The sequence below is a fragment of the Podarcis melisellensis genome (assembly GCF_964234715.1).
Source record: "Podarcis melisellensis genome assembly, chromosome: 7".
NCBI classification, from domain to species: domain Eukaryota; kingdom Metazoa; phylum Chordata; class Lepidosauria; order Squamata; family Lacertidae; genus Podarcis; species Podarcis melisellensis.
Window position 1 is genome coordinate 29,162,952 of NC_138539.1, and position 69,974 is coordinate 29,232,925.

At 42.0% G+C, this 69,974-nt stretch overlaps 5 protein-coding genes across 10 annotated transcripts in view; 3 read left to right on the forward strand and 2 right to left on the reverse strand.

Annotated features, from left to right (window-relative positions):
• Nucleotides 1–7,617: 7,617 nt before the first annotated feature.
• Nucleotides 7,618–26,195, reverse strand: CHMP4C (charged multivesicular body protein 4C). 2 transcript variants are annotated; one of them, XR_014170658.1, is made up of 6 exons: nucleotides 25,627–26,195; nucleotides 13,639–13,816; nucleotides 12,282–12,390; nucleotides 11,062–11,170; nucleotides 9,479–10,658; nucleotides 7,618–9,252 (listed from the first exon to the last, which is right to left on the reverse strand). XR_014170658.1 is itself a non-coding variant. In XM_081919885.1 (5 exons), the coding sequence occupies exons 1-5, from the start codon at nucleotides 25,820–25,822 to the stop codon at nucleotides 10,594–10,596; spliced, it is 657 nt and encodes a 218-aa protein (XP_081776011.1). In that variant the 5' UTR covers nucleotides 25,823–26,195; the 3' UTR covers nucleotides 7,618–10,593. The 2 variants fall into 2 exon arrangements, 1 of the variants encoding a protein (XP_081776011.1); XM_081919885.1 differs by having other exon boundaries at nucleotides 7,618–10,658.
• A 1,505-nt stretch (nucleotides 26,196–27,700) lies between these two features.
• ZFAND1 (zinc finger AN1-type containing 1) lies at nucleotides 27,701–34,438 on the forward strand. The gene is made up of 8 exons (XM_081919915.1): nucleotides 27,701–27,846; nucleotides 29,098–29,140; nucleotides 30,089–30,128; nucleotides 31,031–31,158; nucleotides 31,245–31,336; nucleotides 32,305–32,426; nucleotides 33,874–34,029; nucleotides 34,138–34,438. Exons 1-8 carry the CDS (start codon nucleotides 27,792–27,794, stop codon nucleotides 34,306–34,308), a joined length of 807 nt encoding a protein of 268 aa, XP_081776041.1. The 5' UTR covers nucleotides 27,701–27,791; the 3' UTR covers nucleotides 34,309–34,438.
• A 1,924-nt stretch (nucleotides 34,439–36,362) lies between these two features.
• Nucleotides 36,363–48,339, forward strand: IMPA1 (inositol monophosphatase 1). The gene is made up of 10 exons (XM_081919862.1): nucleotides 36,363–36,519; nucleotides 38,923–38,991; nucleotides 39,830–39,963; nucleotides 41,591–41,695; nucleotides 42,331–42,376; nucleotides 42,507–42,615; nucleotides 43,813–43,921; nucleotides 45,569–45,720; nucleotides 46,441–46,894; nucleotides 47,065–48,339. The coding sequence occupies exons 2-9, from the start codon at nucleotides 38,929–38,931 to the stop codon at nucleotides 46,557–46,559; spliced, it is 837 nt and encodes a 278-aa protein (XP_081775988.1). The 5' UTR covers nucleotides 36,363–36,519; nucleotides 38,923–38,928; the 3' UTR covers nucleotides 46,560–46,894; nucleotides 47,065–48,339.
• A 6,072-nt stretch (nucleotides 48,340–54,411) lies between these two features.
• On the reverse strand, nucleotides 54,412–58,856 carry LOC309374703 (myelin P2 protein-like). Of its 5 annotated transcripts, none has more exons than XM_081919906.1 (5): nucleotides 58,619–58,856; nucleotides 56,866–56,977; nucleotides 55,747–55,919; nucleotides 55,457–55,558; nucleotides 54,412–54,570 (listed from the first exon to the last, which is right to left on the reverse strand). In XM_081919906.1, exons 2-5 carry the CDS (start codon nucleotides 56,936–56,938, stop codon nucleotides 54,520–54,522), a joined length of 399 nt encoding a protein of 132 aa, XP_081776032.1. In that variant the 5' UTR covers nucleotides 56,939–56,977; nucleotides 58,619–58,856; the 3' UTR covers nucleotides 54,412–54,519. The 5 variants fall into 5 exon arrangements, with proteins under 5 accessions (XP_081776032.1, XP_081776031.1, XP_081776034.1 ...); XM_081919905.1 differs by having other exon boundaries at nucleotides 56,866–56,980; nucleotides 58,619–58,852; XM_081919908.1 differs by lacking the exon at nucleotides 58,619–58,856 and adding an exon at nucleotides 57,959–57,979.
• Nucleotides 58,857–64,015: 5,159 nt separating this feature from the next.
• The window catches only part of LOC309374707 (fatty acid-binding protein, adipocyte-like), a 7,123-nt gene continuing 1,164 nt past the window's right edge, over nucleotides 64,016–69,974 (forward strand). Inside the window, exons 1-3 of the mRNA XM_081919912.1 lie at nucleotides 64,016–64,177; nucleotides 66,394–66,566; nucleotides 67,156–67,257. Of these exons, the coding sequence (XP_081776038.1) occupies nucleotides 64,105–64,177; nucleotides 66,394–66,566; nucleotides 67,156–67,257 (348 nt within the window). The 5' untranslated portion in view covers nucleotides 64,016–64,104. The remainder of the gene's footprint in view (nucleotides 64,178–66,393; nucleotides 66,567–67,155; nucleotides 67,258–69,974) is intronic.

Consider the following 69,974-nt stretch of genomic DNA (forward strand, 5'->3'; position numbering starts at 1 on the left):
GTACAAACACTCTTACTAGTCATGGGTGCCTTGTTCTATCTTCATTGTCAGAGGCAGTAGCTCCCTGGATGCCAGTTTCTGGGAGTTGCAGATGGGCAGAAGGGTGTTTGCATGCTTCCCATAGGTATCTGGGTTCACCACTGTGAGAGCAGGATGCTGGACCGTTGGCCTGATCCAGCAGGCATTTCTGATGCTCTTATATAATAATAATAATTTATTATTTATACCCCGCCCATCTGGCTAGGTTTCCCCAGCCACTCTGGGTGGCTTCCAACAGAATATTTAATAGATTACTGTATTTTAATATTCTGTTGGAAGCCACCCAGAGTTAAAAGCTCCCCTAAACAGGGCTGCCTTCCGATGTCTTCTAAAAGTCTGGTAGTTGTTTTTCTCTTTGACATCTGGTGGGAGGGCGTTCCAAAGGGCGGGTGCCACTACTGAGAAGGCCCTCTGCCTGGTTCCCTGTAACTTGACTTCTTGCAGCGAGGGAACCTCCAGAAGGCCCTCGGCGCTGGACCTCAGTGTCCGGGCTGAACGATGGGGGTGGAGACACTCCTTCAGGTACACTGGACCGAGGCCATTTAGGGCTTTAAATGTCAGCACCAACACTTTGAATTGTGCTCGGAAACGTACTGGGAGCCAATGTAGGTCTTTCAAGACCGGTGTTATATGGTCTCGGCGGCCGCTCCCAGTCACCAGTCTAGCTGCCGCATTCTGGATTAGTTGTAGTTTCCGAGTCACCTTCAAAGGTAGCCCCACATAGAGTGCATTGCAGTAGTCCAAGTGAGAGAGAACCAGAGCATGCACCACCCTGGCGAGACAGTCTGCGGCCAGGTAGGGTCTCAGCCTGCGTACCAAATGGAGGTGGTAAACAGTTGCCCTGGACACATAATTGACCTGTGCCTCCATGGACAGCTATGAGTCCAGAATGACTCCCAGGCTGCGCACCTGGTCCTTCAGGGGCACAGTTACCTCATTCAGGACCAGGGAGTCGTTCACAATGACAGGTCTCTGTAGCCCGATGGGTCAGGGCATCTGGCTGTTAACCAGAAGGTTGGTGGTTTGAGCCCACCCACGGACAGCTGTGGGCAAGATTCCTGCATTGCCGGGAGGTGGACTAAATGACTCTCGGGGCCACTTCCAACTCTACAATTCTATGATTCTATGAAAACAGGTTAGGTAGGTTGGAAGGTGACTGTTATTCTCACCTTGCCTCTCTCTGGTTGCTCTGTGTGTTTTAAAAAGCCCCATGCATTGTGGCCTACCTTCTTAATGTGAGAAGTCTTTCTTCAAACCCCACCACAGGGCCTTTGTCTCATCACCTTTGCACTATCGCTGTTCCTGCCCATTTACATGGGACCTAATATTGTACTAACAATGGATCAGGACTACTAGGAATCTAGTGCTTGTTGTAAAATGGAGGTGTGGGGAGAGAAGTTGAAACAACTGGAAAAGCAGCCTGCCTACTAGCTTGGGTGTGGATTTGCGTTACTTAGTAGGTATGAAAGCATTAATTGTTGCACATACTTCAGATTAAATGTGATTATTCAAGCGTCCCTTATTAGGTACATACCTAGATTTCATTGTAATAATTTATGGTTAAATCCTTCACTAATTAAATATGAAGGTAAGTTTCTTTGGACTAAACTACGTATACTCAGAATATGATTTGTACATTGTGTTTGAAATTTTGCATAATTCTCAGTCACTAAAGCTTAAAAAAATAACCACAGTTTTTGTTTTATGCATCTGTTTAGAAAAGCTTTGTATGAGAATTTCTCTCAGCTTTCTAATAAAAATAATTTTATTCATGCCCCGCCCATCTGGCTGGGTTTCCCCAGCCACTCTGGGCAGCTTCCAACATATATAGCTGTGGCGGGAAGGTAAACGGCGTTTCCATTCGCTCTGGTTTCCATCACGGTGTTCTGTTGTGCCAGAAGCGGTTTAGTCATGCTGGCCACATGACCCGGAAAGCTGTCTGTGGACAAACACCAGCTCCATCGGCCTGAAAAGTGAGATGAGCGCTACAACCCCATAGTCGCCTTTGACTGGACTTAACTGTTCAGGGGTCCTTTACCTTTTCCCCTTTACCTTATAGCATATATAAAACATACCAGTGTAATGCTGGCATCCTTCCATACCCAGTTTAGTTCTGGATGGCCTCTTTAACAGTTGCAGTCAAGTTTATTAACAGATCAATTCTAAACTATTCCTTCCCCTGCCCCCGGGCTTTTGGTTTGCTGACAGGATTAAATTGACTCAAAAATAATATTAAATATAATTCAGTAACTATTCTGATGAACCACTGCCAGACTGTGGTCACATTCGCAACTTGCATTTAAAGCTCTACAACACCACTTTAAACAGTCATCGTCAATTCCCCCAAATAATTCTGGAAGCTAATTTGTTAAGAGACCTCTGTTCCTGTCACAGAGCTATGATTCCAAGAGAAAGGCGTTTGATGGTTAAATCACTCTGGGAATTGGTCTATAGGAGGGGAATAGGAGTCTAATGACTCTTTGGAGAAAGTTTCAACGAATGGGGATGTATTCAACTAATGTTTGCTCAGAGGCCCATAGAAATTAAGGGACCTAAGTTAGCCGCGGCCGTTTATTTCAACGAATCTGCTCTGAGTAAAAGTTAGTTGAATGCAATCTATGTTTATGAGAGAGACAGGGAGAGAGATGACAGTAAGTTGTCTTCCAGACCCCACTCTAGAATAGTCATGTATTTCAAGTTCTGACCAGGGTGTAAAATCCTGCCAGAAACTGTGGAAGACCTGTGATGCTTTGTTGCATGGCTCAGCAAGCTTCTCCCCGCCTACTGAAAACTAGATGCAGACCTTGAAAATGGATGCAAGGAAAGTATGAAGTGGGAGCAGTGTATGACTGAACCTAGTGGGAAGTGTTTTGCTGGTGCCATTTCAGATTGACTGGAATAGGAACACAAAAAGGAATTTAATTTCTGGTAATCGGGGGTTGCTTTGAAGAAGCTGTGGAGAAGAAAAGGGAGAAAAAACCCCTAAAGGAATCAACTAGTCAAAAGAACAAGGGAATCAGTTGTGTGTTAACCTTGGCAAACATGCATTAAATAGTTCCTTTATTTGCTTTCCAGAACAATCATCCATGGACAGGAAATGTTTTGATCAAAACACTGCTGCTTTGTTGGATATTATTTTATATACTGCTTTTATACTATTGTCAATGCTTTTTAAGTAGGGAGTTTTCTTTGTGCACTGTTATTCAGGATAATTAAGGGCTGACATTCAAGGCTAAAAACATCTGCAGATTGTGTGTGACCATAAGCAGGTCATTTAACTTTTTCCTAATTCTGAATTGGATCTAAAAGTGTAGCTACTGTATAAATCTCCTTCTGTTATTTTTGTTTTTTGAATAGCTTATTCAATACCGTTTTATGCCATTTACAACAAAGAGTTGCGTCGTACCTGGAAGACTTAACACATTTATTATGGCACAAGCTTTAGTGGCAAAGATTAGACTTTATCAGATGCAATGAAATTTACTTGCCGCTTAACATTCATGGTGTTAAAAGGACACGCTTGGTTTGGAACAAGTGAGCACTAGTAGGCCTGCACTCATTAAAGTGAGTTAAGGAAGTTTGGAAACATGTTCTTTTTTTAATCTACATGCAATTTGGGGGAGAACTGTAGCTTATATGCTTATTGTGCAGTTTACAACTCTTGACTGCCTTTCACTTTAAAGCCCAAAATAGTAATCAATTGAATTCTGGTTTTTTTAATGTTATTCAAAATTAAATATAAATTCCATGATGAAAATACATATTGAAAAACTTAGTTTAAAAGGGGGAAGCTAATATTTCTATATACATGCTTTAACATGCACTTTGCTTCATAATGAATTATTAATAAATATTCCGTATAAACAAATCCACTGTTATAAAATATTAAAGTTTTAAATTATTAAGTTTCAACCAATAGAACTAGGAGGACAGGCTCATGTTATTTATTTTTTACTCTAAAAATACAAATCTATTCCGTTCCCCAAAGTTCCTAATTCTGGTTTTATTTAGTGGGTTATGACATTGCAACTCTCTATAACTTCCCTATGCTTTTCTTGATCTTAAATCATAATCACTGTATTCAGTTGTTCCCAAAACTAAATAATTGGTTGAAATCTAATATATATAAGGATGATAGGGCATGCTCATTCCACCAGTCTCACTCCGTTAGTAATACTTCCATTAATATTTTGGACAGAACAATCCTTGGGGTTGGAGAAATGAAGCTAAGGAGTCTGTGGGTCCTCAGTCACCCCCCAAGAATGGGCCACTGTAGCCCCACAGCTGATGAAGCACCACTGGCAGAACACCTGTGTCCACTGAGAGTGCACTAGGGGCACCGATGCCATTTCACTGGCTGGGTGGCACTTAATGCCTCTTTCTATAGCCCATCTGCCTGAATGCTGTTTGTAGGATTGCAGCCTAGGTCCCTTCTGTAAACAACAAATCAGGATCAGCTAGCAGGTGCTGGGAAATATCTAGCCTGGTATAAGACCATTTCAAATGCCTGATAAAACACAGTAAGTTGTGTTGTAACTCTTAATGAAAATGCTTCCATGCATGAAACATAATTTAGAACTTGGCGTTTAAATAAGTGCCATTTGTTGCAAAACCTGGGCAAGGTGTTCCATGACTCATTGTTTCCACATCTCTAGTGGTGTCTGATTTTGTTGCTGTTAATGCAGAAACCGGCTAAACCTTTAGCTGCAGCCAAGTGTGGGAAGAGCTGCTAGTTTGTTCAAAGACAATATCTAACATTTATTTACTGCCAACAGTATAGGAGCTACTGGGGAAAGATGGCTGGCATTCTTCAGCATGAGACAGAGGTCACCAATCTTTCGGGAAGTGTCCTGGAAGTCAAGTCCAAGTAGCAGCAAGCATGTAATGAATAGGAACCCGAGGAGAGAGCTCTGCTGAAGTAGGCCAAAGGTGTGTCTAATTCAGCACCCTGCTTTCACAGTGGCAAACTCGATGCCTGTACAAAGCTCACAAGCAGGGCACAGTGCCATATGGTTTTATTTATGTCTACCTTGCATTTCCTTCAAAGAGTTCAAGGTTTATCCCCTTCCTCATCTTAACTTCACGAAAAATTTGTTAGGTAGGCTTCTTATCCCACTCCAGCTGTTATTCCCCAACGACAGAGATACAGTGGTACCTTGGGTTACATATGCTTCAGGTTACATACGCTTCAGGTTACAGACTCCACTAACCCAGAAATATTACCTCGGGTTAAGAACTTTGCTTCAGGGTGAGAACAGAAATTGTGCTCCGGCGGCGCGGCAGCAGCAGGAGACCCCATTAGCTAAAGTGGTGCTTCAGGTTAAGAACAGTTTCAGGTGAAGAACGGACCTCCAGAACAAATTAAGTTCTTAACCTGAGATACTAGCGGACTTACTTTCGACCGAGCGACTCTTCCGGTCGAGTCCTCCGACGTGATTAACGACCTGAGCCTTTGATGAGGCTCCAACCACCTTCCCCCATTACACAGAGTATCCAGCACGCAGGGAAGGAGCTAAGATAGTATGAGCTACATTGCAAAGAGCCTTTTATTTCTAACTACGCAGACAGAAAATAAATATACATGCTCTCTCTGTGAAAGCAGAGAATAACTGAACAACAAAGGAACAGGAAACCAGTAACATCACATCCATCTCCTGTCTTCCGTGAGACTTCCAATAGTCTGGAATCTCTGGAATGCAAAACAGAGTCTTGTGACTCCAAGCACTGCACAGTGGCACAAACAGAAACTAACAGGTACCACTGTACACTATTTTGGAATGGTTTTGCCTTTTGTCTGCTGTAGTGGGAAGCTAGTGGAAGCAAAGATATGGAGACAAGCAGTATGAGCTGGACTCTATTGGAACATGCTCAGGTCTTCCATAAACCATAGCTGCCTGGGGGGTGTGGGTTGGCCATTTATCTGTGACTGAGAGGGTGACGTAAAGATGAGAATCGTCTCTACCAGACATTTGGTGGAGCACTTGTTTCCTAACTTATAAAAAGCAGTTTATTACTTTTGAATAAAAGTGAACCAAAAACAATGCAGCATAGTAGTTTGGGGAACTAAAGAGATCCGAATTCAAATCCCCACTAAGCCATTCATCTCAACGGGTGGCATTGGACCAGTCAGCCTAACTAGGTTCTCAGTCATGTTTTAAGGATAAAGGAAGGGCAAGTGTGCATGGTGGCTGGAAGAGAGGGGTAATAATAAAAACTGAGCCATGTCCATCCATCTTGACAAAGTATCTTAATATATTGGCACTAGTCTGACACAAGCTATTCTCATAACCTGTGGCCTATAGACATTAACAAATAAGGGGTAGAAATGTAGCCTTCGTTCCCCTGAACTAAATCCAGCACTATATGTCTTCTTGCAATTCTGCAGCAGATTAAGAATTTTATTCTGTGTATAAAATGAAGCAATATTTACATAGCCCCAAAAAGAGGTTACGCCAATTTCCTCATGTAAGGGAGCCTAGCATGAGCAGATCTTCAAGCAAAAGCGGTCAAGCAAGTTTAACATTTGTTATTGAATTCAGAGTGCCACCTACAGGCCAGCAAAATACCTCCCATCCTGTTTTAAAAAACCAAAAACCTTTCACATGCATCTCTCTCATACATATTAACTTGGTCCAAAGGCCGTTACCTTGATGCAGGTGAGTGGTTCTAGAAGTTACTAGAACAATTGCTTCAATGTAGCATTATTATTGGGACGCGGGTGGCGCTTTGGTATAAACCACTGAGCCTTGGGCTTGCTGATCAGAAGGTCGGTGATTCAAATCCCCACGACGGGGTGAGCTCCCGTTGTTTGGTCCCAGCTCCTGCCAATCTAGCAGTCCAAAAGCACATCAAAGTGCAAGTAGATAAATAGGTACCTCTCCGGCGGGAAGGTAAACAGCATTTCCATGCATTGCTCTGGTTTTGGTGTTCTGTCGCACCAGAAGCAGCTTAGTCATGCTGGCTACAAGACCCGGGAAAACTGTCTGTGGACAAACGTCAGCTCCCTTGGCCAGTAAAGCGAGATGAGTGCCGCAACCCGAGAGTCGTTCCCAACCGGACTTAACTGTCGAGGGTCCTTTACCTTTAGCATTATTATTTTGCAGAGATTCTAGTATTTCATTAAAATGAGGAGGGCAGCTTCAGTTGCACTTTGGAGTACAACGCAGAAAGGCTCTGTGTCTTTAAGATGGATTTCTAGAGTGTGATTTCCACCAATCTTACAAGATCTGTCCAGCAGTTCTGTAGACCACATGTATCTAATGCATCTATACTTAGAAATACTTAAAAGAAAGTCCCACTGAGTTTACACCCAAGTAGGACTGTATACTTTGACTCTACCTATCGAAAAGCAACACCTGATCCACTATGATGCAATTCCTAGTTAATAGGACTTCAGCCTCAACTTGCTTTGTTTGCACCTATCAGGAGAAACAACATTACCAAGCAACTTTTAGCTAGTTTTGGGGCTGTTGTTTTTTAAAAAAAATTAGAAGAAATTGGAGAAAAGGAGAGAGAACATGCCAAAATGTGCCATGACTCTATATATAAACTGCAGAAAAATAATTTGCGCCAATAACATTTTAACTTGCAATCATTTTTTAAATCATTTTATCGAAGGATTTCAACAGCTCATGCTTTCCATTATCCAAAATCCTTATAAATATACTTGTCATAGTGGATGCTGGTCAGGATTCAAACAGTTGCACACACAAAAGCTTTTTTAGGCTCTCCTGAATGCAGCCCCCTCTTTCTACATACACACACACACAAATACACAGAGCCAAAGGACCATTTACAGCAGAGGGACCAGGTTTTCGAACTACACAATCTGCTTGTATTTGAACCTGGACATGCACCACCTAGAGCCAGGTACTAAAAATACATATTTACAATAATTTACAGTGGCTCTGAGCTGCTGCTGAGCACAGGAATTTGTTTTGAGTACTGTACCAGAATAGACCTCGGCTCACAATTCTTATCCAAGACTTTTACACTTAAGCAGTCAAATTTGCTATTACTGAACAACTTAAAACCAGAAATCTGTGCCATATCTGTTGCAAATCACCCAGAGATCTACCTACCTCCTGATCCATGTAAGAATTATTACTTGACGTTGGGTATGAGTGTCACATTTTCCAGGGTATTACATGATTAAGCATCAGTCATCAGGGCGAAGAAAATATGTATAACTCATCCCCAATAATGATGAACCAAAGCATAAAAGTATTAAGCCAGATCAATATCGCATCCTTTAAATATAATTTGTGGTACCATTGGCCAAGCTGGTTGGGACTGAGTGGCACTCTCCCATCAGATGTCAAAGAAATAAACAATTATCTGACTTTTAGAAGACATCTGGAGGCAGCCCTATTTAGAGAAGCTTTTAATATTTGATGAATTGTTGTATTTTAATATTTTGCTGGAAGCCACCCAGAGTGGCTGAGGAAACCCAGCCAGATGGGTGGGGTATATATTATTATTATTAAAACAATATTTGAAGGGGCCAAAGGTTTCCCACCCCTGCTTTACAGCAAGATAGGAAAAACAATTGCCAAGTCAAACACAAATATTTTCAGACAATATATTTATTTGCACCTTCATTATCCAATCATCTGAAACCCAGCTCTGTTTCCCCCAGGTCAAAAAAAATGACCCCGTTTGAAATTCGGTACTTCAAGTTATATAAATTATTCGAATGTAAAGTGTTTCATTCAGGCAAAAAGGAAAAAGAAAGAAACTGAACGAGTGTAAGGAGGACATTTCAAAAGCCACAACTTTAAAAACCTATTAAGATTCTCCATTTGATAATAGGCATGGCAATATGAAAGGTTCAGTGTTAAAAGAAAGCTAAGTGGGAAAAGGGAACAGAAGATTCTCGGCCATTCTCTGCCCACTATTCTCCAGCATGAAGTCAGCCCTTTGATTTAGTGGACTGCAACCCCCATGTTAAAATGGTTTGATAAAATCAGTTTGAAGTCGGCTGGTCACAAAACCAAACACCCATTATAAACTGGTTTTTCAGCCCGCCTGCCCCCCCATCAAACATGCTCCACTCAGCTACCTTTGTTGGCTAAAATTAACTCTATTTTAGCAATCAAACACACGAAAACACGGTGGCATTTAGCCACTTATAGCAAGCCAAACTGTATCCAGCATTTTAGACTGCAGAGCTCTTCAAGTGTTATGTGCCTATACAAGACCCAAGTTGTCTTTCTATACAGTGGTACCTCGGGTTACGTACTTAATTTGTTCCGGAGGTGTGTTCTTAACCTGAAACTGTTCTTAACTTGAAGCACCACTTTAGCTAATGGGGCCTCCTGCTGCCGCTGCGCCACTGCTATACGATTTCTGTTCTCATCCTGAAGGAAAGTTCTTAACCCGAGGTACTATTTCTGGTTTAGCAGAGTCTGTAACCTGAAGCATATGAAACTCGAGGTACCACTGTATACACTTGACAAAGATAGTGTGCTAGTCTTTAAGGTGCCACATCAGTCTTTGACTCTTCCATATAGGACCCCGAGTGAACAAGTAGCTACGTGGAAGGAAACTCCCATAGAAAGCAAAGAAATCCAACAGCACAAAACTCTGGCAGGACTTAGACAAATATTTTCACGACATCCTGTAGGGGTAGATGAATCAGCCAATTTTGGTTCTCCCAGTTGTTGGTTTGTTAGATTTTAAAATAGGTTCATCATATTTCCAAATCGGTTTGTGAGGTTCTTTTGTTATACATATTTGTGAAGGCAATTTCTCCTAATGTAACACATTTTAATGCAAACTCTCTTAACAGACACATTTTCTACACGTTTTGGTTGGAAAACTGCATTGCAAAATTCAGAAAAGTGCAAATATGGAAGGATAAGTGCATTTCATCTTGTGTGTTGTTTGGGGAGGTGTGCATTGAAATGCAAACGAAATCAAATTTCTCCTTCATCTCTACCTAGTGGGACCAAATGGCCCACGTATTCCAACACCTCCAAACTTGTTTGAAACTCTACAGAGGATGTTGCTCTATATTAGAAACATGCCTGCTCATAACCTCCTCTGCAGCAAACAGGGTTTGCAACCTGTACAAGCAAAAGAGGAAAAGCAACAGCCTGGGATTGCTGCATATATCGGTTCTCAGCTCTGAATGTTTCTATGGAACAGAACCAATTCATTCAGGTAATAAGCATGCATGCCTGTACCTATACACAGAGCTTTCAGAGTCAAAGGATAATACTGTGCAGTAGTAATAGACTACCCCAGTCAATTTTCACCGGTAATATAAAAAAAAATCAGATTTCTTCTGTATGAAAAAAGAAATTCATATGAGGCTGCATCTGAAGAAGAAGGCACACTTCAAGTACAGGTCTTAAGTAATCCTGGCTCTCTTAAAAATACAGACACACACACACATATACATACATGTGTACATATACACATACATACAGACATAAAATCCCACCAGGGACCAATGCCGGACTGTATCAAACACAGCCATGCTCTGTGTAAAACAAAACACTGTTCCATAAACTTCTTCCATGGCGTTTCCCGTAACCCTGTAGATTGCTGTTAAGAAGCCCATGCCGCAAGCTGCTGCATATCATCTTCATCTTCCACCCTTTTCCTTGAAGATGCTGTAACAAAGAGATGTGCAAGAACTGTTAGAATATAAAAACAAGGTACAAACATGATGACTCAATGGGAAGTCTTGGCTATGGCCATCATGCACCCGATCCAAATTCTAATTATATCACTTGAAATACAAGACTCATCACCATCATCATGGAGGGTGTCAATAGAAGGTACACACTAGAACTGCTCACAGAGAGTGCCAGGTAAGACCCAGGTCTTGAGTCTTGAACCTCAGTACTAAAAAAAACCCCTGTTCTTAGTGTATTCTGTCTCAATTCTTCCCGCTCATCCAATCAGAAATCTTGAAAGTTTCAGGATATATATACTAAAATTTATTTCACCTGAATCATTCTATATCATATATCATTAGCAGACAGCTCAACATAAGAAGAAAATAAAGTTTACCAGGATGGGAAGGCAGCGGCGTAGCTGGTACACTTGGTAGTCGAACATTTGCCATTTTACTATTGAGTTCTTCTTGCTCCAGTTCTTCCAGTTCTGCCAACAGCTCATCCTGAAAGTTTTTTTTAAAAAAAATGGTAGGTTATGTTTTGACAAACAGGGTCCACTATCTCAAGAGACTAATAATGGCAGCCATGTAAACAGCCACTCGCCTAGTTGCCAGTAGGAAGTAAGTATCTGCTCCAGGCAATCAGACAGGGAAGCTTTATTAAACTGAAAACTGGGTTGTTGTCATGTCATGATTGGCATAGGTCAGAGGTGGGGAAACTCTGCGCCAGGGGCCAAATCTGGTCTGTCAATTATTTGGCTCACAGAGCCACTGTCTCCATATCTCACGCACCTGCTGCACACCTGATGTCATATGTGATAACAGGTGTGGGGCAGGTGGAGATGCAACTGGATTGGCTGCTCATGCAATTGATCCAAGCAGGAAGCATGATTATGGCCCCCATGTCACCTGATATACAGTGGTACCTTGGTTCTCACACGTAATCCATTCTGGAAGTCCATTCAACTTCCAAAATGTTCAAAAACCAAGGCGCAGCTTCCGATTGGTGCAGGCGTCCCAGAAACAATAGCCGACAACCGCATCAGACATTTGGCTTCCAAAAAACATTTGAAAACCGGAACACTTCCAGGTTTTCGGCGTTTGGGAGCCGAAATGTTTGAGTAACAAGGTGTTCAAGAACCAAGGTTCCACTGTATGTAGGAAGTGGACTAGTATTATTTTTGATTGTAGACTTATCTTCAGGACTCTACAATCAATTACAAATCAATGCACCACACCCATATGTACATACAGAGCCTTTTTTGTAGTAGAGGCTTTGTTTTAGTTGAGATTCCTGCGTTGCAGGGGATTGGGACTAGATGACTCTCAGGCTCACTTCCAACACTACAATTCTATGATTCAAACACCATTAAACTTCGCTGGGTGTATGCATTAACATGTCTCGCATATAGTTCTGAAAATTTTCTTCAGGGAAGTACTGAGTCCAATTTCCCACCATTTAAACAGTTATCTCCTCAGTCAACTGAGAACTGAAGTGCACTTAAAGACAGGTGTTAAGTGCTTGGCAACCAGCCTGACAAGATTTTATCGAGCATAAAATTAAGCAGTGATATTTAGTCTGCATCTAGTTTATGTCCTTAATTTCATTACCAACCTCATCAAAGTCATCACCAACTTTTCTGGTAAGAGCTTCTGTGATTTCCTGAGCGATATCTTGCTGTTCAGTGATATCTTGCATCATGTCGTCAATTTTGTCCAAGTCCCTGAAGAGATAAACGTTGATTTAATGAACCTGTATACCATGCATGAACATTTTACAAAGTTACCAGGGTGGAACAGAAAACAGACAAAAATCACAGAAGTATCATGAAGCACCAAAGAAGAGCAGAATAAAGAGCAGTAATAAAAACAAGCAGAAAATCTACAGAATTATAGAACTGTGGAGTTGAAAGGGACTCTGAGGATCATCTAGACCAACTCCCTGTTGGGGAGCAATAGATGTTAAAAAGCCCAGGGAAATAACAGGTTCAGCTGGTGCCTAAGAGACTTTGGGCTGGAGTCAGACTTGGCACATCAGAGTTCTATTCACTATGGAGGAAGGGGCAAGATGATTTTTGCCTTTATTCTTTTCCGCTGCAGAGCCTGTTTCCCTCACCACCTCCACACACAAAAATCTCTTCTGAGCTGCTGGAGGACCATCCTGTTCAGCATCCAAGACAGCACAGGATCGCAGTCCCTTTAACTAGCAAAAGGGACACTGTGGACGCAGCCTTCCAGCTTAAGTGTAAGACAAGCCTCCCTGGTGAGAAAATGCCATAATGGCTGCCACAACATTGGACCTCACCCCTAGTCACCATGACCAATTTCAGAACACAGGCAGGTTGATGCGAGGGAAGAGGTTCCTTCTAGAACCCACATCCCAAGCCATGTAGGGCTAAGCACCAGCATTCTGAAGTGTACTCTGAAACAGAATGGCAGCTACTGGAGCTTTTTAAGCACAACTGAGATGTGTTTGCAATGACCAGTTAGTATCCTAGCCGCTGTAGCCAGGCAATTTCCAAATGCAGCCCCACATACATTACACTGTAGTAGTCTAATACCACCAAAACATGAACTTGCTCGCTTGTTTTGTTTTAGAGTCATCCTTTCCCACACACAAAGAAATTGGTCATAACCTAAAATGAAAAGGAAGGACACCCTTGTAGCTCATCAGTTCAGCACATGTTTTGCACACTGGAATCTCAGTGCAGCTTATATGCAGGATGTAGAACCTCTGCCTAAATAGCACAGACTACAGTGAGCAGCTAATAATGTAAATCTGGACTGCCACAGGGCCTGCAAAACACCACAGGAGCAAGAAATACCACACTCAACCCCAATGTCTACCCATAAAATCTTGCCACACCTGAGGATCTAATGAAAGCAACAGCACAAACCAAAATAAACCTAATGGTAACCTTAATGTTGAAGGGCATTTCCAATGGACAGCTGACAGTGTGTTTTCCACTTACATGTTTTCATGCACCTTTTTCATCGCTTGGGCTGCATAGCCCATGTTCTTGAACACTTCCGTGTTAGTGTAGGAATTTTCGAGGGCTTCGCGTTGGAATTCAATGGTGGAAAGGGTCCCATCAATTTGGGTCAACTGTTTCTCGTATCTCTTTTTCCTCTTCAGTGCCTGCAGTGCAGCTGTTGGTGTAACAAGGAGAGGTTAGCAGGAGAGCTTTTCACGATGCAGCTGCGGGGAACCTGTGGTCCTCCAGAGGCAGCTGGACTGCAACTCCCAGCACACCCCTGACCACTAGCTGGGACTGATGGGAGCTGGAGTCCAGCAATGTGTGGGAGGCCGCAGGTTCCCCACCCCTGTCCTAATGCAGTGCAAATGGAGCTGCTTCACACCAAATAAGGCAGAGTAGCAGAGAAAAATAAAGAAAGGAAGAGGGCTTAGGAATCCATCAGGCCACACACACACACAAAAAACCAACCCAGGGTCCCTCCATAGCTTTCAAGAGGCAACACAATCTATATGAGGAAAATGAGGCAACAACATTCTAAGGGATAAGACATTGTCAAGATAAAAGCAAGTTGTTGATATTTCTGAGATAAGATACAAAAAGCACACATGGGATACTTTCTCCTCTACTGCAGAGGCACCTTCCAGAGCATGGGTAGGCAAAATAAGGCCCAGGGGCCGGATCCGGCCAAATCGCCTTCTCAGTCTAGCCTGCAGACAGTCTGGGAATCAGCGTGTTTTTACATGAGCAGAATGTGTCCTTTTCTTTAAAATGCATCTCTGGGTTATTTGTGGGGCCTGCCTGGTGTTTTTACATGAGTAGAATGTGTGCTTTTACTTAAAATGCATCTCTGGGTTATTTGTGGGGCATAGGAATGCATTCCTTTTTTTTCTTCAAAATATAGTCCGCCCGCCCCCGCCCCCCAAGCTCTGAGGGACAGTGGACTGGCCCCCTGCTGAAAAAGTTTGCTGACCCCTGTTCCAGAGAAACAAACAACTAACTCCACATTAGCAGTAGGGCTTTCTGGCATTTACATATCGAAATCTGACTCAATAGAAATGTGTTACAAAGCGAAGGAGGAGGAGGGTAGAAATAAATGGTGTTCAGTTGGGAAAAGTGGGAAAATCCGCTTGGATGAATGCAAGACTTGTGAATTGTGGCTATTTGTTTTGTTTTCTGCTTTGTGAGTGTTTCTGCCCCAAAGCTTTACTTAGATCAGGTATTAGGGTCTCTACAAAAGGGCACAATTTAAGGATTCCAGAGATCATGCAGTTCCTTCCACTGTATTTCTTAGACAAGGTCCCCTGCCCTAAATGGCCCATCCTTTTATGAAGGATGCAACAGCCACATCAAAACACAAGCAGAGTGGTAGGAATTGGTTCATCAGCTTTGGCAAAGCTAGGTATCAGTAGCCCTATTAAGTCATTGTATGAACTCTAGGGCGGTGTGCCCGGAATCTGCTTTAACCAGAATCTGCCACAGATGTTGCAAATTCTGTATTTCTAGCATTGCTTCCAGAATGGAACTTGCCAGGACAAATCCATGGAAGTAGGATCAAAATAATTCCAGGGAATAAAACTAATTAGAAATTCTTTAAAATTGGTCCCAGCCCTGCTGCCCCCAATTTGTTATCTGCAAAATTACACATTTGGAAAATCAGCAGGGAGACTGAAAGAGGCTACAGCCTAAAAAAACCAAAAAAACTGGTGGGGGAGGGGGAGCAAATATTTTAGACTGCTTTTTTTTTCCTTTAAAAATGTTTAGGGGTACTCTCATTTTGGCTCGAGAAAATCACCATTTTATTGTTCAAATTGGGAAAAATAAACACAGTAAATGGACAAAAGTACAAAGATTCACAAAATGTTTAGGGTCTGAGTATCCCCAGAAAAAAAGCACTGATTTTAGAATACCCTGTGTATCCACTGATCTGTTCTCTGACACAAAGTGAAACTCTGAGCAGTATTGTACTTTGAACTTAGTGCCACTCAGGAAACTGGGAGTGTCTCACAGAGAATACAGCTCTGCTGCTGTATTTGTGAAGGAGGCTGATGAGGAAAAAGATCAGCCTTAATTCATTTCCTTAATGGGATCTAATGACAATGAAATGCTTAGAGATTTCACTGGAATGTCGTCATTGGTGGGGGAGAAAAATAACTGCTGCATTCAAGCCAAACAACGTTGAGCAGCAGGTGTGCATAAACAGAACAGGGATTTCTTTGGTTCATTGTGGACAAAATAAGAGGATTCCATGCTTCAATAACTACCCAGTTCAACCAGTCCAACAACTGCAGTATGGAATGAGTTCATGCCAGGAAACTCCATAAGAATCTGAACAGCTAGTGCTTTTATAATACGAAATTTTAGGAAGACAGAATCCATTCCCTTTAGCTTTATCATATGTACAGTCATTTTTACAAACGGGTAAAGGTAAAGGGACCCCTGACCATTAGGTCCAGTCATGGCCAACTCTGGGGTTGCGGCACTCATCTTGCTTTACTGGCCGAGGGAGCTGGCATACAGCTTCCGGGTCATGTGGCCAGCATGACTAAGCCGCATCTGGCAAACCAAAGCAGCGCACGGAAACGCCGTTTACCTTCCCACCGGAGTGGTACCTATTTATCTACTTGCACTTTGACGTGCTTTCGAACTGCTAGGTTGGGCAGGAGCTAGGACCGAGCAATGGGAGCTCACCCCGTTGTGGGGATTTGAACTGCCGACCTTCTGATCAGCAAGTCCTAGACTCTGTGGTTTAACCCACAGCGCCACTCGCGTCCCCCTACAAATGGGAAGATTTATCCAAATAAAAACATTTAGTCATAGATATATGTCTTTGGATCTTACGAATCTCCTTAAGCCAGTGGGGAACCTGTGGCCCTCCAGACTACAAGTCTCATCATTCTTGACCAACAGCCATGCTGGCTGAGCCTGATAGCAGTTGGAGTCAATAAGGAATGGACAGCTATAAGTTCCTCATTCCTGCCTCCACAGGCATTTTAAAAACTCATGAAATTCGAAATCCAAAACATCCTAAAACAGAGGCCGCTCCCTTCAGCTTGACCCTGAATTGTATACAGATAAATATATGAAACCATTATGCTGTTATACCAAAAAAAATTTCTTCTCAGCCTTCTAAAGACTGTATAGCCCCATCCAGTCAGAAATCTAGACAGTTTCAGAATATATATGCAATATATAATGTAACCCCCCAAATAATAATAATAAATACATTATATTGTATTTATAACTGGTTGTCAGAATGCCCCAGGTGAATTAAAGGAAAATAAAAAGTAGACATAGGACTGCCAATTGCAGAGGTGTGAAAGACTGACAGACACCCTGGAAAGTCAGAGTCCGAGCCTCTGTCTTGTCCGTTTCACAACAGTGGATAAGACAGGCTCAAGAATCTGGCTTATCAGTACAACCATTTATTTATTAATTGGCAAATGCACATTTGTTGTTTACTGTACAGTCAATATAACCTAACCTGATGGTTTCACAATATTGGAGAGTAACTTACTTCACAGACAAGATATTCTGAAAGACCGGAAAAGAAGGTTCCCATTCCAAAGATTTCAGAAACAGAAGAAAGCCAGAGAAGAGAAAGAGAGTAATCTGAGGAAATAAACATAACATCACAGGTCGCAAGACTATATAGATTTATCTTTAGTTATTTATTTTTTACTTTAAGAGTGCTGCGATTTTAAAGAGTGACAATTTCAAAATAGCAGTAGTAAGGGAAATATCAAGGGTGGAGTTTGATATTGGATACTTCTCTAATTACAGAAGTATTCATTTGGTACAACAGTTGTATTCAAAAAATAAAAGGAAAACTTCCTTTAGAGAAAGAAAATACAGCAAGCGTACAGTCTAGTAAGGCAGAGGCTACAGTTGCAGACACAAAACTGTACCCTTCCAACTAAAATGTAGAAGCAAATGGAAACACAATGAATTCTCCACCAATCATTAAACCACAATTATTTCCACAAAACTCAATGATCATGGCGTAACAACAGGCAGGATTCCAGAAAGTTCTGTTCCCCAGCAACTATTTGTCAATTTTTTACTAGCTACAGCACACACACCCACACACCAGAGGTTCCCCAATCTACTGGAGCAGGAATGAGGGGGTTTATTGGTGTGGAGAGGGTAAAGAACAAAAGCAACTACAGAAAGAAAAAGTTATTTCTCATGAATAGGCCTCTACTCATGATTTGTTGGGATTTACTTTAATACATTTACAGTGGTACCTCTGGTTACGAACTTAATTCGTTCTGGAGGTCCGTTCTTAACCTGAGGTACCACTTTAGCTAATGGGGCCTCCCGCTGATGCCACACCGCCACCACACGATTTCTGTTCTCATCCTGGGGCAAAGTTCTTAACCTGAGGTACTACTTCCGGGTTAGCAGAGTCTGTAACCCAAAGTATTTGTAACCTGAGGTGTTTAAATTTCTATTAACACCCTTCTCATCTGACGATCACAGGTCCATTTACAACATAAAAACACAGTAAAAAAGATAAGAAAAAGAGACTGTATAAATTTAAACTAAGTTTAATTTTTGTGAATCCAAAGAAGAGTATTAGTACATGGTTGTTTTCATTTTTGTCAAATTAAGAGTGTGTATATTATTTACGTTATTTAAGAATTTCAATAAAGTTATGTTAAAATAAAAAACAACATAAAAACACAAAAATACATGACATAGTAACTAACAAAAACAATACCCCCTCCCACAAAATATCAACAGGCTTAGATCACATTCCTTTTCTTTCTTTCTTTCTTTCTTTCTTTCTTTCTTTCTTTCTTTCTTTCTTTCTTTCTTAAGTAACAGGTAAAAATAGTCTGTCAATTCAGTTTACACTCACATGTTGGCAAGGGCTACTTATGAGTGGAGGAAAAACTGATAACTTGGTGTTAAAGCATCTGCTTTGCATCTGGTTCAGTCTCCAGCATCTCCAAGCAGGGCAGGGAAAGACCCTTTGCCTGACATCTTAGAGAGCAGTTGCCAGTCAGTGAAGACAATACTGAGCTGCATGGACTAAGGCAGCTTCCTATGTCTACTTCTGATACAGCCCATCTCATATGAGACAAAATGAAGCAATGCCAGCATGTTCAGTATAAACTTAGGGGAGAAAGTTAACCCTGGCATTTTTATCCAATGAAATGAGAAGGTGTCAACCCTCTATAAAGATAATATGTTTTTAAGCAAATCTCACAGAGCTTCCTTTACCACAGTTCCAATAAACTCAATATTTACACTTAAAAGAAGTAGATCATACCATTTGACAAATATTTATCCTTAGGGCTCTTAACTTATGTGTCAGGACTAGGAGGTGCCGACTTTGTACACCTCACGTGGACTGCCGCTGAATCAGTTCTGGAGTTGATTAATGGCTTAAAGACATTCATACTAAGGGAGAACTGATTATGGCTCTGAGTTGTGGCTTAAGGACAACTCTAAGGAACTAAGCCCTGTTTTCTCTTGGCATGAGATTAGGAATTCAGACAAAGTTTCCCAGCTGAAGTTATTACACAGGGTAACCAACTGTGTTACAAGAATAGCAGGAGCAGATCTGAGCCACTCCTGTTCTGAAGAAGGTGCTTTTTTCTTATAAAATTCTCTGGAAGTTATAAAACAATTCTCTCAGTGGGTGAATCCGTCCATTATGGTTTTTCATTTTTCCAGTCTTAAGTTCAGTTCTTCACATTTCCAACTCAGTTTTCAATTAAAAAGGAAAAAAAATCCTCATGAAAATCCATCAACATTTTAGTACAATTTCCCATCAATAAGCACATTTTTGTATGCATGTCTGCCTTTTTTACACATTTTTGTAAAGTATTTTCGCTAATGTAATGGTATTTTCACTAATACAGTCATACCTCGGAAATAAAAAAGAATCCGTTCCAGAAGTCCGTTCGACTTCCAAAACGTTCAGCTTCCAAAAACGTGGCTCCTGATTGGCTGCAGGAAGCTCCTGCAGCCAATCAGAAGCTGCGGAAGCCCAGTTGGACGTTTGGCTTCCAAAAGAATGTTCAAAAACTGGAACACTCCTGGTTTTCGATCATTCGGGAGCCAAAACATTTGACTCCCAAGGCGTTCAGGAGCTGAGGTATGACTGTATATGCTTTTTAGATAAACTTTCCCCTAATGCGCACATTTACATATGCATTACTTGTCTGGAGAAACTGGAGGAAAGTGTGAATTTTGAAGGATGGTTCCATTTGGTTTTGCACATTGTTTCAGAAAGCGTGGATTCGACAGGTTCACTCTTAAATGACAACCAAATTGAATTTCTGGTCCACAGCAAAACATGCACTGGGCAGGAAGGTAGAGACTGCAGCAGGATTATGGTGCTGGAGGAATGGAGTCAAACTCTTCTCTTCGTATCATTTTCCCAGCTATAATCTCACCCTTCCAAAGAAACAACAAAAAATCAGGTACCCATTCAATACGTCGTTATTTTGCCTGACCAAACAAATGAATCAGCATTTTAATCAGGAAACCAATCAAGAAGAAAGGTTTAATGCCCCTTCCCCCAGGACCATGATGGTCTCACTCTTAAGTCCCCCTCCCCACCAGTGGGCTGCTAATTTGACTTTTACAGACTACAGCAAATCCTGGTGATGGATCTCCTGCTTCAAATCGAATGTGGTTCTTATGCACCAATGCATCAAATCTTGGGGAGAACCAATTGTGCATTTTATAATAAGAAATTCGTATGCTATTGCCTCTTTTTATATTTTGTAGTTTGCAAATGAAGCTTACGAAGCGACTTCCTAGAAGACTGGAACAAAGCGGTATTTGAGATATTTATGGGTGCACGTCAGCCTCGCGATGGTGTTCTTAATAACATGTCGTTAGGCTTGTTCTACAGTAACATGAAACATTTGCATCATTGCCTGACTCTTGCATTGCCCAACCTCAAGTAACAACAGTCAGGATGGCTAAGTCAAACACATGGAATGCGGATCACCATCATGAGACACTCAAAACACCACCAGCAGTACATACATTTTAATTATCTATTACCAGTCCCCCTAGGCTTGTTCTTTTAATCCCATGCTTCAACTTTACCAACAACTTGCTATGCATCTTCCAGACAAGAGTGTTGCTACATTTTCTGAACAAATATCAACCAATAATATTTGGTGCAAGAAAAAATATATTGTTGGAAAATATGCCCATTGCTTTATGCAAATGCGATTATTTTCTAATAACCTAAAGGACTTCAAATATCTAAAGGGCTGTCCCATGGAAGATGGAGCAAGCTTCTCCTGCTCTGGAGGCTAGGACCCAAACCAATGGATTCAAGTAACAAGAAAGGAGATTCGAACTTAAACAACAGAAATACCTTTCTGATAGTAACAGATGTTCAGCAGTGGAGCGGACTCCCATGAGAGGTGGTGGACTCTCCTTCCTTGCCTTGGGGGTTGTTAAGCAGAGATTGGATGGCCATCTGTCATGGATGATTTAGTTGAGGTTCCTGCTTTGCATGAGGTTGGACTAGTTGACCCTCGGGATCCCATGCAACTCTACAATTCCATGATTTTATGATCTGGTTGTCATGGACATCTACCGCATATAGGTTGATATAATTAGTGACAACAATCCTTCTAAGCCTGTGCCACTCTATGAAAATTTATTTTTCTGGATTACTTTATTTATTTAGTAAATAGTCTCAAAAGGGTATCCAAGTTTGGGCTTTGTAGCCTCAAGAGGCTATTCAAGTGGCTTACAAAAGATTTACACAATGCAATTATATTCAAACCGTGAGGACCACTTGTGCTGAATTGCTTGTGCAATTGATTTCTGCTTGTACAGAAATCCCCTTGAGCACTTGAGAAGCCTCTGCAGCAGGCTGAGGACAAGCAGGGACTGCAGAGGGAAGGAGGAATGGGAATGGGGAGAGTGGGGTTATTGGTTTGTGGCAGTTTTGTTGTTGTTCTTATGTATTTTGTGTTTTTACCTTATATTTTAATGTTGTTAACCGCCCTGAGGTCTATGGATGAAGAGCAGTAAACAAACAAACAAACACATGGAAACCACAATGTCCCCATGACTGCCACAATCCCTGAATCCAACAACAATCAAGACACAGAGCTGGAGGCTGCAGAGGCAGATCACATTCAGAGCTCTGAGCTAACGGCTGGAGATCCAGGGAACTCTGTAATTGAGGGTGGCAGATAGAAATCCCCAGAGGAACTGGCAGGACCAAATCCTGGACCCTCATGGGTGCTTTCCCAGAGGAACCAGATGCCTCCCATTACACCAGTCCAGCAACTAGCCCTCTGCAGAGCTTATCTGAGGTCCAGGGCCAGAGTCTTGTTCTTAGCATGACAGCGTAAGTCCGGCAGGCCCCTGGCTGGGGCGCCAAAACAGCTTAGTCCTCCAAGGCATGGGGCAAGTGTACCCAGCCGCTCCACCACTCTGCACAAGCTTCCCAGAGACATAAGGAGGACATCAGTAGGGAGGCTAGGGAATGGAGGAGGACTGGCCGCCTCCAGGCCCTTTAAGCCTCTGAAGTTCTCCATGAGATGGTGGAGCCTAGAGGAAGTAGTCTGTTTTCTCAGAGTTATTTATGGTTCTGCTACTTCTGGGGATAGGGAGGGAGAGGATGGGTGTGTGGAACCTAGCCTATTGTACAAAGGTAAAAATCACAGTCGCTGCTCTGCCCCAATTTTGCCTCTGGCCCTGCCCTCTGTTGACATTTGGCTCCCATTAAGGTTTCTCAGAAGGAACTGTGGTCCTAGGTTTCCCACCCCAGCCCTATAGCTAACATTTCAACTCAAAGGGTTTTTTTTATCTGCAATGTGTTCTTAAGCAGTTTCTCATCACAAAATTATTACCCCCATGTTCCTCTTTCTATTACACATGGAAGCATATTGTGCTTGTGGAAGCATCACACAAAGCCTAATGTGTCAAGGTTTGATAGATTATGTGGAAAGCTGTAAAAAAACCAGTGTTTATATATTATTGAGTTCTGGAAGATGACTATGTCTGCATAACTTTAAAGGCTGTTCCAACAACAAAACTGCAGGTGCCAACTTTGCCTTTGTTCCCTGGCTCCCTTTCTGTAAGTACAACAAAAGTTTTCTTATCTACAACTCACACATCAGGGTAGATTTCCTTGACCCACTTCCTAGCTAAAAACCTTTGTGAAATCTCTGCGTTTTTATATTCTTGTTTCACAAAACAACAGTACATTCAAACATTGCTTTGATATCAGTCTAAATTAAAGCACTCTTGGTCAAGATAAGGCAGCGTATAGGGCGATTGTTATTGTTACTTTTCTTTTACATAATCAAGAATAAATCTTAGGTTTTCAGTGTTGCTTGTAAGCTGTCTGAATCCATTCAACTGTCCTTGCCTTTCCTATGATCTACCAAGCATGCCCACAACATGGTCTTCAAACAATTCTATTGTCACCAGACTATTGCATCACCACAAGCTGATCTCATTTCATTGATGTTGCAGTACTATACCCATTTACCCATTGTACTAATAGTTTTGAGTAGAAGTGTATAGGATTGCATTGTAAGACTGTGGTCAAAAGAGATATTTGAGAATCAAGGCTTTCTGATAGAATTCACCAGTCACAAACATCTACAGGCTAACAGTTTCACCCAGGTAACCATAACCAATAGAAGCACATAGCTTTTGTGGCTAGGTTGGAAGATCTGCCTATCTGTGCATTCGCTGACGCGAGTGGCAGCTTTGCAACTGCCCTTCATCCTCATCCTCTCCCTCCCTCCTGCCACTGTTGACCTCTAACTCCACATTGGGCAAAAGATTCCTGCATTGCAAGAGGTTGCACTAGATAACCCTTGTGGTCCCTTCCAACTCTACAATTCTATGATTCTATGACAACAAATGTTCAGATTGCCTCATGCCAGTTTCTGATGTAGCAATGCTTATTCAGAAGTAAAACCCCACAGAGTTCAATGAGGTTAACTCCAAAGAAACTACAGTATTTAGTGCCTTGTCCAAGTTCCCTTTATACTGAAGGTTGAAAGGGGAGCACTCTCACAAACCAGAAAGCCATTCTTCCAAAGTACTGTTATATAAATCTCAAACACACCTACATGACTTCATCCAGCTATTTATATTGGCTAGCTAGGGTGGGTCTACGGATGCAGGCAAAAGAAACACTGAAATTACTGTGTACAGTTCTAATTCTAACTTAGATTCTGGCCAAACAATGAAGACCAACAACAAAGCTAAGAATATACTTCACTTCAGCGCAGACCACACAATCATCTTCCGTTTATTTTTGTAACACTTTATGCAGCAACTAAAAAAAACCTAGTTGCGCAATACCGTAGAATTACGGTAGACACAATAAAAAAGTCACTAATCTGCAATATTTCGTACATCTAGAACTACTCATAGTGATGGAATATTTTAGAAACTTAAAACAATTATATATCATAGTTGCAAATGAGCTCTAGAGCCACTGCAATCTTAGCCTTCAACCCATTTGTATAGGGTGATGTGCAATTCAAAGGATGTTTACTCAGAAGGAAGTCCTGCTACATATAATGAAATTTACTCTCTGGAACGTGTGTTCAGAATTACAGCCCAAATACAGGACTAACAACCCAAAATCTAGAAGTGGTGTGGTCCCTTATACAGTGGTACCTCGGGTTAAGTACTTAATTCGTTCCGAAGGTCTGTGCTTAACCTGAAACTGTTCTTAACCTGAAGCACCGCTTTAGCTAATCGGGCCTCCTGCTGCTGCCGCGCCGCCAGAGCACGATTTCTGTTCTCATCCTGAAGCAAAGTTCTTAACCTGAAGCACTTTTTCTGAGTTAGCGGAGTCTGTAACCTGAAGCGTATGTAACCTGAAGCGTATGTAACCCAAGGTACCACTGTAATACATATTGCAAGGTATCATTTTTTTGATACAAAAGTATCTTTAAAACAATCTGCTTCCACAGACCTTTGAAAACTAATTTTAATGATTGTTCTTGTTGTATATTTACTTATTAAACTAACAAAGATCAAAGTAACAAACTTTCTAGTGGGTATAAAGTTCACAGCGTGATTAGGAAATAAGAGGCTGTATACAAAGATAGCATCATTTAGACACAGTTTGGGGGGTCATTATTGTGGAAATAGTTTCTCTATCTAGGAAATGGGTGTGAGAGCAGCATAGGTAGAATTTCTAGGGAGCAAGCATCCTAGCTTGGCAACAGGAAAGGACATCACTTTCGTATAGGAAATAATGTATGTGTACATCCTGCACTCAGTTGTCACGTGGTATGATTGCAAAGAAGAATGGGAAGGAGCTTGTACTGGATACAATCACAGGGAGCAACAGCCAATTATGCCTTCTGAGTCAAAACCCATTTAATTTAGTTACTAAGATGTATACCCCACATTTCAAGGCAAAACAACTCTCCAAGACAGCTTACAAAAACAAAATAAAACAAAGATTTAAATTGCAACATTCCAAAATCCAAGTAATAGGCAGCAGCAGCATATATCAACATAAACAGAAAAATGTAAAAGGCAGATACTAGTGCAAAATTATTTAGCACATACTAATTTAGAGAGCTGTTTTGGACAACTCCCATCGGATCTAGGCAGCATGAAAATGGTCAGGAATGACAGGACGTGTAGTCCAGAGCTTCAAGAGGGAACCAGATTGGGGAAGGTTCCTTTAAAGAAATGCGATACATTCCAGTAACCAAGCTGAAACTGCCTCTGGTGCAATACACTTTATGACACAGCTGTCTTCTTCGGTCTCTCCACTCCACACACAACAGAATCGACAATTACATTCCTAAAGAGTGGGAAGCGAGAGAGCCGCAACCGCCAAAGCGACAATGTCTGGGGCGAAAGCAGCGGGTAGTCCGACGCGAAAGCGTTTGCGCTCTGCACATGTTCAGAGGCACCGCTTCCTAAAAGCGCCTCCCCCACAAAGTTTGACCAACTTGACCCTGAGATCGTGCCTTTTAAGGCCTGAGCCGGGCCAAAGCTCACCTCGCTTGTCTCGGGTGCCGTGTTTCTTGGCCAGCGCCAGCTCCTTTTGGATCCTCGCCTCCAGATACTCCTGCTTCTTGGTCAGCATCTCCTCGGTCTCCCGCAGCCGGGCTAAAGCCTCCTGCGGGCTCGGGCCCCCTTTGCCTTTCCCCTTGGCGCCTCCTCCGCCCTTGAAAAACTTGTGGATCTTGCTCATCTTCGCCCCGCCGAGGACCAGCCGCCTTTGCCAGGGATACGATCGCGCCTCCTCGACGCCCCCAACTCCCTCGAGCTCTTCCCTAGAAAACAAGCCCAGAGACGCGCCAGAGAAGCGCCAGGAGGGGAAGGAAGTGGCTGCTGTTGCGGCGGCTCCCCAGGCCGACGGCCGAGCCACGTGACCCACACGTACCTGCGACAGGTGTTGCCACCTGGGGAACGTGCGGCGCCGGCGGAGAGGCTGCTCTCAAACGGGAGCCCCAGCAGGAAGAACCAGCCAAGCCGTGGGACAGCCGCTGCACTCTGCACATGCTCGCCAGCGCCCTCGTTCTCATTCCTTCCCTACATTCCTGGGTTGAGCAGTGATTCGTTTGGGGCTTTATCAGGTGTCAAAGAAATAAACTATCTGACGTTTAGAAGATATCTGAAGGCAGCCCTGTTTAGGGAAGTTTTTAATGACTGATGTTTTAATGTATTTTTAATCTTTTGTTGGAAGCCGCCCAGAGTGGCTGGGGAAACCCAGCCAGATGGGCAGGGTATAAATAACAACTTCTTCTTCTTCTTCTTCTTCTTCTTCTTCTTCTTCTTCTTCTTCTTCTTCTTCTTCTTCTTCTTCTTCTTCTTCTTCTTCTTACTACTACTACTACTACTACTACTACAGTATTATTATATCAGAGCCAGATTGAAAACTTGGGAAACCTTAAGAGCCTCGTGGTACCTAAATGCAAATAAGACTATTATTATTATTATTATTATTATTATTATTATTATTAGCCTGGATAGTTGGTTAGAGTGTGGTACTGTACTGATAATGACAAGGTTGTAGGGTAAATCCCCATATGGGGCAACTGCATATTCCTGCACTGCAAGGCTTTGGACTAGATGATCCTCAGGGTTCCTCCCAACTCTATAATTCTATGATAAGCTTTCATCAGAATCGAGGCTGGTCAACGTTATTCGCATTTTACGGATTTTTAGGGTTTGACCCCACCCAACCCCCAAATTGTTGCATTAGCAAGGATCTGGATTCGGGAACCCGAGGTGGAAATCCAGCAGGATGGTTTAATATTGCTTTATACGGAATACAGTACCTAGTTTACGCGATTCTTGCTTCGTTGAGGGGTACAATGAATCCAGCGTTATGTTAGAAAAAACTGAAAATAAACGTAAATATCCAGCAGTATTAAGGATACCAAGACACAAGATACCATGACATCTTGCTTTAGTCATAAAGCTTACAATAGGCATGACTACCAAACAGCGTGCCTTGATTAATCCTTCGCTTTACATGTATAGATTCAAAAACCAAAGAGATCCCTCGGTAATTAATGTGTCATTTTAAATTGCAATGGCAAGGAAGATTCCTACTGACAGCACAGTGCAAAGTATGCTTGCTCAGAAGTAAAACCCTCACATCTAGTGGGGTTTAAGGTAGACTCTAAGTTATAGTTACTTAACTGGAAGCAACCCTCACTGAAATAATTGGGCTCTTACTAATAATAATGCAAAACTAGACATACCTACTCAGAGGTAAAGCCCATTAAGTTTACTCCTGGGTAAGTGATATAGTAGTAATTTATACTGGAAGGTCTCTGGAAGTTTTTAAGAACTTTAAAACAAAATAAAAAGTAGAATATAAAACCATTTTTAAAAATTGCGGTTGCAAATCTACGCACGTTTACCTGGGAGTAAGTCCCATGGAAACGTGCAAGACCTAAATAAGAGTAAATGCGCTGTGCGCGCGCGCACACACCAAAAAAAACTACATCAGAAAGAGGGCAGACGTCACGTGACAGCGGGTAGGCGCGGCTCCTACACAGAGCCCGGCCCACCTATCTCTCAAGCTCCGCCTCTTCGATGACGCCCAATGGGCGGTCTTAGGGATACCACGGCTCGGTAGGAGGAGCCGAATTTATCCTTTTAGAGCCGCCGGAACATGGTGGCGGGGCGCGCATGCGCTGTGCACCAACATGGCGGAACTGGAGATTGGACAGCACTGTGAAGTGGAGGACTGCGGGCAGCTTGGTAAGGAGCCCTTGAGCGGCAGGGCAGACCATGGGACTCTCCGTGGCGGGGGAGGGGGATCTGCATCCTCATGGTGCCACTTCTGAGTCTCAGGTTTAAGCTCTGAGGGGCGAGTTGGAATTGGACGAAGAAGCACCACCATGGAGATTCGAGGGTAGAGCGGCTTCATGCTCCTACTCTTCCGGAAGTGTAGACTAATGTACTGTTCTGCCCCTCTTTGCTTCTATGGGTGTGGAAGGCAAAGGGGAGGAGATAGTTGACAGTAACCAAATTAAGGGGCGTGTCTCTTTCCAGAAGTGGGCGTGGACTGTTGCTTGGTAGCCAGTGGAGCTTAGCCAGGACTCTGGTTATCACTGAAGGCAAAAAGGTGTTTATCCTGTGGCCTATTTGCTTAGATAGAAAAGGACAGGCGCTAGAGCTCACGTCTGCCAGGCCAAGTGTGTGTGTGTATATGTGTAGGAGAGTAATTATCTTTTATTTAAGTTTTATTTTATGGTCTTATCACAAAACGTAGCTTGCACTCAATATAAAACCCTTTAATCAAGAATGGCCAGTTCTAGTGCTTTATTAAAGGAAGTTGGAGACTTACAGCAAATCAGTCCGCCAGTTCTTCTGGCCTTTGCAGATGCAGGACGGACTTCGCAGCAAGGAGATGGCTAGTCCGCGCCCGAGCAAAAGTTATACATTCTTTATACACAAAGCAGCATGTGTCATTTCGCTTGACCCAAACCTTACAGATAGCTCCCCTTTCTGGGCTCAGAGCCCAGCACTCCAAGCCCACAGATAAGGATAACAGCAAAGCCAGCCAATTAACTTATATAAAAGCAAGTGAATGTAAACATATATGAGCTCATTGCTACAACAACCTCCAGTTAACTCTGGGGTTATCGTGACTACCAAGATGGCATTAGCAAAACTTCCAGAACAGTTCAGCTTCAGTTCAGCACAGGTGTTGATTGACATATGAGATTATCTGTCTTATTTTTGTCACTGTCTTATTATTGCGCCTGTAAAATATATAGAGATATGAATTCATTTAAATCACTTCTACAATGCTTTACATTTCCAAAACAGCTCTCTACAACCTCTCTTAAAAGATCAAATGAAATACTGTATTACAAAATACCCACACACAAAAATTACAAATGAAAGTGAGATACAGTAAAGATTCGCGTTTAAAACAACACGAGTAACCTAAACAGAAAAGTAAAATATCAAAAAATCATTTGAGTGTTATCTTTTTCATTTTAGATTTTCTCCCCTTTGTTTGTGATGGCTGCTCAGGAGTCTTCTGGTAAGAAAGAATTTATGCTACAATCCTGACTCCCCAAATATATCATATCCTAATTTCTCCCTGCAGGCATATCCTTCCCCACACTTTAAACTGACATAGATGACTTGACCCAGGCATATTTATTTATGGGTGCTGAGGGATAGCCTTCTGGCTTAAGTCAAACCAGCAAACGCAATGTCAGAGTAAATGCCCCAAAGGGCATGTCAAGGGTGAGAATGGGAGTGGTGAAGTGAAGTGAGAAGGATAGACAAAGTTCCACTGCATCCTAACTCACTTTCTTCACTGGTCTTGCCCACAAAGCTCAGTATAACTGAGGGAGACAATGGAAGGGCAGAAAATGAAAGCTTACACTGTCACCCACAATCTGGCCTTGATCCACTGGCCAGGAGCAGTTAGGATGCAGGAGATGCACTGTCTTAACTGCCTTCTGGAATATCTGTCTGTTTAGCATTGCTCTGCTCTTCTTATTTGTATAGCACCATTGTGGCACTTAAAAGAAACAAAAGAACAGTAATATATATGAAATAGTCCCAACCCTGAGGAAGTTAAAATCTGTAGTTGAATCAGTGATGGAGAACCTGTCACCCTTGAGATGCTGTTAGATTCTCAGCTCCCATCAGCCCAGCCAAAATGACCTCTGGTCAGGGCTGGTGGAAGTTATAATCTAGTTATATCTGGAAGGCTACAAGTTCACCATCCCTGATTCAGACATTTGGATGGATGGGCTGGGAAACAACATAGCTAACAAATAAACAGAGAGGAGAGGAATGAGCAAAAATATGCATGTTTATTATGTATTTTTAAAGCGTTGTTCAATTGAAGCTGTAGCGTTCTTGATTAGTTTTGCTGAGATAACTTTTCAGAAAAAAATGTGCCAAGTCTTTTTTTGTTCTCCTGTTAATTCACACACTAATGATGTGTTGGTCTTTATTTTTTTGTAATTTTAAGTCTTCAGCACAGAAGTCGGGCTGCTCATGGTTGTTCTGAGGTAAGTTGATAATTTTTAATCATTTGTAGCATTCAACACCTCTGGAATATTTTAGTTAACAGTGAAATTCCCTTAAACTCATTCTGAATAATTTTGCAAGCAATGCTTTGTAAGTTTTCATTCAGCAATTCACATGATCTTTTTGCCAAATTATGTTTTAATTGTATGCTTGTAAATCACCTTGAGACTTAGGTGAATGGCTTGGCTTAGCATGTCATCCAAACCAGAGTTCGTGGTTTAGCTCTCCCAGAGAAACCACAAGCCATAATGCACAAGACAAACCTTGGTTACAGCTTGTGGTTCATCTGAAAACAGCTAAACCACAAGCCTGGGTTCAGATGGCATGCTAAGGCAAGACATGGCTTAGCTAAGTGCAGGGCAGCACCAAAATAAGTGTGTTGGAACAAAGCAGCTGTGATCTCTTCCAGAGTCTGCAAGCTCTCATGTTCACCCTGACCCATAATATGTCTTAGCATGTCATGCAAACCAGACCATTCTCTGCCTTTCCCCCCTAGGTTGCTTAGAGAGTATTTATTATTTACCTTAAGTTGTGAATTGGTTGCTTTTAGTTGCTGTTATTCTTTTATGGTGTCCTTTTTCCTGCTTATAAGTGACTGATAAATCATAGGCATTTTAGTGTACATGAGCACTTCTTTTAGATTAATGGCTTCTATTAGTTCATTAGGAGTAACTTCCTGGACATATTTTATTTTACTCAGTCTCTTTCCACCTGGCATTTGGCAAAAGTGGTATTGTATTAAGAACATAATATCCTCTCTCTTTATTAAGAGATAGCTACTAAATAGCTGTGATGCATGATGGAGAAAATGCCTGGTTATGTTTCAGTAGAATTCAGGATGTGTATTTGTAAGTAACATGAATTTCCTTTGAAATTGTCTTAGGCAAATCTAAAAAGTGGGGAGGTGAAACCAGATCACCACAAATCTTTTTTGTGCACATATAAAGGTTGTGATGGAAAAGAACTTGTACCTGTGTTGTGCCCTTCCTGTGAAAAGCATTTTTGCTTTCGGTGAGCAAACTAATTAATCTAAGCAACCTTGTTTTTCATTAGCTTGTAGACTAACTACTGAGAGTTTCTTCATCTATTGTTTTCAGTCACCGCCATGAACTGGACCATGAATGTGAAAAATTGGAAATCCCTAAACCTCGCATGGCTGTTACCCAGCAGCTTGTTAAAGATATTGTAGGTAGGTACAGTAAGATTTGCTAAAAATACAGTTTTCTGCTGCAGAATATATGTGACTGTATGTAGACTCCTCCTTTCCTGGTGTGGGGACATATTGAAGAAGCAGGGTAGCATTGGAGCCAGTAGATAAAGCACCCCTGGAATGCCCCATTTTACTTTTATTGCTATTGGAACACTGACAGCACAGGTTTCTACACCCACGGTGGTAAGACTTCTTAGGGCAGGTTTCCTTTGCTCACAGACCTCCCTCTCCATGGCCGAGGTGGAGATCTACTACGGTCCCTAGAATGCCTTTTCAGGGGCCATAGGATTGTGCCCTTAATAAGGTTTCTGATACAGAAAGAGGATAAGAGAAGCTATGTTTTTCATATTTCATATTGTGTCCTGAAAGTAAGGCTGGGTCCTGCAACAACCATCTCCTTGCTACAATTCCTAAAAGTAATTGACTTGTTCTGTTTATCTGTGTACTTGAGCTATGTCTGGGTCTACTTCCTATGAGACCTAAGTGGAAATCCTTTGCAGGAATAAGTCGTTCTGTTTTTCTAACGGCAAACTGTAACTTCCTAATGCTAAAATACTGTAGCTTGAGTGCTAGCAAGAACCACTTTCATTCCCACAAGTTCTCAACTGTAATTGAGCAGTAATTTTTTTATTGCATGAAACCATCCCTGAAACAGGCCTGTGGGATCAAGTTGGTTCCTTCAAATCTGAGCTCCCCTAAACATCTTTAGTTCTATATATTGGTGTGGCCCATTCGCAGTGACACATGTTGATTACTGGCAAGCATATAGTACTCAGAGGTCAGAAAAAAGGTTCCATCCTATGTACACAAGCAAGAGAAGGCTGCACGTTGTTCCAGTGCACCAGTTCTGAAGAAGCTTTAACATTCATGCTGGTGCATATTTCATTTTTAGCAAAATGAGAGGGACTGGTGATAGCTACTAAAATGAGTCCATGCATAAATCTCAGATTCTAAGAAAGAAGCCACAGTGAGTAAAAGAGGCAGAGGAGCAAAGAACAGCGAAACAGCAGCAAAGGTGGCCCTAATGAAACTGAAAATGCATGCATCTGGGGATAAGTCCTTGGTGCAGGTGAGTCACATTCATTTGTCTCTAAACACCATACCTGTTTGCAGTTACTCCCATATTTAGTGAAGCAAAAGTTATTTCTGTACTTCTGCTATTGTGTTTGTTCAGGGTTTTCTAAAGTGGAATGCAAGTGTAGGAGAGTGTTGTCTACTACACTGTCCTTGTAGAGCAATTTAAATAACTGCAGGACCTGAAGGAAAGAGCAATGAAGCCCCATTAGTAAAATCTTCCTCCCACAGGGACTGTACATGCAGCAGCTTTGTATATTAAACTCTGTACAAATGTAAAGTACGGTATAGGATGGAAACACCTGGAATTGTGGGGAGAGTGAGGTAAGTGGATTCTAGATTGCTGCTGGACAGTTTTAGTGAACTAAAGATCCTTGTCAACTGAGAGCCTCAAAGCTCTCAATAACATTCAACTAATATTTGTATTTTATTTTTATTTATTAAATTTACAAAACGCCCCACCCCATATCTTTTTTTTTTTTAGTTTCAATCTTTATTTAAAGGTACATAACGATACATGTACCAACATGGTGAGACACAAAGAGAGAGAGAGAGAGAGAGAGAGAGAGAGAGAGAGAGAGAGAGAGAGAGAAAGAAACAGAACCCGTGCAGAAGGGAAAACAAAAGGAGGGGGGACCCAAAACTGTATATTTTACAAGTTTGTTATTGTGCTTCACCAGATCTTAACCTATTACAGTATTTGTAAGAATGGATTCCGAATATCACTGAATATATCCATGGCAAGTCTGCATTTATATGCAAGTTGTTCATATGTTGCAAGTTTGTACAAGTCGTCGATCCAATCGTAGAAGGGAGCCACATTTTTATTTTTCCAACTCATTAGTATCAGTCTTTTTGCTATGGTAAGGGCACGGAGAGTCCATTTGTATTGTCCTTTTGTGAGGTTCCATGTGCTGGGTTCAAGAGGATATTTTGCTCTGTAAATGTAAGGTCGTTCCGTACAGTTCTGTTGATGGTTAGTTACCTTCTGCCAAAAGTCTTTCCATATCGGACAATGAAAAAACATCTTTTAAAGAAGCATTATCCCTATTAACCCACCCCTATACCTGTAGATCTCAGGATGATTCGCAACATAAAATCACAATGTAAAAAACAGAAAATACATAATAAAAACAAAAACATCCCAATAATCCCCTCTTTCTACAACACATTTTTAAAGCTAATAAAAATGAAATGAAACCATCCCAGCTAGAGCAAGAGTAGGGACCTGATGTTTTCTTTGCCTGCCTGCCTCATGAACAGCTGGTGGTAGTGGCATTGGGGAGGGGACATTCTGGGTATGTTGTTTTTTACAACTGGAGGATATGTTGTTGTTTTTTTACCTTTTCTCTCTGGTTTACCTGACCCTGATTCTTTGTAGAGTTCCTTTCTGAGGAGTATGTTCCTTTCTAAAGCCGCATCAATGCCATTTTCTATTGCAGACAGAGAGAATCTACTTCCAAGTGTTTTTACCTAAAGAGAGTAAGGAGAAAAGCAAACCCATGTTCTTTAGTAGTAACTGGAGCATTGGTAAAGTGATAGATTTTGCCGCTTCCTTAGCAAACCTTAAGAATGATAACAACAAAACCACAGCTAAGGTAAATCAACTACAGCAACTATTTTTTATCGTTCAAATATTTTTAATTTCTTTGGAGAGCTGTGAAATAACAACAGGGTATTCCCCCCCCCTTTCTCTGGATTTTCAGAAATTACGACTCTGCCACCCGGCATCTGGAGAAGCTTTGCCTTTGGACCAGACACTAGCATCTTGGATAAGCAACGGAGAATCCCCACTAAATAATGGTGGAAATGTGATCTTGGAATATCTTGATAATGAAGTCCAGTTTCTAGAAAATGCAACTTCATATATAGAGTAGTCGTGAAAAACACTCTGCATGTGATTGTCAGGCGTAACAAAAGACAGAGTCTGTTTATAGTTTCATCATGTGTTATTTTTATCACCTACATGAAGAAATTTAATAAATTCTGATTTATGTCCATTTCAAAGTAGTCCAAGGAATTACTCATAAATGCATGCTCCTCAGTTGATGCCTTTTAGGGCAATGTGTGAACTAGAGCTTGTGCAAGCCCCACCCCCAAATTGAATTATAATACTGAAATGATCGTTGATTGTCAAAGGAATCCTTTAATTACAGCTGTTATGTCACTGGCAGCACGTTCAGATCTCAAGATTCTTGCTAAAAGCAAAGAGAATGTCATAAGAGTCAAGTTTTCGCACTGGCGCCACAAACAGCTACACACACCCTCCCCCACACAATCGCCTTTGACTGCACTCCAGATGCAGCTGATGTTTGTCCATAACTGTCAACCTTCCCTTTTTTGTGGGAAATTCCCTTATTCCAGCGCTGCTTCCCGCTGCTATCCCGGATTGTTAGATATCTCGTAGATTGTCCCCGGGACAGGTGAGGCTGCTGATCTCTTATTTTCAAATCTGATCCGTTATTTTCGAGGCTGCTGATCCCTTATTTTCAAATCTGAAAGTTGACAGCTATGTGTTTGTCCCGCTTTCCCTCCCAGATGGTATCTAAACAGTACTCTATAAGCTCCCGCCCCCAAGAAACATCAGAACGCGCAAGGGCCAATAGGATGCCTCGGCTTGTATGGCGCTAGCCAGCTTGTTATTAACTCCGGCACAAGCACAGTGATGGAACCAAAGGGCTGGCTTCCTTCCTTGCTCCGTGATTCTCATTCCCTGCCCCCCCCCCCGGCTCCTGTGTGTTAACTCCTTCCCTTCCTTCCTTGCTTCTCTCTCTCTCTCCCGCCCCCCACCTCCCGCCTCCCTCAGGCAGCATCCCATTCCACCCCACTGTCAGCACTGAGTGCAGCGGAGGCGGCAGGGCAGCATCTCCCTCCCGTCCCCCCAGGAGCGCAGCGATCGACCTGTGATCGACCATAATCAGTCTCAGGTTCCCCTAGCCATCGCGATCGACGTATATATGTAGCGTTGGGGTCACACAACAAAGCGGTTGCTGAAGTCAGCTACAAACGTGCCATCAGTAATAACTTTAAAAGATAGACTAAAACTGAACCAGCTAAGCATCACATAGCCTGTTAGAGCCTGGTGTGCCAATATCTGCCTGCCTTCCCATTAAAGAGAATAATAAATACCAGAAACCTCACAAAAAGAACCCACCCCGCCCCAAACATGTCAGCAAAGCCTTGCAAGACAAAAGGGAATTAAAGCGGGAAGCTCCCTTTGCAGGGAACCCGCCCGTCGCAAGTCGCTGCTCCGCGTGTGCGTCCGTCCCCTCCCCGTTGGTCCTCCAAATGCCGCTGAACCTCAACTCCCATAAGCCTTAGCGAGCCCGGAGCATGTTGGGAGTTGTAGTCCAGCATCAGCTGAACACGGGCTACCGCCAACAGCGGTTCTCAACCTGTGGGTCCCCAGATGGTGTTGGACTGCAACTCCCATCATCCCTGAGCTCTGGCCTTGCTAGCTAGCGGTGATGGGAGTTGTAGTTCAACAACATCTGGGGACCCACAGGTTGAGAAAGGCTGCTCCAGATCAACCATAGTGTCTTTCTACCACTCTCATCTATTTCTAGTTGTTATTTAAAAAAAAACAAACCGTCGCCGGACTAAAATGCACTCTGCACATGCTCAGGGGCATTTGCCAACGATAACTGTGTATCTATCAAGGTCCTGAAGGGAAAGGTCGCCATTGCTTGAGAAGCAGCTTCCTTTTTTCATAAGTGCGAGTCAGGCAAGCAGCCAACCATCTGAGTCCCCAAGGGGTCTGTCGCCTGAGCCAGGAGGCTGCCCGGTGCTTGCCTGCCTGCCCGCCCCTTGGTAAGGGAGAGCCACCCGCCCCTGCGCCTCTCCAGAGGCATCCCAGTGTTGCCAGGACGACGGTGGGATGCCGGCGATCGCCTTCCTTCCGCTTTTAGCCGCGCCCCTTGGAAAAAAAAAATACCGGTGGCTGCCTAAGAAAGAAAGAGGCGAGGAAGGAAACATAACGGAGAGAGGTGCAAAGGTCATCGTTTTCCTCCCACGGAGGTTTTCGCCCGCCGGCTTTGTAGATTTCCGTTTGAGGAGTTTGATCTGAGCAGTGCTTCGATTTGCTGACGGTAAGCCCGGGGCCTGGTGGGGCCTGGTGGGGCTTCTCTTGAATGCATTTCCATGAGTTCCGGGGCAGCCATGGTTTCCTTTTACCCCCCCCCCCCCGTTATTTCTACTGCCTTCCTCCCCTACTTCGCGATGAGAATCTGCTCTGCAAGCACTCATGGGGTCTGCACCCCACCCACCCACAACTAAATATATAGCGGGGCTGGGCCGTAGCTAAGATTAAGCCCAGGATCAGTATCTAAACTGAAAAATCGGGTTGTTTGTTTGTTTAGGGGCAGCTAAATACAACTCTTCTCCTTCCGTGTCAGGCATTTCTGTTAAATCATGCAAAACTCAGGGGTAACAAGAGGAATCCTTGTTTTGTGATATTTAGACCCCCTAACTATATGCAGCCTTTTTATATAGCACTGAAATAACAGATAAATGAAAAGTGTAGCCCTCCAAGTGCTATTGGATTAACTTCCCCATCATCCCTGGCTATTGGCCACATTGACTGGAGCTGATGGGAGAGGTGTGATGTGGGCGGCGAGAGGCGGGGCGGCGGCGGCGAGCACACGCGGGGCGGCGAGCGAGCTCCCTCCCACATCCCATCGCCGCTCGCTTCGGCCGGCCTACTGGGCTGTCGCAGGCGGAAGGCGAGGTTTTCGCGCCTTCAGGATTCCCTTCCTCCTCCCGGGTCCTTGAGAGCACGGGAAGCGGCAGCGCAAGACCGGCGTTGAGACAAAAACGCAAAGTTCCATTCAGGGCTCCCCTTTTGCCATGTCGTCTCACAGTTTGGAAGATAGCAGCTCTCCAAATTAATAGTCCTCTTTGAATAGGCGGGGCCTGAGCGTTCCACCAATTTAGGCCTCCTGCCGGGATGTGATATGGCTCCACCTTCCTCAAGGTGGTTCTGCTTTTAAATATTTTCCACCCTGTCACCATGAGGACTAGCGACTTCTTTTCGTAAAATATAAAATCGCTGCTCCTTGCTCTCGTGAGACTGTGTGTTTTAATTCGAAAAGGGTGTTCCGTGTACATTTGTGCGAGCTGTGCTGTAAAAAAAAGGGGTCTGTATCCGTTTGTCAGTGGCAATTGGATGGCCGGATACTGCAGTGATGGAAAAGTTTTTGAAAAGAAAAGAACTGGACTCTGAACAAAATTTGGAGCCAGATGAGAGCCCAAGTATGAGTGGGCATGAAAAGAAAGCAAAGATGGTTAGCTCAAGCAAATTCTCTGGCACAAGGCAATATAGCGAAAGCTATATTTCATTTGGATTTACTTTCACCGGAGATGCAAACCAACCAACTCCACTGTGCGTGGTGTGTGGTGAAAAGCTAGCTAACAGTGCTATGGTCCCAAGCAAACTTAAACGCCATCTCCAAACGAAACACCCTTCGCTTCAAAACAAGAATGTGGACTATTTTGTTCGCCTGCGTGAAAACACGGAGAAACAGGCAACTTTCATGAGACAAACCTCAAAGGTAAATGAAAGAGGTCTTATTTTCATATTTCTGTTTACTTACTATTTCATAATAAAGTAATTATAAAATACTATCTTTGCGTTTATTTGATTCCTATTAAAGAGAGTTACTTTATATATAGTCAATATAGGCACAGAGTTAATTTTTTAAACATTTTCTAATGGTGGTGTGCCTCGAGATTTTTTTCATGAAACAAGTGTGCCTTTGCCCAAAAAAGGTTGGGAAACACTGATCTAAACAACACATTTGCTGGATCTTTCACAACAGCTAAACATTAACAGCAACCTTGTAGCATATTAGGAACTGTTTGTCTGGAAGATTGAAAGGTTTGGAAAACATGGCAGAGATGCTATTGTTGGACATCATGAGTAACAACTTTTCATACATTTGGTCTCTGTTGGTTTATTAACTTTTATATGTGCAGAAACATACTAAGGTAGCCTACAGTCTGAAATTGCTAATAAGCTATAAGTGATCTTCCCACTGCAAGTTTCCCCATGTTGCACTTACTTATATTTATACACATCACTCTCTATCAGCTTTTATAATCTCTGTAATTGTGTGAACACAATACTTCTACTGCAAGTCACTGCCAGTTCTAGTTATCTGTGGCAAGGGCATGTCTCTTGCTACATTTATGCAGGAGCACAAATTTGCTCAGCATCTGCCTGACATTATGCAGGTTGGCAACATACAGGAAATTGTGTAGTTGCTGTGTAGCCCATAGTACAAAATAGTGCACTGCTCCGGACTGAAGAGAAGTTTATTTCCTAGTATTGTGCAGTGTTGCAGCTTTGATATCGGCATTTTGAAACAAAATAATAGTATTGTTTATGTTGAAATAGTTTGAACCTGCAGATTTAGCATTTTAACACATCTTCAGTGTTGTGTTGTTTGCTCTTTTGATTAGTATAATTTGGTGGTGTATGCTCTGTTTCCTAGAGAAAGATGGCTGACCCTTGGCAAGAATGCATGGATTATGCAGTTATTTTAGCAAGAAAAGCTGGAGAGGTATGTTTCAGGAAATTTTTAATGTTTGATGTTTTATCATGTTTGTAATATTCTGTTGGGAGTCACCCAGAGTGGGGAAAGCCAGCCAGATGGGTGGGGTATAAATTATTATTATTATTATTATTATTATTATTATTATTATCATCATCATCATTATTATCATTATTATCATTATTATCATTATCATCATTATCATTATTGCTTTGAATTTTTGTAAGCACATAATTATTCTGAAAAATGTATATATCTTGCTTTTACTTCTGTTTAGTACTTCAGCAGTATAAAGCGATGGGTATTTGCAGAACAAATAAGGAGACCAACTCCATTTTAAAATATAAAAACAAAGGGAAGGTTTAGAAAAGCTTTGTAAGGAAGTCCAAAAATATAGCATTCTACAACATGTTGTACTTCCTTTCTGCTAGTCATTTTTGGATAGGAGGCAATGATCACAAATGGCTGTGTTCAAGCCTGAGCATGATGGCTGCTTTCAGATGAGCTGTTTACTGTGGAATTGCCATTCCCCATCAACTCACCTTGAGAAGTCATCCATATGACACTGTAATGCATTTGTAATCTTCCCATTGCCCTTGGTGGTTTCTGGCTTTCTTTCTTTTTTTGTACCAGAAAGAATCTGATATGTTCTGAAAAGGCTGGAATAGTAGCACTTAGGTGGGGATTGTTCATAACACCATTAAGTAGCATTTGGAGAGGGCTTTGGATGTGCTAAGTCACATTTCTGGGGCTTCTGCCTATTCCACGAGGGAAGAAATGTTTTTGTGCAACTGACTGCATTAACTTTTGTTTTCAAAAAATGTCATGCAATTAATTTTCTTTGCAGGTAGTCCGGGAAGCGCTAACAAAGGACATAGCTATCATGATTAAAAGCTCTCCAGCAGATCTAGTGACTGTCACTGATCAAAAAGTAGAAAATATGCTTATTTCTTCTATAAAGGAAAAATACCCGTCTCACAGGTACAGAATATTTTAGAACTTGATTTTTTATTATCACTGGGGAGAGGAAGGATGTGTCTGAAGTACAGGTATGAAACCTTTGATCCTGATGGCTCAAAATAAGCACAGGGAACCTGATAAACTAATAAAATAGTTTTTTTCTACATTTTAAGTTGTGCTTGTCTCGCATAACCTCCATTTATCACACTTCAATTCTAGTTAGGTAAGGATGGGAAAAGGGAGAATAATGGAACCTCCAACACCTGCAGGCAGTAACTAAGGAAGCTTCTTTCAGTTATGGCAAAATGGCAGGATGACACAAGGGTGTGGTAGAAGCCAAGAGAAATGAATGACAGGCTATGCAAATATGAAGAGGTGGATCAGAGAGTCAGCATGGTGTTATGGTTGCTGCTTAGGCAGGAGTAGCCCAATTGCCCGGGATGCAGGCAAGCCATGATCATTTGCGGGTGAGCATACCAGTGATTTCAGTCACTGCAGGTCAGCAAGAGTCTTAATTGTAAGATGGTACGCCATGCTATTAGGCATATGTGGGAAGATTATGTTTCATTCAAAGTGTTGTGCGTGTAGAACAGGCGAGAGGATGCCTGCTGTCTATAGAGACAGAGTTTGCAGATCCTAAAAAAAGTGGGAAGGTCAGATTATATCTAACTAGATATGGTTGTGACAGCTTCATAGATCTGGGACATGGATTATAGGTCAGACACGTTTTATCAGTGTGGTACAACATGAGAAGTGGGCTGCTCCTGTTGGGAGAGATGAAATCACTGTCACGTGGGGAATAGCCAGGCGATGTGAAGGTGAGGCAAGTCTGGCAGAGAACAGCAATGTGCACATGGGCATCTTGTTTCTCAAGACAGAAGAGCAAGCCTGATCCAAGAGGTTAGGACTTCCCAACTGACCTGCTGTGACAAATCTAGCCCTCTTCTTTGGCCAGTGCTTAGGGGAGATAGACAGGATAAATCTATTAACTGCCACATCCCAGTTCTAGGACTCATTTTAGGTTCAAAGTCTCACACAGGTGCAAAGGAAGGATGCAAAATACCAGTGGTGGCAGAGGGCTCTCTCTACTTTAGCAAGTTCTGCTGGGTTATATGGGGAGATCCAATATAGTGGAGCTTTCAAGTGCAACCTCATTGCTTACCAAGCATATATGACAGATATATAGCAGAAAGCGCTGTATCATACAACACATAACTACTTTGTGGAATTCACTCCCACAAGATATTGTAATGATCTCTGGCTTATGTGACATGAAAAGGAGATCACAAAAATACATGGAAGATGGAGTTTTAGAGACACACCAGGACAGAGGCAGTAGTGGGGAAGGTTGTTGCACTCCTGTCCTCTTTGTGGGCTGTCCAGGGTCATCAAGCCCACAAGACCACTGTGGGCTGCCAGGACTACATCCTGCCTAGTCTAGGAAGCTGAAATAAATCCGACAAGGCTTCTTAAGGCTATCTATTTCCTGTGCATAAAATGAATCTGTACCATGGAGAATGGGATGTTCCATAAATGATTTGTTGGATGAATGATCATTTTTGAAGTTGTGACATTTTAAGATCTATATGTGACAGGTGTAAATCCTGTATATGTTTGTTTGTTTGTTTTCTAAAAAATATCCCTTTAGTTTTATTGGAGAAGAATCTGTTGCTGCTGGTGCAAAAAGTACCTTGACAGATAATCCCACTTGGATTATTGACCCTATTGATGGAACGACTAACTTTGTTCACAGGTATGTTTTTTGCATCTTTCTCTTAGAGTCACGGTGGGCGTGTTTAGGTGTCACATTAAATCACAGACCGATCACACCCACTTCACTCTTCCCCACTAGCACTGGGAAGAAACAAACTATGATCCCATTCTCAGCTTTACATCAACCAGGGATTACAGTTGGGTTTGCTCCAAACAAACCACCATATCTAAGCAATGTTTCTTCTTGGCTTATTGATCATAGTTGTTGTTGTTGTTGTTTTTAAGTCAACTACCGGTAAATTGCAGTCTTTGATTTGGACATCACATTAAGCCATGGTTTGTTAATGTATTTTGCAAAAGCTTAATAAATAGAATTTTTTTTTAAAAAAAAGCCATGGTTTGTTTCTCCCCTGTGAAAATAGTGAAGCGAGCATGATTGCCTTGTGCAATATACCTCTGTGCTTTCCCCCCTCTGGAATCAGAGTAAGATCTTTGTGCTGTGCTGTGAGATGGTCATGTTAGACTTTGCTTTCCAGTTTGTATTTGATTAGGAGTAGCTAGTTAAAACATTGCCTTAGTTCTCTAATTTACAGTTGAACACATGCTGCCTGTCAATCATTAACACTATGCCTCTGAGCTTACAAGTGCAATATGCTTATCTCTTTTGTTTTCAAGGTTCCCCTTTGTGGCTGTTTCAATTGGCTTTGTTGTAAAGAAACAGGTAACTTATAATTTCTTTTTAACCTACAGTAAAAAAAGTAAAATACTACCATTGCAGCCTACACACAAAATGTAAACTTTTTTTTGAAAGCGTAACCCCCCCCTATGATATTTCATTTGTTTGGTTGCAGATGGAATTTGGAATTGTATACAGCTGTGTAGAAGACAAAATGTACACTGGCAGGAAAGGAAAAGGAGCATTTTGCAACGGGCAAAAGCTCCAAGTATCAAAGCAACAAGGTACGGCTTTTGCATTAATATAGCAGTATGACTATACAAAATTGGGAGTGTGATGGGTCAGATTCAACTAACCTGGTGCCCCAGCAGAATGACTTCCACTAGCACAACAGGGCTTCTCCACCTCTCACTGTGCCTCCCCCAGATTTACTGTAAAGGGTGATGTGAACCCTCAGGATAGTGCTCACGGGAAGGAGAGGGGAGATAGTTATTTCCAGCAAGCAGAAATGCTTGTGCTGGCAGAATGGTCATCTTAGCACAATGTTGAATTTCACCCTGTGGATTGAGAATTGCAAAGACCCAATTGTTGACTTAAATTTATTTTAGATGTACAGTGGTACCTCGGTTTACGAACTTAATCCATTCCGGAAGTCCATTCTTAAACCAAAACCGTTCTTAAACCGAGGCGCGCTTTCCCTAATGAGGCCTCCCACCTCCGGTGCCCTTCCACCGTTTGGATTCCGTTCTTAGAATGAGGTAAAGTTCTCAAACCCAGACACTATTTCCGGTTTTGCAGAGTTTGTAAACCAAATTGTTCTTAAACCAGACTGTTCTTAAACCGAGGTACCACTATATTAGAATAGAATTCATGATTTCACCCAGAGAACCCTATCCTGGAGACTAGATCATTCATGTGAACAAAATGTGATGAGTGTTTTTCCATACTAGCTTCACTGTTCGTTTTACGTATTATTTGTAGGAACACACACACAATTTTCAGCTCAGAAGACCATAGAGAACCTTTGGGTGCAAAGTGAAATCTGCTCCTTCAAGTAAGGTTGAAGCAGCAGGGTTGGCCAATGTATCAGTCTTGTGCTTATTTTTTGATCTTATTAGAGACCATATGTTCACCAAAGGGCACTGTATAAATTCAGGTAAGTGCAGGAAGCAGAGGCCAAATCCTGACATTTCTATTTATTTGCAGATTTATAAACCGCTTCACAACCAAAAGTTATTGAAGTGGTGTACAGTAAAGTAAGGTAAAAGTACAAAAGATCATGAACTCTGTGAGCAAAAGGCAATAAAACCATTTGTATAGATATTGTATAATGGTTTAATGAGTTATATGCTGTGGGGAGAACATTGTGTGAGTACTTTTCTTAAACACTCACTGTTTTTCCTTTGAGCTACAACAACCAAATCTGAATTAAAGTAATGGTCAGACTTGTCTACCTTTCCTCCCCCCCAACCTCTCTACAGATATTACAAAAGCACTCTTAGTGTCCGAGTTGGGATCCAACCGTGATCCAGAGGTTATAAAAACTGTTCTTTCTAACATGCAAAGACTACTGAACATTCCTATTCATGGGTATGTCTTCTTCTTCTGTTTATTTATTAAATTACTGTCCTGCATCCGAAGGTCACAGGGCAGTCTATGCATGCCATTACCAAAAAACAATAACCCTCCCACAAACAGTTCAAAAGGCCATAGGTAAAGGTAAAGGGACCCCTGACCGTTAGGTCCAGTTGTGGACGACTCTGGGGTTGTGGCACTCATCTCACTTTATTGGCCAAGGGATCCGGCGTATAGCTTCCGGGTCATGTGGCCAGCATGACTAAGCCGCTTCTGACAAACCAGAGCAGTGCATGGAAATGCCGTTTACCTTCCCACCGGAGCAGTACCTATTTATCTACTTGCACTTTGACGTGCTTTCGAACTGCTAGGTTGACAGGAGCTGGGACTGAGCAATGGGAGCTCACCCCGTCGCGAGGATTCGAACCGCTGACATTCTGATCGGCAAGCCCTAGATTGTTTAATTAGCCAAAGGCCTAGAAGAAGAGGAAAGTATTTGCCTACTGCCTAAAGAAATGTAATACGGGTGTCAGGCAAACCTCCCTGAGGAGAGCATTCCATAAGTGGGGAGCCACCACGCAAAGGCCCATTCCTATGTTACCGCCGTCCAGGCATCTCACAGACAAGGCACACAAACAAGGTCCTCAGATGATGATAGGGTCTGCAATGGTTCATATGGTTCATAAAGAGGTGGTCCTTGAGGTATTGTGGTCCTCAGCCGTTTAAAGCTTTATTGGTAAAAACCAGCGCTTTGAATTGAAGCAGAAATTGATCGGCATCCGGTACAGTCAGGCCAGGATTGGTGTTATATGCTCAAACTGTCTTGCCCCGGTAAGCAACCTGGCTGCTGAATTCTGCATCAGCTGAAGTTTCCGAGCTGTCTTCAGAGGTAACCCCACATATAACATGCTGCTGTAATCTAACCTGAAGGTCTATGCGCTGGCATAGATGACAGAAGTTAGGCTATCCCTGTCCAGATAGGGGCGCAGCTGAAGCTGATGGAAGGCACTCTTGAGATCTACATGGCATCAAAGAGGCTTGTTTAGAATGAGGCACAACTTAGTTTTTTTAACAAATAGTCTTTAAAACTGTAGTGTTGGCTATCCTTTCTTTAAAAATGTTTGCTTGTGTGTGTATATAAAAGCATATTTCAGTTGATGCAGGAAGGCGAGGGCAAGGCAGAGAATGTCAATGTTTATAGCAGTTAAGTGAGCCTAATCTGGTGTTCTGTCGTGAATGTCCTGGCCAAAAATTCCACAAGGGGGCACTATTAAGAGGCCAAAAAGTCAGCTATTGTAAAGTGCTTAAGAGGTCACACATTGTGGGGCGTTATATATAATTTAGGACTTAATGGAGGAATGATATGATGCAGCAGTGTGCTCCCATTAAAAATAACGTGCAGACTGAGGCTGCTTTCCTAAATTCACATATTTGGGAATAAGCGCTATTCATCCCAATAGGATTTACTTTTGAGAAGACACTGTTTCACAGAGACCTAAGTTGCGTCACGACTAACTTATCTCACTGAAAGAGACCCAGGTCAAATGATTTGGTTTGCATCTGCTTCTTTTGCATTTCGAATGACTGGTGATTACTGTGAATATTTCAATGTGAAACTGCAGGGTTTGAATTTGTTGCGATAATATACTTTCTCTGTTTTAGGATTAGAGCAGTTGGGACTGCAGCCGTAAACATGTGCCTGGTGGCAGCAGGAGGAGCAGATGCCTACTACGAGATGGGCATTCACTGCTGGGACATGGCAGGGGCTGGCATTATCATTATGGAAGCGGGCGGAGTGCTGCTCGATGTCTCAGGTAAAATATGTTGGCAATGTAACAAGACCAGTTAATTTCTGCTTTCTTAACTGAGGGATGTGCAATTCTGATTGTGTTCTATGTCTTTAACGGTTGTCAGTTTAGCAAACAGTAGGTGGGGCTTTAGAATTTGAGTGTACAGTGGTACCTCAGGTTACATACGCTTCAGGTTACAGACTCTGCTAACCCAGAAATAGTGCTTCAGGTTAAGAACTTTGCTTCAGGATGAGAACAGAAATCGTGTTCCGGCGGCACGGCGGCAGCAGGAGGCCCCATTAGCTAAAGTGGTGCTTCAGATTAAGAACAGTTTCAGTTTAAGAACGGACCTCCGGAACGAATTAAGTACTTAACCCGAGGTACCACTGTATTCCATCCAGTGGATTGTCAGGGTCTCAAGTTTTTGCAGGATTTAACCCACTACTTTTGTCCTGGAAAACACACCAGATTAGTATGACTAGCAGACAGGGGTTGCCTGTACTGTAAACCACTATGCAGTCTTCAGGTGAAAGGTGGTATATTATTATTATTATTATTATTATTATTATTATTATTATTATTACTATTACTATTATTATTAGGTTACTTTGGAGTGGTCCTTAATAAATTTTCACATGACTTATCCAGAGTATTTTGATAATTATAGCTAAAACCCTGCTTCATAATATTAGTTCATAAATAACACTGTAAATCAGTTGTGTTTGTTGTTTTTCTCGTCCCCAGGGGCACCATTTGATTTGATGTCAAGAAGAATAATCGCTGCAAATAGCCAAGTACTAGCAGAGCGGATAGCAAAAGAGCTTCAGATCATTCCCTACCAAAGGGATGACGAAACAAATTAAATGTTATAATTGCACCATCTCTGTTATGGACAATTCCTATCAGCTGGTCTGTATACTTAAAAAGAGCTTTTAATGTGAAATGCACCCTTTGTGCTAGGGCACGTGATATAGATTTGTTGCTGAATTCTGACATTTCAAAGCTTGATGCTTCAGTCCTTCCCAAAGTTCCTAGAAATGTGTTCTGTCTTTTTTTAATAATGTTTCATTACCTTGTTTATGTCTCTTACAGGAAAACATATGGGGTGTGGTGGTAGGATTTCTGCTTCAAACATCTTGGGCCCAGAGACTCATTCTGTAATCTGAGGACCAAACTAGATGTTACCTTTGCAAATACTGTATTTTTTGCACCATAACACTCACTTTTTTCCTCCTAAAAGTAAGGGGAAATGTCTGTGCATGTTATGGAGGGAATGCCTATGGGTGGCATGCCTACGGATTTTCCTCCTCTAAAAACTATGTGCGTGTTATGGTCGAGTGTGTGTTATAGAGCGAAAAATACGGTAAGTGGCTTCAAAATCATGTTTGTCAATACAAGCATGGAGTGGGTGGGTGCAGGCATTTGCAAGGACAGGTCAGCCAGCAGGTGGAGCAGATGCATAACTCCTGAACAGCCCACAGTTTCTCCTGCACAATTTCCCTGGACTTTCTCTGCAGCCAAACACATTTTCTGATACAAAGCTGGATGCGAGCAGAACTTGCTGGGGAGACTCAGCAAGCACATATCTGCCTGCCAAGTCTTCCTTGCAAAGTTAGCATAACGATGGAAAAACTGCCCTGTTGTTTCCCTCGCAGTGTCCAGTTTGGCCACAAAACTTCTGCATTTGCCAACTTCTGTTTTCTGTATTTTCCACCTCATATTGTATTTCATATCAACCTTGTTGATACTGGCCTGATCAGTATCATCTTTGATATGCAGAGCACAGGATGTCAGAGTTGAAGTCAGGATCCAGTTAAGCATTTTGAAAACATTGTGTGTGAAATGGTGGCATAAAAGCACATGCTTAAATCTTGTCAACTGAAATCTATGGTACTTAAAGATGTTTAGCTTTGGCTTTATTATTCTGCGGCTTTTCACAGAATTGTGGTTTTTCCTTTCTCCTTCACAATAACTGTTAAAAGGTGTTTTAAAAGGGGAAATTATAACATAGATTCCAAATGCAAAAATAAATAAGACAGGCACGCCCTCTTTCAAATACCTAATTATTAAACTAGTGTAAAAATATTTGGCCAAAAATCATGGAACTGTTATTGTCAATATGAGAGTAAACATTTGGCTGAGTTTTACACTGAACATTCTTCACAGGAAATTTTTATAGCCTTATTTTGAGAAGTTCCAGATATTTCTTTCTTGGTTTATTTTGGAAGTCAGTGTTTGATCAGCTGAAGTGGAGTAAGAAAGTAAACAATAGCTCTTTCAGGGGCAGCAGAAAGTCTTGTGGTGCATTAAAGAGTGACTTATGAATCAATTAGGGCATAAGCTTGTGTAGGTCGTTTGCAGAAAGCAAGCTATGGCCCAGAAAAGCTTCTCCTTTAATATATTTGTTGGTCTTCTTTAAGATGACATAAGACTTTTTGTTACATTTTCTGATTAACGCTCATTCAGGGATTTATCTGTTAAGCTGCGTGTGTTAGTCTTATGTACTATAAAATAGCTGATGTTTGCCATCTGTTAGAAAGAAAAGTTTAACTGTAAAGAAGTATTGGGAGGTGTAAGGAAGGTAGCCTTGTGGTGTCTAGAAATATTGACTTGACTCATACATTAAAGCTTGTACCTGCACAGCTGGAACTTTGACAGCCAAAATGCTTTCAGTATAAAATACAGGTCTCCTGATAGAACCATAGCTCTGTTACTAGCAGTTTTCTGTGATGATTCACTTCGTGATGCTATTTCGGATATACAGGCAACCTGTTTGCAACCGTGGAGAAGTGCCACCAATGTAATATTTGTTTTTGTTTTTTTATATATAAATTTTTATTAGATTTTTCCTTTACAAATTAGTCCATACAACCATGTTTTCAAATATCCAGTTTTTGAACTTCCACCAGCACCTCCATCAATCATCCATTTTTCCTATCTTCACGCATTTTCTATATATAATATTGCCAATTAATATTATCCTTCCATCTCTATTTCTTTTTTACAATATACCTTATACTATCACAAAACCTCTTTAAAACCCACTAGCGTTGTCTGTTCATCACATATGTTTTTCAGATAATCTGTGAACTTTCCCCAGTCCTCGATGAATTTGTGATCTTTCTGATATCTGAGTTTTCCAGTCATTTTATCCAATTCTGCGTAGTCCATAAGTTTCATTCTTCACTCATTCAAAGTTGGTAGTTCCTCTTGTTTCCATTTTTGGGCCATTAATATTCTTGCCCCAATGTAATATTTGTAGGCACGTGGTTAATGGTCCTCTGGTCTTCCATAATTAGAGCTTTCATTATGCTAGATGTTCTAGTTCAGCCATAACCAACAGGGCTTATGGCCTAGTCACATGAACCTCCGCCATTGTCCTGAAACATTAGGTTGCTAATCTGGCACCCATGGGTGTGCATATGGCCAGAGAAGAGCTTCCTAGCACCCACAGGGTCCTGTCTCAATTCTTCCCCCTGCTGAAATTAGGCTGGAAATAAGCCTAAACCTAATGGGATAATAAAAGTCTAACTTTTGCAAGGAGGTGCTCTTCCCAGAGATTGCTGCGGAAGGAAGGTTAGCCCTAGCTTCTCTCTCCAGGAAAATTGCCACCACCATTAGATTTTGGAGGTTGGGAGCAAAAACAATTCCATCAAATATTGCTGGCGAGGAGGGAGGGTGTTAGTGACTGTGCATATTCATACAGGGTTGTGGTACCCACACAACACAGTTTCTTTATTTTGTACTTTTGCCCATAGGCCTAAAAATGGTTGGCAACCCCTTCACCTAGTGTATAGGATTTATCACCAGTGTTTAGATTTTAGCAGTGCATGGACTATAGCACCAATGCAAGGGGACAACTCAAGTGTAAGCTCTAGAGACATTTCCTGTACTTCAACTGTCTTCAGAATGATTATTTAGCATAGCAGGCCAGATAAATTCTGAGCTTTTGTATAAAATCTAAGGGCGGGGAATGCTAATATTAAGAAGCTTTACTTTGTAAAGTTGAGAATTGCTTTGAAAAGTGTTGTAGTAATATATGTAAAATAAAGTCCAGCTTTATTTTTGGCTTTAAAATGACCGTGACTATTCTTGCCTTTTATTTTCAGAAATTTGCATGCTCCAGCGCCACCTTCACTGAGCAGTAATTAAAACATGTATTTCAGTGATAGTTGTTTTCTTAAAAGCTAGTCTAAAATTGTATATCCAGCACCTGTGATCGAATGTCCTGTCGTAACATAATTGATGGGAGTAGCCTTGGCATTGTCCCATACACATTGTTGCCTTTAACAAAAAAGCAAGGAAGAGATGTACTTGAGAAGAGGCATTTGGAAACAATAAGAGGAAAAGGTGTGTAAAATAGTAAGGGTGTGCCTGTGCAAGGGAAGGGCTGGCTACACTTGAGTTCATCCTTTTGAAAAAGAACTAATACGTATTCCTTTGCATGAGTTGCATCATTGAAAATGAAGTGTCCTGTATAGTTGTTAGCCAGCCAGTAGAGGGACTCATTTCCCCAAGTTAAAATGCTGTACATTGCTTCCGCTTACTAATATACTCTCACTTATGCTAACACACCAATATGGTATGTTCAGATTTCTAAAACAAACGGGCAAACATACTGTCTCTTTGGCTGTACATCAGTTTGTTGCTGTTGACATCCCTCAAGTAATAAAAGCCAGATAGCTTTACTTAGAGGGATTGGTTCCAGAGAATAAGATCCCATATTTGGGTGGTTTAGGATTCCACTGTTGCCTGGCTAAATTCAGTATTTTCCAAGTCTCACACAGAGTAAAGGATATCAGGAATTGCCCTATGATTATGGCATTTGGATTTTTTCTCAGGGGGTAGCTCAGCTATCTTTGCTCTGTATTTCACATACTTTTCCAAGTGTGCTGTCTTGTAGACATTCACATATAAAAGTGTACAGTCTTGCATTTCAAACCAGACATTCCTCCACAGATTTCACAATGTCATATAACGTAATCTTCACTTACATTAAAAAGCAACGTGTTAATGTCTGCAAAATGAAGGGAAGCTTTAGTTAAAATGTTATATAAACTTTACTCAGATTGTTATCAGCAGAATAAAACTGGATGATGTTTATGGCTAAGAGAGATAACGGGCTGAAAAATGCTAACTGATAAGCATGGTATTTTTGCAGCTGTGCTCGGCACTAGCTGGTACCACCTCCCTCCCCCATCCTTGAAAAATTGTTTGGGGTAAAGGACTTAGTGAAGAGATTAGAGTTGCAACGGCCTTATACATGAAATGTGATACTCTCATCTGTGCAATTAACCATTTCTTTTTCAACAAGAAACAGCAGCTCACAATAACACAGTGACGACCAATACATCCATCTCATTTTAAACATGCAAGTCAATATAGGTTATCAAAATACCCTGATACATATCCAAAGGAAATTAGAATTTATAAGAAATGTGTTCAAATGTAGCAAGGGCAGTAAAGTCCCCGGATCTTTGCATAATAGATGGTGGGTGTTCAGTGTCATTTCAGGCTTGAAGTATAAGCCTCTTGGCAGCCACAAGGGCTTGCAAAATCCATCTTTGTCCTACCATTAGTCCTCACAGGAATATAATTTAAAAGTAGATGAACATCTGTAAATGAAAAGCATTTGTGCAATACAAAATGAATGCCGACAATGACCAAAAAATATATATCACTGGACATGCTCACATCATATGCCTCAATGTCACATTGAAATTAACTATTTCCATTTGGCAAGAGAGAGTAACCTATATCTACATATAGGATTAGATCCAAACAGTGTTTGGGGTTTTTTTTAACCCTCTTATTTATTTTGTTTGTAGAACATAACACAAAGCAAATAAGAAAGACAACCTCACAAAATAGCAAATGTATGCCTCTGCAAAAAAATAAAAATCAGAAAATGTTCTACCAAATATATATGTGGGTTATGGATGGATTTAATTGTGTGTGCCTTTCTTTTCATATATTCAACAGAGCTTTAACTATTTTGTCGAATATTCCATTAATACTGGGTTCCAGTTTTGTTACAACCAAGAATCTTATGTCTATTTATTTATAACAATATTTATATATTTTATATACATAAAAATGTAAGTGGTTTACAAAAAGTATGTATAAAACCATACAGTTAAAAAGTTTAAAACAGAAATCAGATAATTACTGTGGAAAGAGCATAGGAAAAGCCCAGCCCAGCTCATGAGCTGATCAGATGGAGCTCACCAGCTCTGGGAGAAGGTTGTGATTCCTCAGCTAGAGTGGGTGTGGAACAGGTGAGGGCCACATGCCTCATCTAGCCTAGAAGCTGCAATCAGCATGCAAGGAATAAATGGGAAGCAGAGGTGAGGTTCTGTGTCTGGTGGACTTCCCATGCAGATGGGCCTTGGCTTGGGTATTCCCGAAGCAATTCAGGACTGTACTTTTTGGGACTGCATACACCAGTGGGGACTTGCCACCAGGTACGCCGGGGGCTGAGGACAACCAGGTACCTGCCAGATGTTTTGAACTTCAACCTCTATCAGCCCCAGCTAGCACAGTCAATGGTGAAGAATGATGAGCAACATCTGATGGGAGCGAGGTTGGGGAAGGCTGGTCTACCCACTGGCAAGCATACGGATTATCAGTTTTCCACCCTCTCAAACTGTGGCGGAATAACACTTTACTTAAATAAGAAATTCTTTAAAAAATTGACCCAGCTACGGTGGGAAATGGAGATACAAGGCCAGGAGAAGCTGGAAGGCTGCAATTGCCCATGTCTCCAAGATAGCTTATGTAACAGAAGGGAGGAAATGCTTTTCTAATCCCCTATTCCTGTAAATTAAATTTTAATTGTTTTTAATTGCTGGATTTTAAATTGTGGTAACTCACCTTAGGACCTGATGGCAACGAACAGATAACAATATCCAAATAATGTAGCCTGTGGGTCTAACGGTAGTTAATAATCCTGTTTTAATTTCTATTTCATTTATTAGTTTTGTTGAGGAGAGTTTGGTAACCCTCTCAAGGTGAGAGGGTGTGTGGACTAGCCAATCCTGGCAAGATTGCTTACTCTATGGGTTTAACCCCTTAATGCATTAAATTGAGGTAAGCATGTGGGTTATACGAGATTGGATTTATCCCACAGGTTTTACTTCAGTATATTAATCACTAGAACTGTAGGCCATCAAAGCAATGGATGGAGGAGTTAGTGTGCCTCTGAATACCCGTTGCTTGGAGTCACAATTGGGAAGAGAATACTTTGCACTCAAGTCCTGCTTGCAAGCATCCCGTGGACATCTGGTTCGCCACTGCAGGAATGATGCATTAGATGGAACTTGGGCTTGCGCCTGCAGGACTCTTATGTTTTTATGCATTAGTTCTGTGCATTATGCATATAGCCAGATACCACAGCAGCAGCAGGAGTGGGTGGCGCTGTAGTCTAGATCACTGAGCCCCTTAGGCTTGCTGATTGGAAGGTTAGCGGTTCGAATCCGCACGACAGGGTGAGCTCCCATTGCTTTAGCCCAGCTTCTGCCAACCTAGCAGTTCAAAAGCATACCAGTGCAAGTAGATAAATAGGTACTGCTATGGCAGGAAGGTAAATGGCATTTCTGTGCGCTCTGGCTTCCATCATGGTGTTCTGTTGTGCCAGAAGCGGTTTAGTCATGCTGGCCACATGACCCGGAAAGCTGTCTGTGGACAAACACCGGCTCCCTTGGCCCGAAAGTGAGATGAGCGCCACACCCCATAGTTGCCTTTGACTGGACTTAACCTTCCAGGGGTCCTTTACCTTTTACCTTTATAGCAGCAAGTACCCCATTATTATCTGTACAGTGGTACCTCTGGTTGTGAACGGGATCCATTCCAGAGGTCCGGCCGCATCCTGAGGAATTAACAACCGGAGGACTGCTTCTGCGCATGTGTGCAGCGCATAGAGGGCTTCTGCGCATGGGGAAAAGCCCGGAAAAATACTTCTGGGTTTGCCATGTCTGCATCTCGAAGATTACGTTTCCAGAGGGATACGTAAGCAGAGGTATGCCTGTACTACTTTAAATTTAGCATAAGGGCTTGTATGTACAGAGGAGAGAAAACCACTCTGTACTTGGAAAATAGATATTGGCCTAGGTGCCTCCCTAATGTGCTAGCTTTTTACATGCATCAAGCTTTGTGGGATTTATGTATGTTCAGAGTTGGGGAAGTACTTGATTGTCTGCTGCTTGGAATATATGGATTGCCTCTTATTTTAATTCTCCCTAACGTGTCTTTCATCCCAAAATGTAAACTGCAAACTCCACTGGACTTAACTTCAAGTTAGCCTTTACTGGATACTCTAAGTATATTATCATAACCCTTTAATCAACAGCTGCAGTTCACAGCCAGATTTGGGTAAGTAGCTTATTATACAGCCCAACTTCAAAGGGACTTCTTGCTCAATAACACATTCCATCCGAATCTGGTAAGCTACAGCCACTGCCCCTACACTGATTTGCATTCTGGTGCAAATATTCCTGGAAACTGGTGTGTCCGAAAGGAAAATGCTGAAATGCAAAATAAACCTTTGCACTTAAGAATGTTCTTACGTGCATGAAACTGTAACAAACTTAGTTTGCAAAAAGGAATTGTGATCAATTTTGTAAAATAAGCTTGTTCAAAGGGCATGTGTTTGTGTGTGCAGGTGACTGAGCATGAGTGATATGAAAGGCTGTCACTGAAGCAGCTTCCTTTAAGCCATTTCCTTGAAATAATTTATTTCAGTTTCACATAAGCGCTGTGCTCATTTTTGTAACACTAAACTAATATGCCGTAGGAAAAACAAGCTGAAATGGAAAGATAATGTCTTCACACTCTTCCATAGACTCTGGTACAAATGATGTCATTCATGATATATTCCTAGCAAATGAAAAAAAATAATAGGTTACAATCCATAGTCTTCAATCATCTTTATAGTAATGCTGGTGTCTTCTCAGTTGCTTCTATGTGTGGGGTTGTACTTGTGATGCTGTTGCCAGTAACACTGGCCCAGTTTGCATGTTACATTAAACCATAGCTTATGACCAAGCAGCAGACATGCACATGCTGTTGAAATCATGGACACACGACTCCTACCCTTCCTCATATACTTTGGGGCCTGTCCACTCACTCCTTCTGTAACTGCCTCACAGAAAGGACATGAGGGTAGAATAGCAATTTGTTAACTTCAGAAGGGTGGTTGTCATGATACAGTGCAGCGATCGAGGCTGTAGTGTCAAGAGCCAAGGAGAATGCTATTCTTCCCAATTTCTTGTTTTTTTCCACTCTCTCCTTCTATGCTCCAGTCCGATGGGCAGGGAAGGTATACTATGTCCTAGTACTGGTGAAATCAACTTGATTGCGAAGAATAGCATTCTCCTTGGCTCTTGACACTACAGCCTCGATCGCTGCAACTTTAAGCAAACAACAACAGAACTGACTGCCTTGAAACCCTGGGGTGAAACGTAGAGAGCTGCCCTGCAGAATTAGACCATTAGTCCATCTGGTTCAGTACTGTCTCGCACTGACTGGCAGGGACTTTCAGACAGAGGACCTTAGCAGCCCTAGCTGGCGATACTTAGGATTGAACCTGGAACTGTTTGAATGTTCCGTAGGGTTGCTATATTCCCCCCAAACGTCAATTCCGCCGTTGAAATCCCTGTAATGTCCAACAGAATCCGGACATATGGCAGCCCTATCTTCCGCCACTGGACTATGGTCCTCCCCCTGGCCACATGGTTGTATGAATGAAATGGAAAAAGCTTACCAACACCATAGTTCCATCTGCTATTTTTCGTTTGATGATAGTCTCGTTGCCATTCCACTTCTGCACTTGAATCAGAGTGCCATTCTCTCTTGTTATAACGCTCTTAAAAATAATTATAAAAGTAAGAGTTATAAGGAGATGAATTTTTGGTTTTACCTGCTATCTTTCTTCTCCCCCACCAACAGGAATATATTTATCTAACTGAAGTTCTGATTGTTAGCAGACTCGCCTGTCAAGATACTGCCCTTCCCACCATGGGAACCATTCCTAGGGGAAACAATAATATTCACCTTGGCACGCCTGTTATCCATTGTTATTTCCTCAAACTCTTGGTCTAGCTTGAAGGATATCTCAGCAACTTTAAAGACCGTCTCTGTTCTGATGGTGGCTACATCTTTGTCTGTGGTGATGATCATGGTGGGTTTGGCTAGGCTGCCCATTTTCCTTTGGGCAAAACCTACTCCTGCAAATGAGAAGGAAAACAGAATTTCACCTTGGGAGACTGACATTACGCTGTCTCCCACCCAGGGCTACTCTCAACCATCTACCAACCCCACGAGTACACAATCCTTGGACCTTAACAAAGGCCCCAAAAATATGACTGAAAAGAAGAAGAAGAAAGCAACGAACAGAGATAAAGAAAGGGGAAAGAAACAAGAAGATGGAAGGAGAGAGAATAGAAAATGAAAAAAGGAAAAGGAAAAAGGGAAAGAAACATTAGAGAAAAATAAAAAGGACTTCTGATTCTCCATCTGCCAGTTACATAAAAACAGTGGGAGGAGATTATTTAAGATATTCAGTCTTCATCTATCTTCTCTAGATAAAGGTAAAGGGACCGCTGACCATTAGGTCCAGTCGTGGCCGACTCTGGGGTTGCGGCGCTCATCTCGCTTTATTGGCTGAGGGAGCCGGCGTACAGCTTCTGGGTCATGTGGCCAGCACGACTAAGCCGTTTCTGGCGAACCAGAGCAGCACACGGAAACACCGTTTACCTTCCCGCCGGAGCAGTACCTATTTATCTACTTGCACTTTGATGTGCTTTCGAACTGCTAGGTTGACAGGAACAGAGACTGAGCAACGGGAGCTCACCCCATCACAGGGATTCAAACCATCGACCTTCTGATCGGCAAGTCCTAGGCTCTGTGGTTTAACCCACAGCGCCACCCGCGTCCCTATCTTCTCTACTTTCTGTTAAATGGTATTTCTTTTAAGCCAAAGTGCCTCAGACTCATTCTGAACAGTTTTCTTGGTGCCCCACTCCTTTCCTAGGGAAAACCTATTCTTTAGTGCTAAATTGGTGCAAACATCAATCCAGAGAAAATCTGAATTGCCGTTTCCTTGGATTGAATGCTAAAGAACCATTTTTCCCAGGGGATAAGCCCTTAGTTTGTGACAAAATGTTTGCTTACCCAGTTCTTTCATATATTCATCAAAATTTTCACTAGAGATGAGTTTCCAGGTTCCTGAGAACTGCTCAACCATGATGTAAGAGTGATGGGGGGGGGGGAATCCTCGTGAGTACTGCTGTATAGGAAAACATGATGAAAATTTTTTTGGAGGAAACCGATAGCTTTTGGCAGGCCAGCTCCAGATTTTTTTATGTCCTTGGCATGTTCAGACAGGGAGTTAGTTGCTACAGAATGTCATCTCCTGGACTGCCACCTGCCAGACTTATTAAGGATGGTGGAACCACCTAGAAGGTCCCTCTGCTGATCTGAGAGGGTCTCTCAAATATTTGGGGCCTCAGTCATTTAGGCCTTTAAACAGTTGGGTTGCCTAGGGCAGTGTTTCCCAACCTTGGGTCTCCAGCTGTTCTGGGACTACAACTCCCATCATTCCTAGCTAGCAGGACTAGTGGTCAGGGATGATGGGAACTGTAGTCTGAAAACAGCTGGAGACCCAAGGTTGGGAAACACTGGCCTAGGGGTTCATACTGCTATCTCTCATCAACTGATGACATATCCTACAACATTTCTCCGATGAAAATAAGGACGTCCCAGTCCATAGTGATAATTTTACTATTTATACCCCACACATCCTACTGGCTTGCCCCAGCCACTCTGGGCAGCTTCCAACATACATAAAAACACAATAAAACAGTAAACATTTTTTTAAAAAAACTTCCCTATAGAGGAAGCTTGGGGATCAGATAACTCTATATCCTCCAGCATTTCTCCAATGAAAATAGGGACATCCTAAGGAAAAGTGGGACATTCCAGGATCAAATCAGAAACCGGGACAGCTTCTCTAAATCATGGACATCCCTTGAAAAAAGGGATACTTGGAGGGTCTGTGATGATGCTTCTCACTGCCAGCACTTTTCCCTCCTCCTGCCTCCTCTTATGCTTCAGGCCCAATGTTCAAGGAGGAGGAGGAAAACAGGAAACAGCACTGCTGTTCACTCATCTGTTTGCTCACACTTTTCCTCTGGGCCTGATGGACTATGCATGCAACTTGCATGCTTCAGCCCGGCAGAAGCTAGCTGCAAATTATAGCACTGACACTCTGTGTGGTCTGTCCTCCTCCGCTCCTCACTCCCCATTAACCTCCCTCTCCAGGGCCTGTCCTCGTGACATCACCAGGGGCATCCTGTCATAGCATGGCCAGGGCCCATCCCTAGGTCTCAGGTTTGGGCCCTGAAATTTCAGGGTCTGGGATGCTCTTGATCTGGCAACCCTAGTGGCCTGCAGGCCTCTTCCAGGTCTTTCCTTTCTCTGTTAATGGTTCTTTATCTTTAAACTGGAATTGGATCAGTGTTTTTCACACTGAGGGCTCCTTCAAAAAGAGGACAGTGCCTCTAAAAATCAGTCCACATTATAGACACACATGGCCTAAATCATTGCAAAGGATCCTTTTTTAAAAAAAAGAACTGGGCCTTCTCTCCCCTTAGCAGCTGTATAGCAGGCAGTAATTCAACTGGTGAGGATCCCCCCTGTCAGCTGCATGCATATCCTGGAGGAAAGTGGCATTTGTTGGGTTTCTGCCTGTTATGTCCCTTGAGCAGAAAACTGGGGTAGAGGTGCAGGAAGGTGGCAGGCCCATCTATCTACTTATTTGCTTGCAAATAAGTAGATAGATAGAAGCGATTTCAATCAAAGCAAATCATGTACTTGAAAAGGTCAGTGTTTCCCCAGAAACCTTTTTTAAAAGTTCACAGCTTACCTATACAGATATATTATCCTTAATACTGAGATCGCCAACAGGTGCTAAAGCCTTATGGCTTCAAAACCTGAAATATTTCCAGGGTCAAAAGGGTCCCAAATACTTTTTCTTTCTGGGTAGGTGACATTTTAGAAAGGTGACGGATAGAAACTTTGTGTTAGTAGTACAGAGCGTTGGCAGGTTACATGCCTGTAAGCTAATGAGGGTATCCTCATGTGTGTCTTAAATCTCACCCTGAAGTGAAATTTCAATCCGGTTATTAAATCTCTCCCTTTCCTTCTCCCCACCCACCCTAAACAGCCATGACACTTGGTACAGTCCTCTAATAGACTGAAAAGTGCAGCTAGATAAAAAAATGTCCGATCCAAAATGCAGCAGGGAAGCAAAGCTAAAGTTGCTTTCTGGCCCTTGCGTGTCAGTGCACTTCAAATAATACATGCATTAGCAAAGAAAGTTGCTCTGGAAGTACTGAAGGTTAATAAGAAAGTTGTGAGAGATAAAATGGTCATTACTGTTCCTTACCAGCCAGGAAAGACCTTTGCATTTCCACAGAAGGAAACCACGACAATTACACTTAGGTCAAAGCAGAATAAATGAAAGAGAAAATAACTTCCACTGTGCAGTTGGATGCAAAATTTAGAGCTGGAAAAATGTGCCGTTAGAAAGCAATTGGCAATTGGCAAAATGGGCAGGGGGTGGGGATTGACCCAATGTCAGGGACCTCATGTGCACAAATATGGGGCAGAATGCTTAAAAACAAACTGCCTAAACTATGTGAAAGCACCATCATCTTTTGGGCCAGAACCTTCTCTTCTTCACCTACATCTTTGGGCAGGTAGCACTTTTCACATCTTTGTAAATAGTCTCAACGTCCACCTATTTGTGCCTGTTAGTTAATGAACTAAGGCAGAATCATAAATGAATCTTCACTGTATAGTAAATAAGCACTGACTGTTATGGAGAAATTGCCACAGATACAGGGTGTAAGCAAGGAGGAGAACACACTTTATGTTGGTTCAGCTTCTTCTTCTTATTAGTGTGGAGTTTCTGATGGGGAATTTGAGCAGCTGGAAAACTTGCTTTACTAAAAACAATCCTGCATTCAGTTAAGAAGTGGGTCAAGTTTGGATGCACAACTGATGTAATGTTGATGTAAAAAGCTATCGATTTGACACAAAACAGTCCAAACAAACCTTTTTAACACCAGCAATGACTTAGCTATTACAGTGTCCCTTGTGGCTGTTACCTTTCTCCATGCTGTGGGAATATTTCATGCCACTGTTGAATTTCTGCCTACTACTGTGTATAAAGTAGTCATTTCAACTCCTTTTATCACCCATTTGTTTGCATCTGATATTTGCAATATTTGCCACATTGTAAGATGATACCAATGAAGTTGCATACTGTATTTGGTAGTTTGATCTCCTGTGGTGTCTCTGTGCCTCTGTACTATAAAGTTTCTGTCCACTTTAAGCTAGACTGGCAACCATCTTGCAGTAGCAAAGGCAATCTAACTCATTTGCTGAACTGTTCAAGAGGAAGCCTGCAACAATGTTGGTCTTCCTAATTACTTGTCATTAAAAGCAGGAACGTCAAATACAAAGCAGCTGTAGGATAGAAATCCTGATGGCCAGGAAAAAGGAAACACCTGAGTTTGTGTTGTAATGTATCTCCAGTCTAAGCAGAAAATGTCTTGTTTACGTCTCCAGTGTATTCCTGCTGTTTATCAATTTTTCCAAGATGAAGGTCAAACTTTGTGAAGTTCCTTTTTCTTAGCTGTAGGCGGTTTAATGTCGGTTCTTACAGAATGATTAGTTATATTTTTTTAGAATAATATTCAACAGGACATTGACTAGTAGGGTTTTTAGAACTCTTAAAGATCTTTGTCATTGTATTAGCAAAGCTTAGCTGCAAATCATGCCTGAAATCAGCCTCAGTTCAGATTAAGTCCAAGAAAAACCATCAGTCCTGAAACAACATAACAACAAAACAATAACAAGAGTTGCTACAGAGCTTCAAGATGAGTATGACTCCAGCCTACCATTTTAAGGAGCAAGCGGGAGCCTGGTTTGCCCAACGGACTGGTTTTCCAGGAAGCAATCTTTGCAACGCCTGTTTAGATGTCTGGAACATTGTGGCATGACTTTGCCACCGACTCCCAGTCCATGCCAAGCTAGGCTTATGTACCTGCATAAAGCACTGAGTTCAACTTTTGACTCATAAATTACTTTCATGTGGATTAGTAGCTGGGTTGTGAATCATGTTGCGCAGTGGTAGATTCTGGAAGGCAGAAAGGACAAGACTTTTCCAACAGCTGTCCTATATGAAATACCATAAACTGAAGTCCTTGAGCTTCAGTCACCACTGCCTGAATGTCAGGAAAGCATAGAAGAGGCAGAATTGGTATGTTTTGCCCATTACAACTGGGGGAGTTTAGAGGAACCCCTTCATATATTCAAATAATGATGGGAGAGGGCTGTGTGGGCTAGCCCCCTCTGTTGCCACCATGCCTACACTGGCAATACATGTGGCAGTCATGGGCCCACCATCTGCACACTTGGCACACATTGTCTGCCAAAATACATGTGTGGAGCTCCTGGATAGCTCAGCTGATTAGAGCATGGTGCTGATAACGTCAAGGTTTCAGATTTGATCCTTTTATGTGACAGCTGCATATTCCTGTATGCAGGGGTTGAACTAGATCGATCTATTATTATTATTATTATTATTATTATTATTATTATTATTATTATTATTATCATCAATACCCCGTCCAACGGGCTGGGTTTCCCCAGTCACTCTGGGCGGCTCCCAACTGAATAATAATAATAATAATAATAATGTGATAAAACATCAAACATTTAAAACTTCCCTAAACAGGGCTGCCTTCAGATGTCTTCTAAAAGTCACATAGTTGCTTATTTCCTTGACATCTGATGGGAGGGCGTTCCACAGGGCAGGCGCCACTACTGAGAAGGCCCTCTGCCTGGTTCCCTGTAGCATCACTTCTTGCAGTAAGGGAACCGCCAGAAGGCCCTAGGAGCTGAACCTCAATGTCCGGGCTGAATAATGAAGGTGGAGACACGCCTTCAGGTATACTGGGCTGAGGCCGTTTAGGCCTTTAAAAGTCAGCACTAACACTTGGAATTGTGAACCTCAGGGTCCCTTCCAACTCTATGATTCTATGATCTGCTTACATGGAGGAGCTGTATGTGCAACCCTTATCACATAAAGAAAATGTGCAACTCCTGACCTCATGTGTGAAGTGTTTATCTGACCCCCCTGACTGTGCTTTCTGGGAACTGCAGTTTGTTTACCCTCACAGAGCTACACTTCCCAGCACTCTTAACAAACTACAGTTCCCAGGATTCTTTGGTTTTTTTGGGGTGCTTTAAAATGTGTAGTGTGTACACAGCCTTCATGATGAGAAAAGCTTTCTTCCCGTCATGAAGCTGATAAATTCACTGGAGTCCTGCCAAGAAAAAAGAAAAATCAGAACCCTACTCCTGTAAGGCTCTCCCAAGGGCCATGTAAACAAGAGCTGCTTCTCACAAAGAATAATAGAATAATTTCCCTCTATAAAAGCCCAGCTGTATAACTGAAAACCCATTTCCCCTCTTAAATGGGTAAAGAAGCAAGAGTCAAAGCCAGCAAGAGGGAGGAAATGAAGGAACAAAGTTCAAAAAAAAAGAGTGATTCCTTTCAAAAATGAGTGAAAGGTTGATTAATATTGTTAGGCGGCCTCAAAGTTCTCTCACCATCTAGCTTAAAGCAACATCAGTGCTATACACTGAAAGCACTGTGAAGCTATTTCAACAAACGTGGATTTCCCTAAAGAATCCAAGGCACTGTACTTCGTTAAGGGTGCCGCTAAGACAAAAGCAAGGACTGCTTCAATCAGCACATCGTCAAGCTCTGGAACTGGCTTCTCCAAGATTCTGTTCACCTATAAAGGAGAAGCTACCTAACTTGCATGTTCCAAAACAATGTGCAAACCAAAACACAGACATCCTTTGAAATTTACAGATTTTGCAGTGCAGTTCTTCAGCCCAGTATTGTGTACCAAAAAATAATAATCATATACTATAAAAATGCATTTATTAGGGGAAATAACACAAAAATCTATATTACGGGAAATTGCATGCCAAAGCATGCATATTTGGCAAAATAATATAGGTTTGCAAAAATGAGAAATTGAGAGAAACCAAATTACAGTTTTGCCCATCCCTAGCAAGAACAATTCTTTCTTTCCATTTCTATTTGCATTTGTCCATAACAGCATAAATCAGGCATAGGCAAACTCAGCCCTCCAGATGTTTTGAGACTACAAGTCCCATCATCCCTGATCACTGGTCCTGTTAGCAAGGGATGATGGGACTTGTAGTCCCAAAACATCTGGAGGGCCAAGTTTGCCTATGACTGGCATAAATCCTGATCAGTGACACATTTGATTTGTCTATTGATTTCACCAGATCTGTTCTGAGTGTGAACTGAGTGTGAATTAAAGGAGACAAGCCAGTTTAAGCTTCCAGTTCTATGCACACACTTACTATGCAGTAAGTACCATGCTAAAAATTCAGTGGGACAAAGTTTAGAGTAAGAACTCACAGGGTCTAGCTGTATGAGTGCAATTCTGAAACTACTCACCCTTGAGTGGGCCTATGGACTTTTGTAGGCTAAGGCTGCAATCCTGTGCACACTTAGTAAGGAGTAAATCCCTCTGAACTGAATTCGGTCTTACGTTTGAATAGACATGCACAGGACTGTAATGTGAAACAGCGTGACATGAGAGTTGCATTCATTTTCTCATAGCCACTCTGATTCAAAAATCGCTCCCATAACATTTACATGATATTGTAATAAGAATCTTTTGATTATCCAAGCTGCCACATCTGAGCAGCTTTGAAGATCACAGTCTTTGATCCACCTACCCGAGAGCAACTAAAGCAGCTCTTCTACCACCATGCATTTAAAGTTTTGGCACGCACCATTTAAGACAACTCAAGTATTTCTATGCTGCTGAGTCATGGAAGAAGATAGCACTGTGGGCCTCACTATCTTCTGAATGAACCATGCACAGGATTCCTCTGTTAGTAATTGTGAGTGTGCAATCATGGGGTGGAGAGGAGTCATTACTAAATCAATGCAGAAGAAAGGTTACAAGATTTCCTTCCCAACCAGGAAAATTAATTAGGATGCAACAGCAGAAATTGCCACAGACACTCAAGCACAATAATTAAGTGCTGACAATACAGTGATTTATACTGCAGTGACTAATAGTACTATGACCCACTGAGAAAGGAAGAAACTCTGGTAATTGGAGTCCTTGAGAGTCTCTGTTACCATTGGCTAATCTTTTGAGGGTCACATGCTCAGGGTTTCTTTTTAAAGTCATCATCTGGCTGTATTGTAGAGGTGCTGTGCTCTTTGTGGTGCTTAGTTAAACTTGTAAGAAGTTCCTCAGGAGACTTAGTTAATCCTACACCATGTGTGAACAATTTTTGGGAACTTGGAAGCTTGTTTCCTCTGAAAAATTTGATGACTATATGAAAGAACTTGGTAAGTAGGAAGCAATATTTTTTGTGGGTTTCGTTATGATGCTGAGTTTTTTGCTTTAGTTTTCTTATGTGTGAAAATACTTTTTTCCCACCCACATTTATAACTAAAAAACTATCAGCTGCTGTTCTGCAAGTAGTTTTCTATAGTTCTGAATTTAACATTAAGTTGCTTTGTTTACTGGATTTAGACTTCTTTAATAAACTGAGAGTCAGGATGGAATGCTGTAACTCGAATCAAGTTGTTGTTGCATAATCCTATGCATGCTTATTAAGCAGATGCCACATTGTTATTTTGAACGATTTCCAAGTAAATTGCATGGTAATCCTAAAGAAGCTTATTAAGTAGTAAGACCTATTGTAAGCTCAGCCCATTTTCCACACAAAGGCTACAAAGGTACCATTTTTATCTGTTAATTTTTCTGTTTTTTAACTAGTACTAGAAAAAAGTCTGTAACACGGGACTATTCAAAAAAATCTACTTAAAGCGTTTAGAGTGCTAGGCCATTTAAAAAAAACTTATTGAAATCCTTTTTACTCATTACCATTTAATCATGTTGCTGAGCTGATAGCTACCTGAATAGTGTTGCCACTATTTTAGCTGCGGGACAGCTAGAAAGAAAAGCCATAAGTGCCGCTTGCCAACAAAATATTTCAGTGTGGAGTGCTTCTCTTCATGAACCAGCTAATCTGTGGTGTTTCCCCTCCATTCCGCTTGCTTTTAAACGGTGCCTGCTGGACATGCTCAGCCCCCAATGATCTGGGGGGTTGTTCTTCATGGGTAGGGGGATATTGAAGTACTGGTAGCCAGTTTAGCTACATCACTCTTTGATGTCTTTGTCCATTTGGGGGTTCATTTGAAAGTAACTTCTCAGAAATGATATATCCATCCAATGAGGTGGTTTTCCTCTATCCTGTGTACCCAGATGTGATTTTCATCCTGTTCTCCATCAGTTCTATTCTCCCCCGCCCCTGTTCAGTCTTCAGCCCCCCCCCCCATTTCTGAGCTCAACTGGTATTTTATGAGCAGTAAACACATTCAGTAGTCACTGAGCTGGGTTTTTGTGGGGGTGGACCCCCTAAGTTCCCCCCTAAAAATACTTTGTGTTTCTGCAACCATTGGGAAGGTTACCATGAGTTTGCTGATACTCTCCTCTTATTCATGGCCGGTGTGGTTTTGACAACAGAAAGGCCAGCATACTGGAAATGGATAAATGGATAGTGGCAAGCACCGTAAAGAAGGGAGCATGGTTTATGTAATACATAAATGAAACTCTGGAATTGGCTACCATCTTTTTATTTTTTATTGCATTTATATCTCCAAGGAACTCAAAAGTGGTAAACAAGTTTTCCCCTGAGATGTGTCAATGGCCACCAGTACAGGACTTACCCACACTTGCCTTTCCTCTGCTCTTTCTAGAAGCGGTCACACTTTAAAGCTTCATGTCCACACACTCTTTTTTTGCTCTGGAGCTTTCTCCGTGAAGACCCACTCTCTAAAGCTGAATTGGAGCAAACTGCATTCCACGGAAAACCTGAATTGTCATTTTTTGCTCTTCAGCTTTAAAGAGAGGGTTTTTGCGGGGAAAGCTCTGGAAGCAAAAGAAAAGAAGAGTGTTCAGACACTGAGCTTTAAAGTGCAGGATAAAAGGGGATTAGACACGTTCATGGAGAAGGTTATCAATTGCTACAAGTAATTATGGCAATATGCTACCATTTCAGAAGGTCACAATGGTCATCTGAATATGTCACTGGGAAACACAAGCAGGAAATTGCTATTGTGCACACATTCAGCTTGGGACTCTTGGAGGCACATGACTACTGTAGAAAATGGCGTCCTGGTCTGGATAGATGTTTGTCCTGCACTATCTCAATACCACAGTATGGGAATGCATAACACTTCATTCTCCATTTTGCCACCAATGCTCTTCTCCTGAAATAGTTTTTCTCTTCCAGTTACACACTGCCCAGAGGTAGACCCCGGTGTGTGTGTGTGTGTGTGTGTGTGTGTGTGTGAATAGTTGCAGAGAAGGGAAGCTTGAGCAGGACAAATGTTTGGTTGCCCATGTTGTGCTTTTAAATCTTCCCCACTCTTTCCCTAAATTTATCCTGCAGGACCTAGCTTGGGATGTCCCACTGCCCTGACTAGTTAACTGCCTTGATCTTCAGACCCCCAGCAGCTTACGCTGAGAGCTTAACAGTGTTTCATTTGTCTTCTAGGCGTGGGCTTTCCCACCAGGAAGGTGGCTGGTATTGCCAAGCCCAATGTGATCATCAGTTGCAATGGAGATGTTATAACCATCAAAACAGAGAGCAGTTTAAAGAACACCGAGATTTCCTTCAAACTGGGGGAACCATTTGATGAGACCACAGCAGATGACAGGAAAGTAAAGGTATGTCCTGCTGTTTTCTTAATTTATTTGATCCGAGTCTTGGTGGTGCAGGATGGATATCACTTGAAGTGTGGTGTGGTAGGTGGAGTGGATCTGAAAGTTCAGATTTGGATGGACTGATTTTTCCATCTGAATGTGGAGGAAGAGTTTGCCCAAGGTATCAAGCAGTAGTTAATGGTCATGGGAACCTTTGGTATGCACTTCCAAGGCCATGGATGGGGAACATTTCTTATGTTGAGGGCCACATTCTCTTGTCAACAACTGTTTGGGGGCCGTGTTCTAGGGGTTGGCAAGGTCCAATGGAAGAGTGGGCAGAGGTGGTGCTGAATTTTGTCTAGTGGGCTACATTCCAACCACATACTCTCTCCCCTTATTTACATATCTCTACTTTCTATCCAGCCAAGCAAAAAGCTTTATCTGGAGGGTACTACCTTGGCTACCCCTGGTTTAGCTTCTGGAGATGTGTGCTTTGGCAGTCACTCCATGGTTTGCCAGTTCATGCATTGGGCGAAACCACAAATAAGCTTCTTAACCACAGTTTAACATGATTTAGGATCCACTAACCAGATGGTCACTCTTTTCTTGGCAGAGTATTGTAACATTAGACAATGGGTCGCTCAATCAGTTGCAGAAATGGGATGGCAAAGAGACCACAATAAAAAGAAAAATAGCAGATGGAAAGCTGGTTGTGGTAAGTTCATTTTTTCCCTTGTATCTATATTGCAATGTGAAAGTAGAAATGGCAAAATTATCCACTACTGCTAATGAAAGGGAGAGATAAAAATGGAAGCAACGATGCAATCTATACTACATGCCATGCATGGTGACAGAAGAGCTTAATAGGTACAGAAACTACTTTTTAAGGCGGCATGGAATGCAATTGCTCAAACAATTTTTTTACATCAAAACAGCACACTTTGATGGCCGCTCCTTGCAGGCACTTGTATTTGGACAATATATCTGTAAACATGGTGTTTCTCATTTTATGAGAGCCATGGTACATAATCTGATCCAGCATTTCCTTGCATTTGAACCTAAGGAAACGGGAACGGGAAACAGCTAAAATTCACTCGGGACAAACTTTAAATCGAACAATATGCTGCTATGGTTTAAAGCAGCTGCAAATGTTTGGATTGCAACTCACATCAGCCCCAGTCAGCATGGCCGTGATAATTGGGGTTGATGGGAACAGTAGTCCAAAACATCTGGAAGATATCGGGGGGGGGGAAGGCTGGTTCAAGGGCATCACTCAATCCCATTTTTAAGTGCCACTGACTCAGTGATATTGTTAAGAATACATGTTAATTGGAATCAGTGGCCTTAAATGGGCTTTGATGAAGGTAATGTTCTGAATACCATTTTTGCAAGTGTATAAACACAGGGTCAGATGGAAAAGGTAGGTTGTTGGAAGGCACTGGAAATTATGAGGGAGTTCCTGTTGCCAGCTACAGCGTAACTTCCAGATTGGATTACTGCAATGTGCTCTAGGTGGGGCTGCTCTTGGAAGGCAACACAGAAATTTCAAATGGTCCGAATTTCAGATTACTGGCTGGGGTCCACTTGTAATTTGCAAAAAAACAAACAAACCTGTTTTGAAACAGTTTCATTAGTTGCCAGTTGTATTCTGGGCCCAATCCAAGGCACTCACAATAGTATTTAAAGCCCTCAGCTACTTATTCTCAAAATATCTGAGAGACTGCATCCTTCCCTACACACCATCTTGGATATTAAGATAAGCAGAGGGGGCCCTCTTGGTAGTTTCACCCCCTTCATAAGCCTGGGATATGTGGTAGGCCCTGAGTTGTGAAATTCCCACCTCAGAGAGGTACACCTGGCACCTTCGCTACACAGCTTTCGGCAGATGCTGATGATGCACCTATTTAGCCTGGCTTTAGAAATGTGAGATGTGTGCTTTCAGGACCCACCCTATTCCAATGACTGTAATTAGTTTTAATTGTTTTTAATACTGAATTTTATAGTGCTGTAACCTGCCTTGGGACCTACTGGAGAAGGGCAGGCAATAAATTTGGCACTAATTAATGGGCTTATAAAATCCACCCTGTTGAGTAAAGGGACATATTCCGTGGCCAGTACCTACAGGGTTTCAAACCATCTCTGCAATTGCCAGAACACAGGTTTTATAAACAAACTGATGACAGTTTTTAATACTGGGGTTTAATTGTTGTAACCTGCCCTGGGACCTTAGGGTGAAAGGTGTGTTGTTCTTCCTAATAATGGTTTACAATGAGTAGACAAATAGCTCCCTGCTTACCACCCCAATGTGTAGGATCTCAGGGGCGGGGGACATCAAGTATTAATGGCAGCTACTTCAAAGATGCTACAAGGGTGCTGTCTAAGACTTTCTGCAAGAGGAATCCCACAGACACATAAGCGGGTTGACCAGCTTGCAGGTGTGAACTTACCTCCAAGTTTCTTTGGCTGTTATGCCAGTTGTCAGAGCTATCCAAACTTACTGAACTCTGCACATGTCCATGCATGTAGACTACCAGCCGTAGGCATAGTTCACAGATTAAGGGAGACGCCAGGTAATTGGATGAAACGGTGGTTGATACTGCCAGTCAGCATTAAGGTACAGGGAAATCTGGGCACCTCTCTGCCTAGCTTCTCTTCTGTCAGGGTGTATCTCTTTTTTGCGCAGAAAAAGAATCCAAATTATCTTCCAGGAAACATGCTCTTCTTACCTCCAAATCTCTATCAGAGGTTGAAAACCTGTGGGTCCTCCAGATGTTGTTTGACTACAGTTCCCACAATCTCACACTGTTGCTGACATCAGAAGGGCCACAACACTGTTCTCTATATTTTGCCTTTCATTAGGAACATACTCAAAAGCACTAGTGATAACATACGTAGAATACCAGGGCCTAGACCGCCAAAGCTTTACAGCTCTAAAACTGTGCTTTGAATTGAGTCCCAAAATATGTTGGGAGAGGTGTGTTATCGATAATCTATATTGGGCAACAAATTAGTGGCTGCACTTTTGAAGCTGCTGGAATTCTCTAGACTGCATTTTGGGAAGTCTGACAGAGAGTGTATTAAACTAGTGCAGCTTAGAAGTCATCGTGGCATAAAAACAACTTACTGTGGCTTATTCTGCCTCTGCATGACATTCAGTTATACATCATTCTTCTTCAGGGTTTGAAGTTATTGGGGGATGGAGAATCTAATTTTGGGGACCCATGGAAATCTGTTTATGAGAAGCAAGCTACTGGGGCTCAGGAAAATCACTTGTTGTGTTCAGCATTAGACATTCGCCAGAACAAGGCTCCTTTTATATGTGGGGGCATGGAAGCTGCTGCCATGTATACAAATATGTGCACAGCTGTAAGATGCTTGTGAATGATGTAACAGTGGTCACCAGTGAGGTTGCCAGTTGGTGGTGTGAAAGAT

What these genes read in the sequence shown, in the direction of transcription:
- IMPA1 (XM_081919862.1), top strand. Translation starts at nt 38,929, where the DNA reads ATGGCTGACCCTTGGCAAGAATGCATGGATTATGCAGTTATTTTAGCA. An exon ending in TAGCAAGAAAAGCTGGAGAG is followed by an intron (nt 38,992 to 39,829) that starts GTATGTTTCAGG and finishes TTTTCTTTGCAG; the next exon opens with GTAGTCCGGGAAGCGCTAAC. An exon ending in AGTGCTGCTCGATGTCTCAG is followed by an intron (nt 45,721 to 46,440) that starts GTAAAATATGTT and finishes TCTCGTCCCCAG; the next exon opens with GGGCACCATTTGATTTGATG.
- LOC309374703 (XM_081919906.1), bottom strand. Translation starts at nt 56,938, where the DNA reads ATGGTTGAGCAGTTCTCAGGAACCTGGAAACTCATCTCTAGTGAAAAT. An exon ending in TGAATATATGAAAGAACTGG is followed by an intron (nt 55,920 to 56,865) that starts GTAAGCAAACAT and finishes TCTCATTTGCAG; the next exon opens with GAGTAGGTTTTGCCCAAAGG. An exon ending in TGGATAACAGGCGTGCCAAG is followed by an intron (nt 55,559 to 55,746) that starts GTGAATATTATT and finishes ATTATTTTTAAG; the next exon opens with AGCGTTATAACAAGAGAGAA.
- CHMP4C (XM_081919885.1), bottom strand. Translation starts at nt 25,822, where the DNA reads ATGAGCAAGATCCACAAGTTTTTCAAGGGCGGAGGAGGCGCCAAGGGG. An exon ending in TTGGTGATGACTTTGATGAG is followed by an intron (nt 11,171 to 12,281) that starts GTTGGTAATGAA and finishes AAAAACTTTCAG; the next exon opens with GATGAGCTGTTGGCAGAACT. An exon ending in GCCGCTGCCTTCCCATCCTG is followed by an intron (nt 10,659 to 11,061) that starts GTAAACTTTATT and finishes TCTTTGTTACAG; the next exon opens with CATCTTCAAGGAAAAGGGTG.
- ZFAND1 (XM_081919915.1), top strand. Translation starts at nt 27,792, where the DNA reads ATGGCGGAACTGGAGATTGGACAGCACTGTGAAGTGGAGGACTGCGGG. An exon ending in GAAAAGCATTTTTGCTTTCG is followed by an intron (nt 31,159 to 31,244) that starts GTGAGCAAACTA and finishes TATTGTTTTCAG; the next exon opens with TCACCGCCATGAACTGGACC. An exon ending in GCTTGTTAAAGATATTGTAG is followed by an intron (nt 31,337 to 32,304) that starts GTAGGTACAGTA and finishes CATAAATCTCAG; the next exon opens with ATTCTAAGAAAGAAGCCACA.